The sequence below is a fragment of the Triticum aestivum genome, chromosome 7D, assembly GCF_018294505.1.
Source record: "Triticum aestivum cultivar Chinese Spring chromosome 7D, IWGSC CS RefSeq v2.1, whole genome shotgun sequence".
NCBI lineage: Eukaryota > Viridiplantae > Streptophyta > Magnoliopsida > Poales > Poaceae > Triticum > Triticum aestivum.
Window position 1 is genome coordinate 20262195 of NC_057814.1, and position 72089 is coordinate 20334283.

The 72089-nt window shown below is 45.6% G+C and overlaps 3 protein-coding genes and 1 pseudogene across 3 annotated transcripts; 3 read left to right on the top strand and 1 right to left on the bottom strand.

Annotated features, from left to right (window-relative positions):
- Positions 1-16948: 16948 nt before the first annotated feature.
- LOC123166160 (late embryogenesis abundant protein 6) lies at positions 16949-17644 on the top strand. Its single transcript, XM_044583932.1, has one exon. It carries the CDS (start codon positions 17010-17012, stop codon positions 17271-17273), a length of 264 nt encoding a protein of 87 aa, XP_044439867.1. The 5' UTR covers positions 16949-17009; the 3' UTR covers positions 17274-17644.
- Positions 17645-24498: 6854 nt separating this feature from the next.
- LOC123170073 (scopoletin glucosyltransferase-like) lies at positions 24499-26305 on the top strand. The gene has a single exon (XM_044587916.1). It carries the CDS (start codon positions 24591-24593, stop codon positions 26043-26045), a length of 1455 nt encoding a protein of 484 aa, XP_044443851.1. The 5' UTR covers positions 24499-24590; the 3' UTR covers positions 26046-26305.
- Positions 26306-29635: 3330 nt separating this feature from the next.
- Positions 29636-35606, bottom strand: LOC123170071 (4-hydroxyphenylacetaldehyde oxime monooxygenase). Its single transcript, XM_044587915.1, has 3 exons — positions 35098-35606; positions 31051-31503; positions 29636-30490 (listed from the first exon to the last, which is right to left on the bottom strand). Exons 1-3 carry the CDS (start codon positions 35578-35580, stop codon positions 29870-29872), a joined length of 1557 nt encoding a protein of 518 aa, XP_044443850.1. The 5' UTR covers positions 35581-35606; the 3' UTR covers positions 29636-29869.
- Positions 35607-36800: 1194 nt separating this feature from the next.
- On the top strand, positions 36801-38530 carry LOC123170647 (tyrosine N-monooxygenase-like; annotated as a pseudogene).
- The last annotated feature ends 33559 nt before the right edge of the window (positions 38531-72089 follow it).

Here is a 72089-nt window from a genome sequence, read left to right on the forward strand (position 1 = left end):
GCTTGGTGGCAGTGACTATGGAGAACCATCACTATCTCATCTGGAAGATTAACTCCCACTCGATTCAAGCGATTGTGACACTCAGACAATCTGAGCACATGCTCAACGATTGAGCTTTTCTCCCTTAGTTTGAAGGCTTAAGAAACTTGTCAGAGGTCTCATACCTCTTGACATGGGCACTAGTCTGAAATCCCCAATTTCAATCTTCGGAACATCTCATATGTTCTGCGACGTTTCAAAACCGTCTTTGGTGCCATAATTCTAAACCGTTAGTATTACGCACTGAACTATCTCGTAGTTATCAAAACATGTATGTCAGATGTTCCGCAACATCTACAGACGACGCTGAGGTTCAGCACACCGAGCGGTGCATTAAGGACATAAGCCTTCTGTGCAGTAATGAGGACAATCCTCAGTTTACGGACCCAGTCCGCATAATTGCTACTACCAACTTTCAACTAAATTTTTCTCTAGGAACATATCTTAAACAGTAGAACTAAAGCGTATGACATAATTTGCAAAGACCTTTTGACTATGTTCATGATAATGAAGTTCATCTGATTATTGAATGAACTCCCACGTAGATAGACATCCCTCTAGTCATCTAAGTGATACATGATCCGAGTCAAACTAGGCCGTGTCCGATCATCACGTGAGACGGACTAGTCATCATCGATGAACATCTCCATGTTGATCGTATCTTCTATACGACTCATGCTCGACCTTTCGGTCTCTTGTGTTCCGAGGCCATGTCTGTACATTCTAGGCTCGTCAAGTCAACCTAAGTGTTTTGCATGTGTTCCGAGGCCATGTCTGTACATGCTAGGCTCGTCAACACCCGTTGTATTCGAACGTTAGAATCTATCACACCCGATCATCACGTGGTGCTTCGAAACAACGAACCTTCGCAACGGTGCACAGTTAGGGGGAACACTTTCTTGAAATTATTATAAGGGATCATCTTACTTACTACCGTCGTTCTAAGCAAATAAGATGCATAACATGATAAATATCACATGCAATCAAATAGTGACATGATATGGCCAATATCATTTTGCTCCTTTGATCTCCATCTTCGGGGCACCATGATCATCTTCGTCACCGGCATGACACCATGATCTCCATCATCATGATCTCCATCATTGTGTCTTCATGAAGTTGTCACGCCAACGATTACTTCTACTTCTATGGCTAACGCGCTTAGCAATAAAGTAAAGTAATTTACATGGCGTTATTCAATGACACGCAGGTCATACAAAAAATGAAGACAACTCCTATGGCTCCTGCCGGTTGTCATACTCATCGACATGCAAGTCGTGATCCCTATTACAAGAATATGATCAATCTCATACATCACATATATCATTCATCATATCTTCTGGCCATATCACATCACATAGCATACCCTGCAAAAACAAGTTAGACGTCCTCTAATTGTTGTTGCATGTTTTACGTGGCTGCTATGGGATTCTAGCAAGAACGTTTCTTACCTACGCAAAAGCCACAACGTGATATGCCAGTTTCTATTTACCCTTCATAAGGACCCTTTTCATCGAATCCGATCCGACTAAAGTGGGAGAGACAGACACCCGCTAGCCACCTTATGCAACTAGTGCATGTCAGTCGGTGGAACCTGTCTCACGTAAGAGTACGTGTAAGGTCGGTCCGGGCCGCTTTATCCCACGATGCCGCCGAATCAAGATAAGACTAGTAGCGGCAAGAAGAATTGGCAACATCGACGCCCACAACTACTTTGTGTTCTACTCGTGCATAGAAACTACGCATAGACCTAGCTCATGATGCCACTGTTGGGTAACGTAGCAAAAATTCAAAATTTTCTACGCATCACCAAGATCAATCTATGGAGTTTACTAGCAACGAGAGGGAAGGAGTGCATCTACATACCCTTGTAGATCGCGAGCGGAAGCGTTCAAGAGAACGGGGTTGATGGAGTCGTACTCGTCGTGATCCAAATCACCGATGATCCTAGCGCCGAACGGACGGCACCTCCGCGTTCAACACACGTACGGAGCAGCGACATCTCCTCCTTCTTGATCCAGCAAGGGGGGAGGAGAGGTTGATGGAGATCCAGCAGCACGACGGCGTGGTGGTGGAAGTAGCGGGATTCCAACAGGGCTTCGCCAAGCGCTGCGGGAGGAGGGAGGTGTGTCACGGGAGGGAGAGGGAGGCGCCAGGGCTTAGATATTGCTGCCCTCACTTCCCCCCACTATATATAGGGCCAAGGGAGAGGGGGGGCAGCCTTGGCCCTTCCTCCAAGGAAGGGTGCGGCCAGGGAGGAGTCCTTCCTCCCTAAGGCACCTCGGAGGTGCCTTCCCCCTTTAGGACTCTCCGTTTATCTTATCTCTTGGCGCATGGGCCTCTTGGGGCTGGTTCCCTTGGCCCATATAGGCCAAGGCGCACCCCCCACAGCCCATGTGGCCCCCCGGAGGCTGGTGGACCCCCGGACCCCTTTCGGCACTCCCAGTACAATACCGATAAAGTGCGAAACTTTTCCGGCGACCAAAATAAGACTTCCCATATATAAATCTTTACCTCCGGACCATTCCGAAACTCCTCGTGACGTCCGGGATCTCATCCGGGACTCCGAGAAACTTTCGGGTTACCGCATACTAATATCTCTACAACCCTAGCGTCACCGAACCTTAAGTGTGTAGACCCTACGGGTTCGGGAGACACGCAGACATGACCGAGACGACTCTCCGGTCAATAACCAACAGCGGGATCTGGATACCCATGTTGGCTCCCACATGCTCCTCGATGATCTCATCGGATGAACCACGATGTTGAGGATTCAATCAATCCCGTATACAATTCCCTTTGTCTATCGGTATGGTACTTGCCCAAGATTCGATTGTCGGTATCCCTATACCTTGTTCAATCTCGTTACCGGCAAGTCTCTTTAATCGTTCCGTAACTCACATCATCCTGTGATCAACTCCTTGGTCACATTGTGCACATAATGATGATGTCCTACCGAGTGGGCCCAGAGATACCTCTCCGTCTACACGGAGTGACAAATCCCAGTCTCGATTCGTGCCAACCCAACAGACACTTTCGGAGATACCCGTAGTGCACCTTTATAGCCACCCAGTTACGTTGTGACGTTTGGTACACCCAAAGCATTCCTACGGTATTTGGGAGTTGCACAATCTCATGGTCTAAGGAAATGATACTTGACATTAGAAAAGCTCTGAGCAAACGAACTACACGATCTTGTGCTAGGCTTAGGATTGGGTCTTGTCCATCACATCATTCTCCTAATGATGTGATCCCATTATCAACGACATCCAATGTCCATGGTCAGGAAACCATAACCAGCTATTGATCAACGAGCTAGTCAACTAGAGGCTTACTAGGGACATGGTGTTGTCTATGTATCCACACATGTATCTAAGTTTCCTATCAATACAATTCTAGCATGGATAATAAACGATTATCATGAACAAGGAAATATAATAATAACCAATTTATTATTGCCTCTAGGGCATATTTCCAACATCAACGTTGTGTATCTCCTGAAGAAGGCCGTGAGATCCACGAAGGGGATTGTGGTCACCATGCTGGTTCAAAGTCTCTGGTAGCTAAAGCTTTTCCTCATGGCTTCTATTGGCTGACGGCTCATGCTGACACGGAAGACTTGGTGAAAAAGTGCGATGGTTGTTAGAAATTTTCATGCCGAGCTCATGTTCCGGCCCAGGAATTGAGGATGATTCCAATCACTTGGCCGTTTGCAGCTTGGAGGCTGGATATGGTTGGGCCCTTTAAGAGATCCAAGGACAAGAAGACCCACCTTTTGGTGGCGGTTGATAAGTTCACTAAGTGGATGGAGGCGGAGCCTGTCAGTAAGTGTGATGCAGCTACGGCGGTTCAGTTCATCAAAAAGGTGATTTTCTGGTTTGGGTTTCCACACAGCATTATAACTGACAATGGTACTAATCTTTCCAAAGGTTCTATGAAAGAGTTCTGTCAACGTGAGCACATCCGGCTTGACGTATCATCAGTAGCTCACCCCCAGTCTAATGGTCAAGCGGAGAGAGGCAATCAAGAGATTTTGAGAGGCATCAAGCCCCGGCTTATGGTTCCTTTGCAACAGATGCCGGGTTGTTGGGTGGAGGAGTTACCTTCTGTGTTATGGAGCATCAATACCACGCCCAACAGATCTACGGGTTACACGCCTTTTTTCATGGTTTATGGAGCAGAGGCGGTTCTCCCTAGTGACACCCGTCATGACTCGCCTTGTGTGGCGGCGTATGTTGAAGCTGACAATGAGAAGGCACGACAGGAAGCACTTGACCTGTTAGATGAGGAGCGTGACATTGCAGCAGCCCGTTCGGCGATTTATCAGCAGGATTTGCGGCGTTATCACAGCCGCCGGGTTAGAACCAGAACTTTTCAAGAAGGCGATCTGGTGCTCCGACTCATCCAGGATCAGACTGATATGCATAAGTTATCCCCGCCCTGGGAAGGACCTTTTGTCGTCAGCAAGAATTTGCATAACGGGTCATACTACCTTATAGATGTTCGAGAGCACAAAGACTCACGTAAATCAGAGGAGGAGACCCACCGACCGTGGAATATCGCTCATCTTCGGCCTTACTATACTTGAGCCACAGGCTCTGCTTATGTACATAGTTATGACAATGTATATATTATGATCAATATAATAAACCGGAGCCTCAGCTAAAGCGGGGTATCTGTTGTTTTTATTACATCATGTGTGGTTACTTGGGAGCTTCTGTTTATAAAGCGGAGTCCGATTTACCCCTTGATTCAGCTTATAAAGCCTTATATAAAAATCACTTGGGGGCTTGGTCGTATTCGAACCATGGCTACACCTCTTGATCGGCGCAAGGCCACCAGGAAAGTCACTTGGGGGCTTGGTTGTATTCGAACCATAGCTACACCTCTTGATCGGCTCAAAGCCAAAAGAAAATTACTTAAGGGCCAAAGAGAGTGTTGCAAAAGCACAACTCAAACATAGGCACCCACTGAGCACAGCTCAAAATATTGCTTGGGGATTCATTGCTTCGCAATGAACAAAGGATCTACACTTGTAATAGGCTATCAAGCCACGGCTTGGAAGCCAGGTGTATTCACCTAAAACCCCGGGTTATCCTGCCTTTTTAAGTAAGCCACTCCGTCCAGGTAAACCTGGTATGACCCGCAAAACTTTTGACAAGTCAATCTCATAGACCCTGAACTTGTCAAAGTTAAAACGACGATTGGTTAAAGATTGAGGTCCATCTTAAAAAGGCTTTGCAAAATGGTTTAACTCAGTGGCCTGGTAGCCCATGAAAAGCCTCGATTTTGGGCCTGGCAGCCCATGAAAAGCCTCGATTACAAGTTTTTATTTGCTTTTATTTGTCAAAGTTTTCTTGTTGGATAAGGTTTTGTCATAAACTGGTGTTTATTGACCCGGCTTGGCTTTCAACTGTGTTGTCAGTACATGATCAGTTATAATCCGGCGCTTATTGACCCGGTCTGGTTTCGACTAACAAGTTGCCAGTATTACATATGGGTAATCTGGTGTTTATTACAACCCGATACGGTTTTATCATAAACTGGCAAAATATGGAAGGGGTTATCAGTACTTCACATTGGGGTATCGCCCTTACTACACAAAAAGTTGGTACACCAACGATGTGATTCAATGTCACAGGGATCATTTATTTTCATACTTGATTATCTTTTTATAGCCTTGGTTATAAACCCTGGCTATATATTTGGGCATCATGACTCGTCCGGTGGTAAACCGCCAGGATACTTTCAACTTCTTGAGTGCAGGAACAGCTTAAAAAAACCACTACGGGCTATGAGCAGAGATAATATATCTTAAGCATGGCGGTTAAACAGTGTCAGGCAAAGTGAGTATGCACGATGGCATAGCAGACCAAGTGTTTAAACTAGCCTATTACAAGGCGCTTTGATGCCCAAAAGAATAATTTTTTTCAGCAAAGTGTCGCAGTATGTAGAAGGCTAAACCGGCCTCCGGTTCATGCGTCATCACCAGGCTGGCTTGAAGGCTGTGGATCATCCTGCACCGGTTCATCCTCCTCCTCTCCACCCAGTGGCTGGAAGTCAACGGTTGTCCAATCAATCCTAGTTAGAGCTTGGAATACAGCTTCATCGCTTATAAGTGTTGACGGTTCAACGTCTGGGGCATAGGTGTGCTTACGGATTGGCGGGATAAGATTTTGAGCATCAGGAATTGGGGCAGCAACCTGTTTGTTGTGGGCATCATAGCTCGCCTGATAGTATGAGAAGTCAGTTTCTTCAGCCAATTGTCAAGCCAGTGGACGCATTTCCCTAGTTATAGCTCAGAGGTCATCATTGTCAAATTCTGATCCGTCTTCTCTTAGGCTTGGATAGTCTTTACCCACATCCACCGGATCAAGATCAGGAATCCATGCTTGTTAGCGCGGTCAGAGCACCTGCCCTTGCAGCCGATCTTCTTAACTCTACAAACCGGGAAGGCAGCATTGACAACCTCTCTAAAGTTTCCTTGATTAAACTTGGAGGCGGCTTGTTATGAGAAGCAGTGCAGATGATCCGTTGCGTGCCGGTATATAATTGCTCTATAAGAGTATAGGTAGCCTTCAACTTCTTCTGCATGTCAGAGCCCAAATGAGTGATGCGAGTTCCTGCATCATTACAAACATCAGTAAACCGGCAACTTATGGGATAATACATGTTGACAACTTAAAAGTGAGGATGTTTACCAAACACAGCAGTGGTCATGGCGTTTATCTGCCGCTTTAAACCGGTCAGCTCTTCTGTCACTGGTTTAAGGGCTGCTTTTGCATCTTCAGCTCTCTTTTGCAAGGAAGTTTTCTCTATGTCCCGGTCCGCCCGCTCCTTATTGAAATTTTCTTTCAGCTTCTCCATGGCTGCTAAGTTACTAGTCAGCTCATCTTTTGCTTTGGAGGTTTCTGCTTGCTGGGACTTGATATTTTCTTGAACATTGGTGGTTTGAGCTTCCTTTTTGCTCAGCTCAGCCTGTAAGAGACATATATATGAGTTGGCAGCACATATTGGAAGTACCAAACACATAACCAGTTATACACTTGGTACTTGGGGGCTAATGCCTATTTGCTTGTTATCAGAAAATTTTATAAGTCCCAAGGTTAATACAAGTTTTATCCTTGGCACTTGGGGGCTAATGCATGTTTGCTCTAATTAAGGTTCCAACTTGAGTGGAAAAAGTTCAAACACAGAAATTCTATGATGATCCGGCTATACTTCTCTGATTCTAGCCAACTCATGAGGGCTACCCAGCTGATTTTCAATATAAGTACAAGGATAAAAGTCCCGGTTTACCCACTTTGACTAAACCGGCCCCTGGGGGCTACACAGGCGAAACTTTGAAAATTAATATTCTAAAGTCCCGGTTCATCTTCAAAAGATAAACCGGCTCTTGGGGGCTACAAAGGCACACTTGAAGCGTTATAAAGTCCCGGTTCAGATTGATATCATAAACCGGCCCTTGGGGGCTACTGGAGTTGATATTGGACAGAAGAGAAACAGTTATGTAGAGTTAAGCAGTAGTTACCTCATATCGTTCCTTCATCAAGTTAACTAAACCGGCTTCATACTCGCGGCTTGTATACAGACGGTTTAAAAAGCCAGAATGAATGTCTTGAGCGTTGTGGTGGGCGTAGCTTGATAAATCGGCACTCCACTTGCCTTTGTCCATAGCACAAAGCTCATCCTTGGCAGTATGCTTTGATAAAGCAACAGGATACCAGGGGCGGTGTGGCCAAAGCCAGTAATTATAACATCATCTGCCTTGTCATCCGCAGCCTTGACTGGGCTTGACGGTTTATCAGCGGTGCGGACCGGGCTTGACGGTTTATCAGTGGCTCGTACCGGGCTTGTCGCTTTATCAGCATGGCCCGTTGGATCAACCTCCATTTGTTCAACAAAGCCATAATCTTGTGGTGGCGGATCATCAAGCATGATGTCAGCATTGGTTTCTTCTGGCTCTGGAGTTTTTTCCGGTTCAATAACCACATTTTCGTCCGCCGGTTTATTTAACCGAGCCTTCTTACTGGGTCTAGGCTTGGCGCTGAGAAGAACAAACGTAAAGGTCAATGCATTGGATGAACATAGTATATGTTAAGGGTAAAGTTAGAGCATAACTCACCTCGAAACCGTCTTGAGGGTTGGAAGTTGTGTGGTCGTTGACTCGCCAGAGGACGAATGAGGTGTTCCCTGATATTTCGAATCAGATGGATTAAGAGGCTGTCGGAAACAACCCGCCTTGGGGCAAGAAATATCAGGAATATAAGAGACCTCTGATTGACGTTTCCGGACTGGAGTGTTTGGTAAACCGGCAGAGGTAACTACCTGGCTGTTGTGCCGGGTTGTGCGGCGGGCTTTGTGTTGCTGCATCTTCAAAAGAAAGTTTGGGTCCAAGTGAGCTAAGGGGTGAGAAAATTTTATTTTCCGGTTTGCTTGACGGATTTTCTGTGTTGGCAGAGGGTCTGAACTGGAAGAAAGGATAATTACCTCTGCATCATCAGCTTGGCTGCCTTCAGCGTCGTCCTGATAATAGTCATTGTCAATGAGGTGTATGAAAAAAGAACCAAGAGAGTCGAGTTCTACCTTTGAACCCGGATTAGCCAGGTCAGCATCAGCATTCGGTTCAGAAGGCTCAGTGGTCCTCTTCTTGGCAGGTTTTTTGGTAACCTTGGTCTTCGGGCGAGGTGTCTTTGCCGGTTTATCCTGTGGTTTTTTCTTCCAGAATGGGTCATCACCCTGTCAAAGATGGACAAAATTTTGAGACAGTATTTAACAAGGAGAAAGTTAAAGCAAAAAGTTATGTGATTCTTACAGTTGGCGGTTTATTGGAAACGCAGAAAGGACTCCAGTTTGGCTACAGATAGCTTCCGATTCATTCAATATTTTCTTAACAGCCTCAGTAACTTTAGCTTCTCTTAGCTGAATGTCGATATGTCATTGAGGGTCTTTTAAATACCCTGTGTACTCACACATTAAACCGGGGCGCCGGCTTAAAGGCAGAACGCTCCAGGTTATCCAGCAGCGAGCAAAATCAACACCTATTAAACCGTTCGCCATTTGACAGTTGTGGTGCGTAGTTGGATCTTTCCTTTGCAGTTAATCTTTGAGGAAAGGGATGTGTGTTGCTAAGACGATGAGTACGGTAACCCAGCAGAGGATTTTCATCAGTTGGAGATGTGCCTTTGCAATAAAACCAAGTATGATTCCAGTCCTTGGGGTGACTATGAAGCTTGGCGTGAGGGAAGCTGACATCTTTCCTCTTTTGAATAGCCATGCCGCCAAGTTCAGTGTTGGGTCCGTCTGTAAACTCTGTACGACGGTTTAAATAGAAGAAATCCCTAAACAGTTCAACTGTGGTCTCCTCTTGAAGATAAGCCTCGCAAAATACTTGGAAATGACAAACATTGGACATAGAGTTTGGCCCAATATCCTGAGGGTGGAGTTGGAAGCTAGCAAGTACATCTCGGAAGAATTTTGATCTAGGAGGACTAAACCCTCGGCTCAGGTGGTCAACAAACACGATTACTTCTCCATCCTTGGGTTCAGGAGGATTTTCTGGACTGGGGACCCTCCACTGGATAACTTCTTTCTTCGCTAAAGCGTCGGTGGCAACACAGCCTTCTAGTTGCTCTTCCGTAACCCCGGAAGGGACCCAGTTACGAGCATAAAATTGTTTTGCCATTTCAATGCAAAGCTGGAAAAGATTAATGTCGGTTTAAGATACATGACGGATAAGCACAAAGCGACGCAAAATCAGAAGCAGAAATAGAGGCCTATAAATATTGTTAAACCGGAGTCTGACATTTGTTAAACCGGAGTTTGATATTGGAGGAGTTACAAAGATAAATGAATTGGCGGTTTAAGAGGGGACTAATGGTACCTACCGGATTATCATTTTCTAAAAAGCTAAACCGCCGATATTGGTATGAAAGGTACAGATCTAAAATAGCTAATTAAGGGGAAAACATGTTTCACAGATTGGTATGATAAATCTAGATCTGCGGCATATCAGAAAACCGAAATATATTCAGATCTGAAGTACAGGTGCTTCAGCAGTTCATCAGATTCAGATGAGTTTTTCTACATGAAGGGGATGCTCTAATCAGGAAAAAGGAGACTATGACTACGACCGCACAAGAAATATCATATCCAAACTAGCCATTTATGATACTAAGAAAAACAGGGAAGAACGGCGTTGAAGCTTCAATGAACTCCGATGAACACCGAAACACTAAGGGTGGATCTGGAGTAAGGAAGGGGAAACTTACTGATGCTGATGGAATAGCGGAGGAGCGCCGCGTTCCCTGATACGATCAGGTTGATGCAGCGGCCAGAGTTGAAGACGAGGGCGAAGCTTGACGACGGCGGCTACGTGTGACGGTCAGGTCGGCGCAAGGAAGAATAAGAAAGACAAAGAGGCAAGGGGGAAATGAAAAGGGCCTCGAGATAAATGACAGGCGCGAGAATCGAGGAGCCCAAAAGTTGGATATGTGACAGAGTTGTTGCCTCGATCATCGGAAGCTCATTAATGAAGGTGATATATACCATTTTTAATAACAGGTGACGTCATGGCGGTTTATCATGATACTGGAAGATGACGTCATGGCGGTTTACAAGATTTACGCGAAGGTGCTGAAGGAAGAATTTTTCTCAAGTGTTGAAGATTGACATGAACCAGTTCAAATCAATCTGGGGCCTAATGTTGGGGATATTACTACTGGGTATAAACCGGCCAGTAGAGGCCGGGTTATCCCCATAATGAGTTATTTATATTTGAAGCCCATGAAGACAAGGAATGTGGCGCTTTACGAAGGCCCAGGGCCCAGAGGCGGGTTATAGCCTGTAGATATAAGCCGCCATATCGTATGTAACTTGTGTTGTAAGATAAGAAAGGTAGAAACTGAGCCGGACACGTTTATGAGCCGGCCTCGGGATTCTGTAAACCGTCGGGCGTCAACCTATGTATATAAAGGGACGACCCGGCGGCGGTTTAGGGGCAACAAACAACAACTCGAGAGCCAGGCATACTGAATTTGCTCCCTGGTCATCGAAACCCTAGCAATTCCACAACAACTGGACTAGGCCTTTACCTTCACCGCAAGGGGCCGAACCAGTATAAACTTTCCGCGTCCCTTGTCCCCTTTAACCCCTTTAAGCTAACCCGTCGCGATGGCTCCACGACTAAGTCCTTTCTCTAGGACATCGGCCGTGACAAAACCATGACAGGCACTCTTTGAGGTTCTTTATGTTGGATTGAGTATTATGAATCTGAAATTATCTGCTGTTATTTTAGTACGAACTCTTCGATAGATTGATCGGAAAGAATAGCTTCAAGGTGGTTTCGTACCCTGCAAATAATTTCTTCTTATGTTCTCCTCTAGATAGGAACTTTGGGGTGATTCTTCATCGCACTTTGAGGGATGGTTATATGATCCAATTATATTAGCATTGTTGAGGTATTGCACTAGCCAAAGTACGGACCCTAGGCCTCATTTTCAAGCATTGCAATACCGTTTGTGCTCACGTTTGTTACTTGCTACCTTGCTGTTCTTTATTGTTACTATTACAAAAATCAATATCTACCATCATTACTACACTTGTATCACCATCTCTTCGCCGAACTAGTGCACCTATACAAATTCCCATTGTATTTGGTGTGTTGGGGACACAAGAGACTTTTTATTATTTGGTTGCAGGGTTGTTTGAGAGAGACCATCTTCATCCTACGCCCCCCACGGATTGATAAACCTTAGGTCATCCACTTTAGGGAAAATTGCTACTGTCCTACAAAACTCTGCGCTTGGAGGCCCAACACAAGTCTACAAGAACAAGTTGCATAGTAGACATCAATTTCTCAATCCATCCCCTTTGTTCCCCCTCCCCCAAGCTCAAGAACGGGCATCCTCCATCGCCGTCTCTCCCTCCACCGAAGCCGCCATGGTTGTCGTCACCGGGAGGGGGGGCATCCTCGCATTATCTCTCCCATCACCCGAGTCGCCGTCTAATTATCGCCGCTCCCTTAGTTTGAGGCCATCAGTGTCGTTGGGCCCGTCATCGAAGTCGTCGTCACCCTCGCGTCCGCCGTCAAAGTTCGTGTCACTCTCGTGCTCGGTACATGTCCCCTGTGAAGGAAATATGCCCTAGAGGCAATAATAAAGTTATTATTTCTTTCCTTATTTCATATAAATGTTTATTATTCATGCTAGAATTGTATTAACCGGAAACTTAGTACATGTGTGAATACATAGACAAAACAACGTGTCCCTAGTATGCCTCTACTTGACTAGCTCGTTTATCAAAGATGGTTATGTTTCCTAACCATAGACATGTGTTGTCATTTGATGAATGAGATCACATCATTAGGAGAATGATGTGATGGACAAGACCCATTCGTTAGCTTAGCATTATGATCGTTACAGTTTCATTGCTACTGCTTTCTTCATGACTTATACATATTCCTCAAACTATGAAATTATGCAACTCCTGAATACCAGAGGAACACCTTGTGTGCTATCAAACGTCACAACATAACTGGGTGATTATAAAGATGCTCTATAGGAGTCTCCGATGGTGTTTGTTGAGTTGGCATAGATCGAGATTAGGATTTGTCACTCCGTGTATCGGAGAGGTATCTCTGGTCCCTCTCGGTAATGATCATCACTATAAGCCTTGCAAGGAATGTGACTAATGTGTTAGTTGCGGGATGGTACATTACGCAACGAGTAAAGAGACTTGACGGTAACGAGATTGAACTAGGTATGATGATACCGACGATCGAATCTCGGGCAAGTAACATACCGATGACAAAGGGAACAACGTATGTTGTTATGCGGTTTGACCGACAAAGATCTTCGTAGAATATGTAGGAGCCAATATGAACATCCAGGTTCCGCTATTGGTTATTGACCGGATATGTGTCTTGGTCATGTCTACATAGTTCTCGAACCCGTAGGGTCCGCATGCTTAATGTTCGATGACGATTTGTATTACGAGTTATGTGATTTGATGTACCTAAGTTTTTTTGGAGTCCCGGATGAGATCACGAACATGACGAGGAGTCTCGAAATGGTCGAGAGGTAAAGATTCTTATATTGGAAGGTTGCATTCAGACATCGGAATGGTTCTGAGTGATTCGGGCATTTTTCCGGAGTACCGGGAGGTTACCGGAACCCCCCGGGGAAAGACATGGGCCTTATGGGCCATAGGAGGGAGGCTAACCAGCCCTCAAGGGGCTGGTGCGCCCCCCACAAGGGAGGAGGCCGAATTGGACTTGGGAAGGGGGCGCCACCCCCTTTCCTTCTCCTACTCCCTCTCCTTCCCCTTTTCCCCCTCCGGTAGAAGGAAAAAAGGGTGGGGCCGAATCCTACTAGGACCGGAGTCCTAGTAGGACTCCCCTCTCCGTGGCGCCCCTTGTTGGCCGGCCTCCTCCTCCCCTCCTTTATATATGGGGGCAGGAGGCACCCCAAAGGCACAACAGACAATCTCTTAGCCGTGTGCGGTGCCCCCTCCACAGTTACACACCTCGGTCATATCGTCGTAGTGCTTAGGCGAAGCCCTGCGCCGGTAACTTCATCATCACCATCGCCACGCCTTCATGCTGACGGAACTCTACCTCGGCCTCAACTAGATCAAGAGTTCGAGGGACGTCATCGAGCTGAACGTGTGCTGAACACGGAGGTTCCGTACGTTCGGTGCTAGGATCGGTGGGATCGTGAAGACGTACGACTACATCAACTGCGCTGATATAACGCTTCCGCTTTCGGTCTACGAGGGTACATGGACACACTCTCCCGTCTCGTTGCTATGCATCTCCTAGATAGATCTTGCATGATCTATGGAATTTTTTTCAAATACCGCGTTCCCCAACACCATGTCCCTCTCTTCCCTCCCCTCCCCTTATCTGTTGTAGGTTAGAACGATGTCACATATTTACTTTAGGTCACAGAAATATTGTTTGTTCCTTGCACAAACACTAAAATTCTCTAATCTTACTAATCTGACAAGCTTCATATAAATAAATAAATACATTCGAAACAAAATTCTTTGAACCAAATAGTACATCTTAAGTTAAAAGAATGAAACATTGTCAAAACGAAAGTAGGACTAAGATGGTATGTGGAATCCATGTGTCACAAAAAGAAATAATGATTTGAGGTGGAGCAACAGGGTATCCATGTGTCTTGTTGCTATGTCATAGTGGGATACATGTGTTTTGTTGTTGTCCTTCAGATATTGCATGCATTCAAAATGAGTGTCAACATTTTGTCGAAATGTCGATTCATTTTCGTTTCGTCAAATTTATGGCACTCTATGTGACAACGTTTAGCGAAGTTCATGTCGGTTTTCTACCATCTTACAGTTCCTTATTCTTGTTTGTCAGTTTGAACACAACAAATGGAGTGCCCTTACTATTTCGAAACTAGGGGTTTGTGCGCCAATTATATTTGATTGGAGGCTGATTGCGTCTACTTCCCATTTTTTGAAGGCTTCAAATGGATGATGGTATATTTTTTATAAAAAATATTCCACATAATAAATCTGTAAGAATGTATTAAGGATTTTGCTAAGCAAGTGTAAATTCTGGTCTTGCTTCATTTTTCTTCTGTGCATCCCCAATTTTGCAAGACCTGACCTCCTAAGGAAGCGTAAGGTCTCCATGGATCAGGAGACTATCACCTTTGCCTACCTCGAGACCAAAGAGGGTTTCTCTTTCAAGACTATGATGCATAACCAAAAATATCAAACTTATTTTGGTTGTTCTAATTGGATGACATTTTCCAAAGCTTACAAATCTGTGGAAGGGATGGCTATCCACTTTGTTTTTGCAAATATTATGATTTGATCCTGGCATCTTGGTTGATTTGTAGAACATTCCAATCCTTCTGAGTGTAAGTCTCTCAAACATACTTGATAATTAAACCTTTGCATTAGTCAAAAAAGTTGCTAGTTATAACTAGTTAATCTTCCTGTTACATATTTTAGGACAACTTACTTGCTAGCGCAAAGAATAACCCGGAAGATAGTAGACAACACTTATTATATTGGTGGCACCACGCTTACTTGGGAGGAGAAGAGGTACCTCGTCTGCTTTGTTGATGGTATTGAGTGGCTTACAGGCACTGACAATGTCGGACAAAATGATGCACCATACGTGCCACTAGTGGGATCCTTGAACAAGACCAACATTCATAACTAATATCTGGTAAGAACTGTATTCACCTTCATCTTTTCCCTATACTCTTCGTAAATTAGATATAGTGCTTACTATGTTACTATTGTGGTCTTGCAATAGAAACTCCCAAGATGTGTTGTGCCTGAGGTCATGGATTGGAATGGTGAGATGACACTTATCTGCCATGACAAGACCAAGTTCAGGGACAGCTACTCGAGTGCAGCCCTATCAGATGAATGTGTCCTAGTTAATGGGTGGACGCAAATACTATAGGAGTGCAACCTGGAAACTAAAGCTAGGTGGACCTCTATGCTCCACCATGGGCATGAATGGGTTTTCCTATTCTTCACATCCATTATGAAAGGAGAGGACTAGCTAGTAGTTGTCAATGTCCTTTCGAGTCATAGTGCCTCTTGATTAGCGATCGTGTTTTAGGCTAAACCTAGCATGTACTGTCTAGGAATGATGAACATGTTCAGTCGTAAATTATGTGATGTTTATTCATGATACTAGTGGATAAGGTAGCAAAATGCATGCATGTAACAATGGATCTCAATGCATACTGCAATTTCTTATGGGTATCAATGTATTGTGTGCAAAATTTTGCCATGCCAGTAAAACAATGTCACGTAGTGTTATTCATTAATTTACCTGGGCAAACCTTTTAGTGGTGGGTGTTTAAAACAGCCTGCCGCTGATACAAACATTACCAATGGTGGGCATCACGTCCGACATTGATGACGTGTTAGCAGAGGTGGAAGATCAATGGCATGCACCCCTCGCCGCCACCCAACTTATTGGTGACCTTTTTGCGTCATCTCTGCTAGCTTATTTTGCAGTATTGTTTGAGTTTTTCTAGACCCGGGCTAAAAATTGTGATTGTGCACATGCATGTATGCTCGACCAAAACTATGTATTTTAGTAAAGTACAGTATTTTTTAACGACATTGAGCAAAGTACGTGGAATACCAAGTACGTTCTCCCTCAATTAGCGCCGTACGTCAAGGTACTTGATGTGGTGAATTTATTCTGAAGTGACTCCAGTCTTCCGTGAACGATGTGTGAGTACTCCCTCCTTTCCGGTTTATAGGGCTTATCTCAGAATTTTAGTTTTTCCATTTTATAAGCCTCAATTTGGTTGTTCCCCATCACATGTTCAGATTTCAAGGTGCATTAAGTCATCGCATGCAAGTATTAAGAGAAGATTGACCAATGCATGTATTTTATGCATGCATGTATTGCAATTAATACATTGATAAACATAATTATTTGAGAAAAACAAGAGCATTAATTGAGTATTTTTGCAAACTATAAAAAGTATTCCATCACTCACCATCTATCTTGGTTGTTGAGATTTTTAAATTGAGCTCTATAAACCGGAAAGAAGGGAGTATATGTGAAGCGCATTCCCCCGTCTGTATATAAAAGAAAAAACACGCATATTTAAACCAAGATGTTTCTAAAAGAATGTGACAAAATAATACTACGCGGAGTGTGAGAAATCCTACTTTTTTCCTTTTGCAGGTGACCGACATGAGATGCACCGTGCGGCCATGTGCCGATGTCGATCTCTATACATGCAGCGATGGTGATGGCCCAACCGCACATGGCCATCTGTCCGGCCGACATCACGTCCCTATCGGCCAACCTCCATTCACCCACGCGTCACGCAATGATTGCTCCAACTCAGCACCGCTCCGCCTACATAAACCCCACTCGAGCTCAACACCCGGGGATAAGAAGAGGAAGACCAAGAAGAAGCGGCAGCTAACCAAATCAAGATACTTCACCAAAGATGGAGCACGCCAAGGAGAAGATGAAGGACGGCGCGAGCGCGGCCAAGGCGAAGGCGTCCATCACGCAGGCCAAGGTGGCTGAGAAGGCCGAGGCGGCGACGGCGAGGTCGCACGACGAGCGGGAGCTGGCGCACGAGCGCGGCGCCGCCAAGGTCGCCGCCGCCGAGGCGCAGCTGCACCAGGACAAGGCCGCGCACCGCGAGGATGCCATGTCGCACCACATCCACAAGCACGGCGGCCACAAGCACGGCCACAGCCACTGATACGATGCGCGGGCTGACGGGCGGCGCCGTCGGTGACCATTGATACACACGCGGCGCTTGCCTGCACGTGCGAACGTCGTGTGTGATCTGGCTTGCCTGCCATGCATCCATGAGGATGTGATTTTCCCTGTTCTTTTCACTGCCGTACGTGCTGCGTGCGCGTGGCGTTCGTGTTTGTGTTGTGTCGATTTCGCACGTAAGTACGTCTGGCTTAATTATCTCGGAGATTATAAGACACAAGAGCTAGCTGCTTGCACGGATGCATGTGTGTGTTCCTTTCCTCTATTTATGTGTGTATCCAATTCCAAACCCCCTCAATTCAGAGGGACATAATTCTGAAAATCTGAAATAAAGGACTTTTGTTCTTGATATGTAAGAGCATCTACTGTCCGATCCGAGGCCCCATATCCGCCCCAAACGTCCAGCGGCGTTTCTGGTCACTGCCTGGATAAAAAACGACACCCAACTGGACTAGACAAACTCAGTCCAAACGTTTAGCCTAACGGGCAACCTCATACCCAACCCATATCTGGAATGGACATGTGACGGATCTGACGCGCCCGGTCGCCGCCTCCCCGTCGGATAAGCCCATCCATGACGTCCTCACCTTTGTCCCCAAAAATACTCCACCCGTACGGCAAACCCTCACTCTCTTGACCTCTCCGCTGCACTACCCATCTTCTCGCTCTCTCCTCTCCCCTCCACAATGGTCGGCAGCGAGTCCGACGCGATCAACTGGGCAGTGCTCGCCAGGGAGGACTCGAGCTCATCCGTGTTGTACGACGAGGAGCTCGCGCTTGGCATTGCGCTCCGCCACTTGTGGATGGATAGGGGCGGGAGCTCCTACTCGACGGCGTTGCCGGTGGCCCAGAGGAGCAGCTGTAGCTTTGCGCTGGGCCGCAGCTGCATGACGCAGTCCGCGCCCGATTAGGCGGCAGAGTGACCACAGGCACCAGGTACCGCCAGCCCCTTCTCCTTGACAGTGCCGCTGGATGCTCATTCCCACGACAACAGTTGCCGCGGTCCAAGGCGCGCACCAATCCCCGCGCAAGGCGAAGGGCGGCATAGGCCGCCTCGAGCCGGTCTGGTTGTGGATCCTACAAATCCGCGCTGGAGCCGCTTCTGTGGGCAGCGACGACGACGCCATCCGCCACTTGCACACCTTAGCAGAGACGGACGCCCGTCATCAGTGGCGGAAAAATGAAGCGGACTCGAGTAGTCGAAGTGGTTGGCGAGGCAGAAGGTGGCGGACGCGAAGAAAGCCACCCCGGCTCGCGAGGGAGCAGGCCCGCGGCACCCGCTGCATGGCCCTGATCATCTCGTCTTCCGCCTCAGACATCGGCACCAGCGATGACTACCACGATGCCTACGACGAGGACAATGTCTGCTCTGAAGACCCCATGTGGAAGCGGCCAGCAAGGAAGTGGAATTCCAGCGGCCCTCTCGGTTTACTTAATTTTAATGTAGCTTTTATTTTGGTTAAGTGATGAACTCTGGCTCCTCTTTTGGATCGGATTGTGCAAAACTTGTTTTATACATTGCATGTTGAACTACGTAGTTTCGTCATGTTCCATGCTTTTGTATGGATTTTGGGGGCGAACATTTGATGAGCACGGTTGCAGACGGGGAGAAATGAGGGTGCTTGGTCACTGTCGGCGGATGTATACGGCCCGAAATTAGGTAATCGTGGTTGTATATGTTCTAAGGCCATGTGTGCTAAAAGTTAAACGGGTGATTATCTGCATGTACGCATATCGATTGAGAAATTAACTGGCATTAATTCCCTATGTGCCTACAGCTGCAGCACACTCCATGCCAAGCTATCCAGCTTAACTGATGGAGCAAACCAGACAAATTCATGAAAAGAATGATGTCATAAGGAATTGGTCGTGATGTGAAATGATGATCTTGTTGATGTGCCACACAAATCCACTAACTGCAGATGAGAATCATGTGCACGTTCAATCTCAATTGCCATGGATGAACCCTGCAGAGGAGACAAATTGAAGCCAACTTTAGTCAGTCTCGATACATGCTCATGTAGAGCGAGGATCCGGCTTGCCTGCTCCCTCTCCATGCTCCCATCCGTGCTCCCATTTCATCCTACGGCTGTTCTTTTTCCTTTTTCTTTTCTAATCTAATCACCCCCTCCCCCTGATTTTCAGGGGGTGGGGCCAGACCTTATTTTCTTCCAATCAAATCAAGCCACGTATGCGGGAGCACGGATGGGAGCATGGAAAGGGAGCAGGCAAGTCTCGTCCGTAGAGCGAGTACACGAGTAAAGATTGTTGCCATATGTGGTAAGCAATCCAAACAATTCAAAAAAAAAAATGAGTACACGAGCAAAGATTGTTGCCACCGTCAGAAACAACACAAGACATAAGCAGAGTAAAAAAAAGCAAACTAATTTTTGAACAGTATCAACTGGAATGAAGTAATCTGTAGTTTTACACCAAATTGGAAAGCCGGTAAAATTTAGATGAGAAAACTAGCTTCAGGTAATCTAGAAACTCGTTTAGGCTACTGAATACACATGCAGAAAAGAAGGGTGGGATCAAAGGAGAAGATTGCAGAAAACAAAAGGGGAAACCAAGGTAAGGAAGCCTACATAAAAATGTATCAAAAAAAATCTGCCAACTCCACCATACAGCTTTTCTAGGCATTGATGTGTGATGGTGTGTGCACACAAATTCAGCCATAATATATCATATCTATCCAATAAATGACATACAGATGTGCAATTAGACTTTCTAAATAAGCACATATCAACCTCCCCGGAGATTTTCCAAAACATGCAGACTTAACTTTATGATTTAATTGATGAAACATACCAGAGTTTGGATCAACATTGCATTTCACGGAAGGATGGGCGTTGAAGATGTTGTGTGCTATTGTGCATCCATCTTTCCTTGACCAGACTTCATTGGATAGTTACAGAGTCACTCTTTTGAGCAATGGTGAACATCTGAGTACGAGTTTCAAGAAAGCAAACTCATGATCCAATCCTACAAAGCCAATGATCTCCACTTCTTCAAGAGCAGTCAAGGAGATGGGTTCTCCAGTATGTGGGCTCACATGGACAATCTGGTGGGCATTCTTCTTCTTCCACCTAAAACTAAACATAAATGTCAACCAGTACACTATGTATTGTTAAGATATGTAACAGAATCGAAAATTACCATTGATCTTTGTAGGACGACCTTAAGCCTCTGCATAGCACAAAGAATTCGATCCACCCCAAGGAGATGAAACACCAATGCTCCAACAAAATGCTCATAAGTTCTAAAATATAGCTCCAAACAGAGAAGGCAATAACCATATGCTTCTCTATCTCGTTTGTAAACTCATGTGCTTCGCCGTAGAAAATAGAGGAGCACTGAAATAACAATTTAGCAGGATATTTATCATTGTAAAATTAAGTTTAATCATGGAAGATAGAGGCAGCGCACAGTGCGGGCATGAATTTGCAATGAAGGGAGTTGTCCTTATGTGGTACCACCAGAACTTCTCCAGCATATGGTTAAGTGTGGGGGGTAGGGGGGCAAGAATTTCAACATGGTGTATACCTGCTGCCTCGATGTCCACCATAACAAGCTCCTGCAGCGACCCCAAGCGAATCGTCAGGTCGTCTCGGTGCAAAATGTCCAACATCACCACGAGCCTCGGGCTTAAACCTGGGAATGGGGACAGACAACCCCCCCCCCCCCCCCAGTCCAAACCACAACCAAGTTATGACTCATTTCATACTAATACCAACTCGATCAATTTGATCAGCACCTAAACAATATACAGTTGGTGTAGTACATCCATGGAGCTTTCCTTTTTCCCCTCTCCCCAAAGTTTTGTTTTAGTATGCAACTCTCTACCAAGTAGACTCACATGGGTTGTCGCGCGACTAAGCTTTTTCCCCCAAAATCGTATAGTTTAATTTAGGCCTACTAGATCACACGAACCTAACCTCAAAGAGTGGTCAGCGCATCCTGTACGTGGTCGCGTCCCCCGCTCTGTTGTTGTTACCACATGAAGATGAATCTCAACAAATCAACAAGCCAAAAAGAAAAAAAAAATACCGGGAACGCAAATACTGATTTTATTAGGGGCTAGGAGTTTGGGGTTCATCTTATGTAAATCTAGGAATGTGTGAGTTATTTTAGGGGATTTGGTCCTAGTTTTCCTTTTGGTTTCTGTCTGACTGGGAACAAGAAAAAGAAACGGCATGGAGAGATGCTACATTGAATCAAAAGTGGATTTTTTTAAGTGACACAAAAGTTGGATGGCAAATTTTAACATGGCCCGGTTACCTCATCTTTTCACATGCGAGGTAGGAATGTAAAAGTTAATCAGTCCACTAATTAATGAGATCAACAGTTCAGATCTATTATATACTCTTGTTTCTCGTGTGAAAAGAGGAGTTAAGAGGGACCATGTTAAAACTGCTCAAAGTGGATTGGGTGGTGGTGGTGCGGGTAGAGGCCAAAAATTATTGAACTGTCACCCATGCGTTCAATCCACATGGGTCAAAACCTGGGAAAAGGGGCAGACCCGCACCAAATCCAAACTAAAATGCTACACCTATGAAATTGATACGTAATCTTAAATTTGAGGGTGAGGGCCATGCTAGCTAATGAAACAAAGCTACATCAGCATATAGGTAACTTTTTGTAGCAAACTCCCGTAAGTGTAGCAAAGCTCCAATCCAAACCACGACTAGACATGACTCATCTCACATGGCTCTTGGAGTTATGTCCATGGAGCTTTCTTTTGTTCTCTCTCCCCAAATCATTGTTTTAGTCTCTCACTCTATGCCAAGTGGGCTCGCATTGGATGCCGCACAATAAATCTTTGTTGAGCTTAATCATGTAGTTTAAGCCTACTGCATCATGTGATCCCTGCCTAAAAATCGTTCTAGCTTTATTTATTGGCAGAGCCCTGTATATTACAGCTCTGGTGGGCATCCATGCTTTTGAATGGAGAATAAACTGGATTGAAACCACAAAAGTGAAATGGATTGGTGTGGTTCGGAGGGAAAATACATGTGGGTTGGTGCGGCTTGGAGTCCAGAAGCTCATAAAATGGCTGGAGTTGCTACATATGGGTGTGATATGAGTCATATATACGTCGTTGTGGTTTGGATCCCGTGCGGGTTTGTTCCCATTCTCAGGATTTAGACGTGGATGCATGAATGGGGATATGTCCTAAGGTAGGAGTCCCAAGACTTTTATCTCTCATTATCTATTTTCCTGTGAAAAAAAGTGAAACTGAAAGTTGAAAGCTCAGAAGTTTTCTCTAGCTTCAGTGAGGTGTTCAACAGCTTCCAGGAGTTGGAGTCAGACTTGCTGAGCACTACCACGCGACGCTCGGTCACCGCGAATGGCGAGTCAGTTGTTGTTCGATTAATGTCTTTGTTAATTCAAGGTTGGGCTCAACTTAAGCCTATTCTATAAAACAAACTACTAAAAATGTGTATGTTCTATTCCCACCATGTTCCAAGAACAACAATGGTACCGCCCAAGTTGGAGAAGTCCATCATGAGTTTGTAGAGGAGCAAAGCTGGGTGATGATCACTTCCATTTGAATAGAACATGCTTAATTAGGTACACCTAGAGGGGCTACTTGTGCTGACATATGAACCCAAACTGGAAAAAAATAAAGAAAAATATGAAAATAGGGAACTTAATTTGTCTTAGAGACAATGATGACAAAACTAAAATGTGCCTTTTGTTGTCTGTTGAGATGGGTACACCCTGTAGTGTACTCCCTCTATTCCAAATTACTCGTCGTAGAAATGGATGTATCTAGAACTAAAATACATTAGGTACATCCATACCTGCGACAAGTAATTCGGAACGGAGGGAGTACATGTCAACAAGTCATGTTTGATTAAGTTGAGTAAGATGATTATGCCAGTGATGTATTACCGGTCTGAAAGCTAATGTCAGCTGTCGGCAACGTGGGTATATAAATCCAACAACATATCTAGCAAGACTAAGAGTTAGTCAAATAAAAAATTCACAAGACTAAGACACAACAACCGGTAGGTGTCAACTATCTTGATTCTTAAAACCATGTTGCAGTTTAATACAGTATAAGCTAGCTTGCATAATTTGATATGAGAAGACCTTTGAAGGTTGATTGAGCGCCCTAGCTTTTACTAGTTCACACATGAGTTGCTTTGATATTCTGATACAAACCGACTTAGTCTTCTATTGAGATGGATACACCCTTGATTGTACATCTAAATAATACGAGCCGCCCATTGCCGATAATCCAGCAGAGTACCCATCGATACTAATGTATTTTCTTTGTTTAAGGGGTACAATCGAAAGACATACAAAACAAATACCAGGGATGGACCAGCTAAACAGATGATTCAATACGACTGTGTACGCTTCCTAGAAGTAGTAGTACGATGTACAGTGAAAAAGCCTAACTTTTTTCTGCTCATGCACTAAAACTGAGTTGTGTTCACGATTGTGTTGGGCGACATTGCCATGACGACAGGGTGATCTTTCTTTCTTTTTTGGACAGTAAAAGCTGGCGAACTTGGGTTGGCATTTGGGACCGTTTCCCCTGGCAGTTTTAGTTGTAGGGGGCGACATTTCTTCAGAAGAGCATGACGGGTTTTGATATATAGTAAGACAATTCTTTCCAGAAAAATGTCACCGCTTGATCACGATCCAATGGCAGTGGGGAAGTTCATTGGGACCTTACTCCTTGAGAACGTTAGTCAATTAACATTACCATTTGACACCCTTATTTCCTACTGTATTAACTGTCTAACAAACCATTGCATATTGATGAGTGAATTTAACAAGTGAGACCACCTCAGTTCAAACACTTGCATGTGAAAGGCATCAAAAAAATCTTGAGCGGCATTCGACTTTTTCTTCCTTTGATTTTTTTTCTTTTGAAAAAAAGAAAGACCCCCGGACTCTACAATTGGACGATGCATGCAGAAGCCAAACATCTAAAATCGGAGGAACCAACCAAGCCACATTGTCAAGTCTGATGCACACACCAGTCCGGCACACTCTCAAGGCCGCCGCCGCCGCTGCCGTCTTCAACCGATCCATCTTCAGAGCAGTTACTAACGCATGGATTTTGTCAGGCCGACAGTGGACGTCATCACGACGTCAGATAGCGCTATCCCCCTGCACGAGTCTGTCGATGACAGGGACGCGGGGTTCTTCCTCCAATGACGAGCTCGAGCGCAGACCTTCACGACATTATAATAAGTAACTCACAAACTTGCGCTTCTGTACTCTATCCTACTCTCCTCCGAAACTTCTGGGACGCAGCAAGCTAGCCAAACCAGCCATGGCTGCCCAAGACGAGCAGCCGCTGCACATCCTCTTCTTCCCGTTCCTAGCCCCGGGCCACCTCATTCCCACCACCGACATGGCCGTGCTCTTCGCCGCCCGCGGCGTCAGGTGCACCGTCCTCACCACGCCGGTCAACGCCGCGCTCATCCGCTCAGCCGTCGACCGCGCCAATGACGGCAGCTCCCCGGCGATCGACATCTCCGTGGTGCCTTTCCCTGACGTCGGGCTCCCGCCGGGCGTCGAGAACTTCGCGGCCCTCACGTCCCAGGACGACCGCGACAGGTTCTTCCGAGCGCTGCCGCTGTTCCGAGAGCCCTTCGGCCGGCTCCTGGTCGACAGCCGCCCCGACGCCGTGGTCTCCGACAGCTTCTTCCACTGGTCCGCGGACGCCGCCGCGGAGCACGGCGTCCCGCGAATCGCGTTCCTCGGCAGCAGCGTGTTCGCGCGCTCCTGCAGCGACAGCATGCTGCGCCACAACCCGCTGGCGGCCGCCCCCGGCGACCCCGACGCCCTCGTCTCCCTGCCGGGGCTGCCGCACCGCGTCGAGATGAGGCGGAGCCAGATGATGGACCCGGCGAGGGCGTCGCACTGGGCCTTCTTCGAGAGCGTGAACGCCGCGGACCAGAGGAGCTTCGGCGAGGTGTTCAACAGCTTCCAGGAGCTGGAGCCGGACTACGCCGAGCACTACCGCGCGACGCTCGGCCGCCGCGCGTGGCTCGTCGGGCCCGTGGCGCTCGCCGGCAAGGACGACATGGCCGGGCGAGGCGCCAGCGCGCCCTCGCCGGACACGGACGGCTGCCTCCGGTGGCTGGACGCGAAGCCGGCCGGCTCGGTGGTGTACGTGTCCTTCGGCACGCTGGCCAGCTTCTCGCCGGCGGAGCTGCGCCAGCTCGCCCGCGGCCTCGACCTCTCGGGCATGAATTTCCTGTGGGCGATGGGCGCCGCAGACTCTTCGCCGGAGAAGTGGATGCCGGAAGGCTTCGCCGAGCTGGTGGCATCACGCGGCGGCCGCGGCTTCATCGTGCGAGGCTGGGCGCCGCAGCTGCTCATCCTGAACCACCCCGCCCTCGGCGGGTTCGTGACGCACTGCGGCTGGAACTCGGTGCTGGAGGCCGTGAGCGCCGGCGTGCCGATGGTCACGTGGCCGCGGCACGCGGACCAGTTCAACAACGAGATGCTCATCGTGAAGCTGCTCGAGGTGGGTGTCAGCGTCGGCGCCAAGGACTACGGGTCGTCCCTCGATGCCCACGAGGTGGTCGGCGGCGAGGTGATCGCCGGATCCATCGGGAGGTTGATGGAGAGCGACGCCATACAGAAGAAGGCCAGGGACCTGGCTGTGAAGGCGAGGAGCGCCGTGGAGACGGGTGGGTCTTCGTACGACGCCGTTGGCCGGCTGATGGACGAGTTGACGGCTCGCCGGAGTTCAGTCCAGGTTAAACAAGCTAGCTGACCGATATTGATCACATGGCTCGTTTCGCGTGCACGAGAGTTTGCTTTTGGCTGATCAATCACAATGCCCCTTACAGCCTCATTGTTCTTCTCTGTTTGTTCACATTTTAATGTTTTATACTCACTTTGTTGATGTTTTTGTTTGACTTGCATTAACTTTAAAAAAAGAAGGATGTGTGCATCGCAATTATGGGTACACCGAATGTTCAACCTTCTTATTGAAAAAAGAAGAATAAAAACTTAGTGCGCAATTGTATGTAACAATGTTGAGCTGAATTTAAAAATACCCATACTAACCTAAATTAACACTTGATAAAAAATATGTACCACTCTAAGGAGATCTCGATTGTTTTTTTGCCCTTGTCGGAACTCGACGCCTCGGCTCGTTGCCATCTTCTATACGATGGTGTGACCTCAACGAGTCTGCAATCATAGCCGACTTTGTTGATCTCGCGGAACAACTCCGTTTGTGCCCTTTTCTTTTTCGCGCGTACAACGCGGAGCAATGGTGTCCTTGCCTGCGGCATCCACAAACGCCTTGATTATGAGGTGCTCCTCGACTGCGAGATGGAGGGTACATGGATGGCGGTGAACATGGTCTCATTGGTGCGCTGTGTCATGAGCTGGCCTTCATGGCACAATGCCCCGCGAGCTTCTCCTCCTCCCCCACCTCCAACTCATACTTAACTAGCACCCACCAAACTCCACTGTTCTCTGCCAGCGATGGGCAGGTGGTCGATTTGAGGAGTGAGCACAGCGCTCAGAGGTCAATTTTGGCAGCAACCATGGCTAGGGTTTGAAGAGCTAATGGGGGTGGAGGACGACTTTATGCCCCTCCCCCATCATCCTGCTATTTTTTTTCAACATCCTTTTTCCCATTCTTTTATGTTTTCATCGATTTACTTTTCTTAGGACTTGCATATATCTTTAGAAGTGTACGTACATATATTAGCATGAACAATTTTTTAAATATATTAACTTAAAAAAATATGAATTTGATTAATACATGGATATGACTTTTATGCATTATTTAAACTGAATTTTGGTAATACTTTTTTTACAAATGTATTAAAAACGCATTTTAGAAAATTAAAAATATAATGAACTAAATGGGCCTCAACATTTTCTACCCTCATAGGGGCAGTTATGGTGTTTTAGCTACTATTCTAGCATGGAATAGGAGGCTAAATCCTATTCTAGGCTCATAGCATTTTTTTAGAAACAAGCTCATAGCATGGGATAGTCAAAAAATCGTGCGCCCCTCCTCATCTCTTGGCACGGCCTATGTCCGGGTGTTTGTTAGTATTTTGCTCTTTTTTTCTTCATGTGTGCATACTTTTTTTTATATTTTGTTTCTTTTGCTTATGCTTTCTAACAATTTTTTGTTCTTTTCTGAACCCCCCCCCCCCCCCCACCACACACACACCCATTTTTGTTTATATGTTTTCTTCTTTTTGTAAACATCAACATTTTTATAACACAAGATGAAAGTTCTACAAATACATGACAGCCATTTTTTAGATACATGATTAATATGTTTTAAATATGGAACGAGCGTGTATGTTTTTATTTTCAATCATATAGTTTTCTCTTTTCGAAACTGAATTTAACATTTTTTTTAAATCTGTAAGAAACTCATTCCAACGAAAAAGAAGCTCAAACCGTAGATGGGCCCGGCCCAGATGCGTGATAAACTGAGAAAAGAAAAGGCCGACATCAGGGTATTAAAGGGCTCATGTAGATGGGCTGCCCCGGACCACTGAGCAGATAAGAGCCCTTAAAAACTCTCCGCTCCAGCCGAGACACAAGCTGTGCGGTGCGGAGTACCCAGGCCGCCATGGCCGCCGGACAGCCGCAGCTGCTCGCCGGCGACCGGGACTCTTCATCCTCCTCCTCCCACCCGCCGCCACTGCCTCCACCCAAGATCCTCCTGGCGAAGCCAGCGCTTCCGCCCCCCTCGTCCTCCGGTGCCGCCGACGAGGGCGCTGGATGAATTGGTGCTACGTCAATTAACTGCACTTAATAGTGCACAGAATTGGTGTGGTTAGTGGAAGAGTATGAATTAGCTTCATATGTCTCATTGCTCAGTGTACTTGTTACTGCCTTAGTTCCCTGAATTGGGTTGTAGCGTGTAGGTCCTCTTGAGATGTGCTGCGCAGAGCAAGCTGAGATCTTTTACTACAATTTTCCATGCTTTGGGCATTCTAGGTTTGGGTCTATAGAGGTGGAGAGGCATAAGACTGTGGGCGAAAGCTTTGATTGGACGGGCGTTGGTACCAATGATGATGGCGCTACAAGTCGTTCTTATCATCCTTCCGGTGAAAATCGCACCGACTTCGGTCATGGCGGATGATGACGGCGTCTCCGACGCCCCCTGTTGAGGCATCGTCGTTGCAAACTGCGTCAACATGATCGGGATGTTCCGGGGGAAACCCTAGATCTGGGTCTACCGGATCGGACGATGACGGCGCCTTCGGTGTCGTGCTCCCTCCTGAGGGCATTGTTTTGGAGCAGGAGCTGGCTGGAGGGGACGAGGAGGAGCGGTGTTTCATCTACCGCAAGGCCGACGACGGATCCCGGCGGCATGGCGCTGCGGAGCTTCGGCAACGGGCGCGTGTGGATGGATACGTGCATGATGGTGGCGTTGTCTGGCGCCATGGTGGCGTCGATGGCAGCTAGACTGGGCAAGGTACATGCAGCAGTACAACACTGAAGATGGATTGGTGGCAGGTGGCTGCGGCGGCCTCATACCCGGCAGGTGTCCAGGTTGAGGAGTGCGCCGGACTGGTGGGTGGCTCATACCCGGCAGGCATCCTGATTGGGACCTCAGGTCTTAGATGTTAGGTTTGGCTGCGAGGTATGTTTGGTATTAGGTCCAGACTATCAGCATCCCTTAATCAACTAGATAGGAGTAGAGATAGGTGTCCTAGATGGTGGCTTTAGTCCTACTGGTGTATGACTTTGTAAGGACTTATGTGAATAATTAATAAAGTGGATGCATGCATCGTCTAGATGCAGAGGCCGGGGGTCCTCCATTTCTAAAAAAAATGTTGAAGAGTACTTCCTCAATATTGGGCCGTGTCCCATCGGAGTGGGATGAACGTTGTCGACAGGTGTTATTTCCCTTCTTGGAAACGGTTCTGGAGATTTTGCTCAAAAATCACTCCTGTATATCAAATGTGCAGGAACACCTTGCTTTCTGTCGAGGTTTCCGCCAAAAAAATAAAATCAAAATAAGTTTTGGCGTTTGATTAGCTGCACCAGTGCTTCATTTTCATTGGTGACTGCCACATATACCATGACAAACAAATAGACACATGTAACTGCCTAATTGGTGGACAATTGCTGAGGCCAAAGGCCACCTAGGCCAGTTTTCTCACATGAAAATGCATTGGCTGACCAAGTAGCTAGAGAGGGCAGTGATACTGAAGCGTCCACCAGTTCAGCAGATCAAAACCCACAAGTCCACAACGGAATTAACACTGAGCAGACGCTAGAACGAAAGCACGGCACTTTTGTCGAATAATACTGTAACAGGGAGGCTCTTCCCGGGCTCCCGGCTCCATTGTTAGAACGAAACCACATCATCCATAAATAAGCTCATGCGAGCAGTTCAATCAATCAAGAAAAGTAACAAGGCAAACGTGGAGTGCCCTTATTGTAGAGCGTTTAGATCACTAAAGAAGTATAGTGATCTAAACGCTCTTATATTTTCTTATAAAGGGAGTACAAAACAGGCAAACTAAAAGGAAACACAAAGCATACATACTGTACAGCGAATGCAATGCAGATACGTTGATCGCTCTGCCAGTTAAACCATTTCAATCAAGGACACATATTGTACCTTGTCGGTACCAGCATGAGTGGCGTCTTCTTGCGGAAAGTCAGCGCCCCTGCCTCCTCCATGTTGACATCCTCACAGCTCACCCCATCAGGGAGCTCCCAGTTGAAGCAGTAGAGCATATTGGCCAAGATGAACTCGACGTTGGCCACGCCCATGGCCAATCCCGGGCAGATCCGTCGTCCCGACCCAAACGGCAAAAGCTCGAAATGCGCCCCATTGAAGTCAACATCCTTGTCCTGAAACCTTTCCGGGCGAAATTCCTCCGGATCATCATTCCAAGCGCTGGGGTCCCTACCGATAGCCCATGCGTTCACGATGATCTTTGTCTTGGCTGGGATGTCGTATCCTGCGACCTGAATCCGCCCTGTGGTCTCCCTCGGGACGAGCAACGTCGCCGGGGGATGCAGCCGCAGCGTCTCCTTCACCACCATCTTCAGGTATTTGAGCTTGGGCATGTCGTCGTGCTGCAGGAGCTCTGTCTTGCCTCCGATGGCCCTGATTTCGTCTTGTACCTTACCGAGTATCCTTGGCTGTCGAATTAGCTCCGCCATTGCCCAGTTTATTGTCACTGAGCTAGTGTGATTGCCACCGACGAAAGTGTTCTGAAACATTAGCAATTGGCATGCGATGAACTAATTACTCCATCCATTCTTTTATACAAGGCCACAAACTCATATTACAGGTACAAAGATAAAATTTAATTATTGCTTTGCAAGTCAACTTTTTTTGTTAACCAGGATCATTAATACGCAGCATGCATGCGAGAAAGGAATGAGAAGAAGAACCATGCTATACGTACGACAATTCACGTACGAATTATATCCGATGGAGCAGATCAACCTGTATATCAGTTGGACTCTAAGTCCATCAACGGCTGGATGTTGCATCGTACCAAATCGGACAAGTCATGTTCGTACGTGTAGTAGTTTCGTGAGAAGAAAGTAGCGAAGTGTCATTATGACTACATACATGCAAGTATTAAACAAGTTGCTAATAGGTGAAAACATCACTAATTTTTGCCTCAATTACTGGATGGCCCTATATAGATGCAAAATGTCTTTCTCATAGTGACCGTATAAGGAAATGGAGGGAGTATTTATTTGCCAAACATATTGGTACATTCAATTCGAGTATATGTGCAATGATGAGGTTAAATAATTACCATGAGGATGGCCTTGGCATGTTCCCTTGTGAAGCTGTTGGTGGCTCCTGCAGGATTTTTCCAAAGGTCAACGAGCTCTTGCACGAGTACAGATGCGCACTCGTCACCGGGCTGCCTTCTGCGACTGGGATCGTCGTCGATGCACTGGTCGATGACTTGTTCAAAGAAGGCATCAATCTTCTTGAAGATCCTCTCTCGGCGGGACTTAATGCCCGTAACTTTGTCGACGAGGCGACCAACGCTGTTGGGGAAGAAGTCCTCGGCAGAGAAGCCGCTCAGCATGTCCATGGTCTCGTTCAGCACGGGGACAAACTGCCCCTTGAACTGCTTCGCCGCGTAGTTTTCGCCAAAGGCGAAAGAGCCGATGATCCCGTCCAGCGTGGCAAATATGTGGTCGGCAACCGCCACCGGCTTTCGACCGGTATTGGTGAGGTTCTTCACAAGATTTCCCATCTAGTCATGGACAAGTATAATCCAGCAACTCAGTGTCATCTATCAAGTTAGCCTTATGGAAAAGAACATACGAAACATTTTTCACTGGTTCAGTTCTATATGTAGAAAATCTCATAGTCTGTGTTGCACAAGATAATGCTCCCTCAGTCCTAAAATAAATGTCTCAATCTTAGTACAACTTTGTACTAAAATTAGTATAAAGTTGAGACAATTATTTAAGAATGGAGGGAGTATATTACGAATACAAACTTATGAATATGACTCCGCAGGATGTTGGAGACCTCTTTTTCATTGAGTTGCGCAAATATATACAGACAAAACTCTTGATGTGTTGTGACTCTACGGACACAGCAACACAGCCACTCTCTGCGTGTGGGGATACCAGCTACGGTTAGACAAAAACTTTCCCCTATTATTCTATTCAATTTTTAATTGGTTTTCCTTTATTCCCTTTTTCGTTCTGTAGGATTGCAGGATTTTTGATAGAGTCAAATATATGCCAGTGGTAAATGAAGTTGCGGGTGAACGCCACTTTGGTGTCCGAGGTGTACTGTGAACCGTGCCAAAACTTGTATGACTGCATGTGTCTAATTACATACTCTCTCCATTCCAAAATCTACGGTTCAGAAGTAAAACTATCGTATGTTGACGAAGATTTTTGAAAAAAAATATCAACAACTAAATTACAAAATAGAACTATTGGATCTAAGCTGAAATATATTTTCATATTCCATGTGTTTAGTATTGTATATACTGATTGCTTTTTCTATTAATTGGGGAAAACTTACAAACTTTGACTTCTGAAAAGTTTTATACACCTTGTTTTATGGAACAAGGGGAGTAGGATAAGTTTATTAGGCCTCTTCCAATGCAAAGGTGATAAGGTGCTAAAGCCTAAAGGCATTAAATGGGCTTTCTGTTATTAAGCTTCCTTAATTGAATTAGTTGCAGACTCGGAATAACATTTTCACGTAGGTGCATGTGCTCAGCATCATTTCTTTCCGGACTCACCAAACTACTCTATTTATTTACAATTAACTTGCCACATCAGATTTTATGTCTACTTTTCAGCCTTGACTTTTCATAAGCGCCTTTTTCAATGCAGCGCATATCAGTGAGCAAATTACTGACTACTAAGATTGACGCATGATATGCAATCAATGATATCAACGAGCAGGACTTTTAGATTAATAGGGAGGAATAGGCTTCATGTTGGACGTAGCAGTGGCTTCATGACAATTTATTATTAATCTAAAAGTTGCTTACCCATCCAATCATGTGCGTATGCAATTTAATAGTTGGAGGCCCGTCCTTATCACCGAGATAAAATAACAAGAAAGTCATGTTTTAGCCTAACGCAAAGTTTGTATATAATTCTTAAAACTTGAAAAATAATAAATCATAATTGCGTTCATTATAGGCTGTTCTCACACTAATTAAGTTTTCCTCATATTTCTGTGTACATAACAAAAACTTCCTCAAATTGTAGTACTACTAATTTAGTTCAGGTCATATGCCAATATTTTTTGGAAATTTGGTTGCTGATTAAAAAAAATTGTGTTGGTCCTATAGGGCCTTAGCACGATGACTTCCAGACAGTCTACCACAACAAGTCTTCCCCGACTCTGACAATGGAGGGGAGATGATAGCGACGCACCTTCAGCTCGCTTCAGTGCTTGTAGTCGTCACTAGGTGGTTTACAGATCTGAATGCAATTTTTATTATTTCTAGTGTTCGTTGCACTACCATGATCTGAATGCAAAAGCTGTGCAGTATTAGTTTGGAGGGGGCAGGGCAGGCCACATGGTCTTTTCATGTTTCATCACCAATTTGTGTCGTGGGCCTTCGATATGTACAAGCTTCTTTCATGCGGATTCGTTAACTCTGTTATTTATTCGCTTGTTGCATCATATTCTTCAAAAAAAATCATATCTCAAACTGCATAAAACAATACTCCCTTCTCCAAAAAAATATAATTCACATTTCAACTTTCACAGCCTCTGATGTGCAACCTTGACCAGGACGTTCACTTCAATATGGGTAAAACAAATTGTTAAATCATGTACTACCACCTTTACACCGTTCTGGGAATGGGTGAGTATATGTGGAATCGCAAGTTATGAATGTGCACAACCTGGTCTAAATCAGTTTTTATAGGCTGAGTTCTATATGAGCCAAATCTCATAGCTTGTATTAGTATGTTGCAAACACAGACTTAGGAATGTGCATCCAAGGGTTGTTGGACAAAACTCTTTATATGTGCCAACTCTCATTCATTTAGTTGCGCAAAAATATATAGGCAAAACTCTTTATATGTTGTGACTCTGTGGACACAGCACTCACAGCCACTCGCCGTGTGTGGTGATGCCAGCTGCTAGGGGTGCACGAAAAATTTCCCTCTTTTATTTTCTTCATTTTTCAATTGGTTGCCTTTATTCCCTTTTCATTGTGTACGGTTGCAGGATTCTTGTTAGAGTCAAATACATATACCAGTGGTACATGAAGTTGCGTGGGAGGCCATTTTCGTGCCTGAAGTTAAAAAGTACAGTGAACCGTGCCAAAACTTGTATGACCGTGCAAATAAATTGCTAATTACATACTCTATCTGTTGCAAAATCTTCGGCTCAGAAGTAAAACTTTTGTATGTTCGAGGAAGTTTATAGGAAAAAAATCAACAATTTTATTACAAAAATAGAACTATTAGATCCATACAGAAAAACATTTTCATATTTCATTTGTTTAGAGTATATACTGATGCTTTTTCTATAAATTTTGGTAAATTTTACAATGTTTGACTTTTGAAAAGTTTTATACATCTTGCTTTATGGAACCGTGGAGTAGGATTTGTTTTGTTAGGGCTCTTCCCACACAAAGGTGATAAGGTGCTAAGTGTATTAAATGATTTAGCTATTTGTTGTTAAGCTTCATTTAATTAGTTGTAGACACAGAATTATGTTTTCACCTAGGTACACGCGCTTAACGTCGTTTCTTTCTAGAGTCATCAAACAACTCTATATGTTTATAATTAATTTGCCACATCAGATTTTATGCCTATTTGGCAGACTTGGCAGCCTTGACTTTTCATAAGTGCGGTGTTCAATACAGTGTACATCGTTCACCAAATTAGTGACTTCTAAGATTGATGAATGATATGCAATCAGTGATATCGATGAACAGGACTTTTATATTAATAGGGAAGAATATGCTTCATGTTGGACGTAGCAGTCGCTTCATGACATTTTTATTATTAATCTAAAAGTTACCTACCCATCCAAGCAAGTGTGTATCTAATTTCATAGGAGTAGTTGGAGGCCCATCCTTATCACCGAGATAAAATAACAAGAAAGTCATGTTTTAGCCAAACGGAAAGTTTGTATATATTCCAAGAAAATCTTGCAAAGAAATAAATCATAATTGCGTTCATTAGGCTGTTCTGACACTAATTAAGGTTTCGCTCGCCTTTCTGTATATATAACGAAAACTCTACTCAAATTTGTAGTACTACTAATTCAGTTCAGGTCTAAATATGACATATACTGAAATTTTCTGGAAATTTGGTTGCTGATTCAGAAATATAACTAAGCACCTACGCACCTGGGTATCGCGAGCGTAGCAAGCGGCCTGCACGCGGCGGCGGCTGAGCAGCTCGATGATGAAAAGCTTGCGCATGTCGCGGACGTAGTCGCTGTAGGGGGAGAAGACGACGTCCTTGTAGCCGTATGACAGCAGACGCGGCCCGGCCGAGGAAGGCCGGCTGCAGCAGTCCGCATCGTGCATCTTTAGAGCCTCCCGCGCGGCCTCCGGCGAGGACAGCACCACCGTCGGAACCGTGCCCAGGCGCAGCATCATGACTGGCCCGTGCTGCCTTGCGAGCGTCGACAGGCTCCGGTGGGGCAACGGGCCGATCTGATGGAGGTTGCCGATGACGGGCAGCTTCCATGGCCCTGGTGGCAGCCTAATGCCACCGGTTCTTTTCCATCTCCGGTGTAGGAAGAGGAGGGAGATAAGTGGGAGAACGAATAGAAGAAGCTGCCATTGTTGGGGTAGGTGCTCTAGAAGCTGAGAAGCGTGCCCCATTGTATTGTGTTGTGTGTGTGCTGCTGCTTTGGCTGAGGCCTTAGGGAGTTTAAGTAGGGCTAGTAGGTACTACGACGGGACTTGAATACTTGATAAACATGTAGGCTGTTTTTCATAAGAGGAAATACTCGAAGGAACAACCATCTATATAGAGCTTTTTACATCCATGCCCTCAGTTTGGTGCCTGTACTCGATTTTACGAAAATGGGACTAGTCAATGTTGCTCCTCTTTCATTAAACCACTGCTCAGTCTTAACCCTCAATTTATGGCCACGGCCATTGCCACCACGCCGGTTAATTTCTGGCCACAGCCGTGGCCGCCACCCTGCAGCCCAATCCCGCCACGACCCCCATTGTGCTCGTGACAACGTCACCCGACCCTGCCGATCGGCCGTCCCCCAACACCGCCGCCTCCCAACATGGTCGCCTCCACACCGCCGTAACTGCAGTTGGCTGTTGCCCCGGCTCCCTGCCTCCGTCCTGACACCTTCCCTCAGCCTCTGCCCTCCTTCCCGTCGCCGTCAACCTCCGTTGACCGGAAGTAAGCGCGGTTGTTCCGCAAAATGTCGCAAAGAAAAATTAATTTTTATCCGTTTGTATACTTAATAAGATGTGGTTGTGGTATCTACTTAATAAGATATATGAAATGACTAATTTTATATTAAATTGTAATTTTCCATGAGTATGAGCCAAAATTGACATGTACTTTCCTGGGTTATCCAGTTTTGGGTATGCTGCAAAAGCAGATTCTTTTTTTGCTACCCAAATCTTGTCTATCCGCTTACTATAATGGATTTGTGTAGCCAAAATTTGGTTCTGCTATTGGACATGCTCTAACATCACCTCCTCGTTTATTTTGCACATAAATGACGTTGAGCTGCGCCAATAATATGAATGACGTGAGTTAATGTGGTGTAAGAGTATCCAATCACCCTAAGAGCCTCTTACGATGCATGTGGACATCGGATTTGTTTAGGATTCAGCCCCTTGGATCCTAGGTAGGTCCCCGTCGTGTTTATATCCTCGGAAGCAAGCTAGATGCATCAAAGAGAGTCTTAGAACACAAATCTCTTCACTATTAGCACCCAACCAGTTCCATAACTTCCCATCTACCCTCTTCATAACAACTGCAGCTTAGGCAATATATGAGTTTTCAAACAATAGTGCCTAGATGCATAGCCAAGACACAAACACCTATAGCGCACTTTTTGTCGGGTGATCTAATTATTGCTACGTTTGTAATTATCATGGCCTCCTTACTGGTATTTTTTGTCTTAAAAAAAAGATTGGTACTATCACTGGCACAGCCAGGCCAACTTTCGCCAGGGCCTAGCACATTGCCCTAGGTCGGTAACATGCATCAGATGACTTGGAACAAGCCGGCAGTATTCCAGTGGATCCATCGTCTGTGCAAGGAGATGGACACAGACATCCTGTCTCGATCTCGGGGTGACTCATGTCATTGCTGTGACATGCCTCGACATAGCCTGCGAGGTACTACGAAAAAATGACAAAGTATTGGCCTCCTGTCCCACCACCTTCGCCTCGGGATCATTCAGCCTCGGGTACAAGGGCACCATTATCACACCACACGGAAAGCAGTGGAGTAAGATGAGGCGGGTCCTCACACCATCCATGGAGCGAGAACTCCACCACCTGCGGAAGGAAGAGTCTGACCATCTTGTAAGCTACATCAACAACACTTCCACGTCTTATCCAAGCAACTTAGTTGATGTGTGCCATGTCGCCCAACACTTCTGTGGTAACATGATAAGAAGGCTTGTGTTGGGTTAGAGATACTTCTACAGTAATCCCGCTACCTCATCGACTAGCGGGCCCGGACTTGACGAGATGATACATGTTTCTGCTCTTTTCACGCTCCTCAACCACCTCTTCAGCTTTTGTGTGTTAGACTACTTCCCAGTCCTCCAAGGGCTGGATTTGGAGGGCCATGAGATAGTTTCCAAGAATGTCATGAAAACAGTCAACCAGTTGCATGATCTCATTATAGAGGAGGCGATCCGTGAAAGGTCGACTCTTCACAGTGGTGGTGAAAAGAAAGAGGATAGGGACTTTTTGGATGTCCTTGTTTCTCTTGAAGCTGCAGACGGACAACCACTGCTCTCCGTAGATGATATTAGGACACATATAGTGGTTAGTATACCTGTCACCCTCGATCAATTCTGAGTTTCAATTATCCAGCAAACCATCAGGCTTGCATACATACATATGTCAAGTCCAAGAGGAAGTTGCGGCTTCACTAATTGTGTTTTGATCTCTCATGCTATATGTAGAGCTGAACCTAATTTCCTTTGCATTGTTACAGGAAATGATGTATGCAACAGTTGATAACCCATCAAATGTTGTTGAGTGGGCGCTCGCTGAGATGGCGAACATGCGAAAGGTCATGCAAAAAGCAAAGATGAACTCGACGTCGTTCTTCGCAAAGATAGACTTGTCCAGGAGTGACATTTCTCAGCTAAATTATCTGAAAGCTTGCATCCGGGAGGCTTTTTATATACACCTACCTTGCTTTTAACCCACCTCATGTTGCCATGGCTGACGCCAACGTTGCTAGCTACACTATCCCTAAGGGTAGCCATGTCATCTGAAGCCGGATGGGTCTTGGTCGGAACCCCAGGATTTGGGATGAACCCCTCGAGTTTCGGCCGAATAGGCATTTGAATGCCACGGACGTAGTTCTCCATGAGCCAGGATTGCGTTAATTTCATTTAACGGTGGGAGGAGGGGTTGTCCTGGGATTTCACTTGGTACATCTGTCATGATGATGTTGTTCGCAAGGATGTTACACGGATTCACCGGGACGAAGCCTGGCGCTGAAAGTACACGCCTTGAAGAATCCAATACCGGCGCCCTTACCCTAGTGGAACCGCCGGTTTTGCAAGCTAAACCAAGGTTGGTCGCACATATATGTGAGAAAATTAAATAGAGTTAATAGTAACACATGTTCTTGCAAATATCGGAAATATGTATCCAAAATAATATGCTAGGTGCCATGGCCTCGGAGGGATGATTTCAATCGGTGTGTGTGAGGTGCGCACAGAGAAGGCGACGCCAATGCTCTATGTAATGCATGTATTTGGGTCGTGTGTGCATCTTCAGCCGGAGAAGCTGCAACACTTCTTCTCTTCCATTATTATCTATGAAAGTTGTAACGTATGCACTTACTTATCACTTTATGCACTATGCAAACAATCGACTTATAATTATATAAATTTTATGTATGTGGTGTTTACATGTGTGATTGTACTATTGTGCTTCCCTTGTACTCCCTCCCGTCCGGTGAAAAATGTACATTTAGAAAATTTAGGACAAATTATGGAGCAGAGTAAAAATGCATTGGGAAGATGCAATACACCATCTCTCTCCTCTTTAATTACCCAACCCCCAATAAGCTAAATGTATGTAGCAATTAAGAAGACTATGTATAAAATGTTACTGGTCATGATTACCGTGTGATGAGAGAAAATCATTTTTTCTACTTTAAAATGCATTGGAAAGATAAAATTACATTCTTTTGTGGATAAATTTTAAACCCAAACATACACTCTTCACCAGACGTAGGGAGTAGAAAAGAACAACAGCATCAGGTGTGTAAGTTATCCACAAATTGCGTATAAAGCTCGATGCTTCTTTTTGGTGCATTGACGATATACTCTCTTTTTGGTGCATTGACCGAATATCAATTTATTCGGCGGTACTCCCTCTGTAAACAGTCTTATATTTGTACACAGAGGGAGTACCATATCACAGCATCATAATAAATCTTGCTTACGAGTGTGGACCGAAATTTAGGGGAGCGTTTCCAGACGTGATCACCAGCATATATACGGTTGCAGTGGGCAATTACTAGGACATTCACGGAGTCAACTGCCAAGTGTGACCAAGCGGTAGTACGACGGCCGACATGCATTTTGAATCGGCAGTAAAAATCCCTGCATATCACTCATATGCGCATCACCACTACGAGCACACCGCATGTCGGCACGCTTGCCCTGTATTTGGCAGTTGGTGGAATGCGTCGCCATGCGTCAGCTATCAAATGATCCAAGGTCAAATAAACAACCTAAATTCTAAACAATAGGAGTACTAGATCTGTCACCAGAAAAGCGAAGGAGTACTAGATCTCTATTCTCTTGGCAAGTCACCGGGTCGCTTACTATACTAGTAACAGCAACCAGCTACTCTTCACCCGGAAAAAAAAAACCTACCAGCTACTCCAAGTCTCCAACCGACTTTGATGTCTTGTGCATTTCTACAGATAGATCTACTCAAATTTTGATCCATTATTATGGATGTACAATAATTTTAGTAACTAAATTATTATACTCCATGTTGATGCCGTCCGCACAATAAGTTGGAACTGAGAACATGGATTAATTATTGATTCACCCGGCAATCTATCTGTATTGTACCGAATAAATTGTAAAGTAAACATAAGGTGGCCAACCAAATTTAGTGTTAACTTGCTGGATTGTTCTCTGCATCCAGATTCTGCGGATGACCAACGTGACGACTTCTGTGTGATGAGCTGTCAATGATATATCCTATATTTATTCCCAAGATGATCAATCATCCTGGTATGAATAACGTGCAGACTTAGTGGACTCAGTTTACAGATTGCAGCCCACGGACAGACGTGGAATCATTTGGTTGGAAAAAAGGAGTGCCCACACCCTGAAATTTAAGGGGGGAGGTTAATGAGGGGCCGCCTAAGTTGTAATCCGTATCTGTAGCTTTCCGTCCGTAGGCGTCGCAATTTTGATAGTCTCTACTTATTATTGCTATTAAGCGAGGAAATATTATCTTTCCTAAATACACTTCGCCTAGCGTACACACGACAACAGACAATACTTAAAGCCTCATGATTAGACCTACTCATTTAGATCCGGTCATCAAAATATATTTTTTCTCGAATACGCACAAGCATGCGTATCATATATTCATAGAAGAAGAGCCAAGACGGCTGATACAACGCCTTTCGGCAATGTGCCACCCCAAGAGGTTAACACCCACAATCACCGTGACAACATTGGCAACTAACACCCTTGCCCAAACTCAAGCCAAACAATGGCGAAAAGTACGGACACAGAGCACACATGCCGCGTCCCCCGGTATCAAACACCTCATAGCATGACAAATCACCTAACCAAACTAGATCAACGCACTCTCCACCAATGGTGCCTAGAAGATCGGCCAGTGGACAGCGGGAGCTAGTCTGACTCGAAGAAGACATCACCGATGAGCCGTCGATGATGGAGTACATAGCGCCCCGGATGCTCATGTCCACAGCAACATCCCGCACATTACAGCCCTGCACCCCAAGCCACACCGCCGAGCCGAGCGAGGCAACCCACCAGCCGCGTCCCCGGACGACACCCCAAGCACCTAGGCAGCGCTTCCAAGAAGGGGACGGCGCCGATACGCCGCCGCTGCCTGGCCCGGTGAACCAAGCCTAGAGTTTCCTCCGGTGTCAGTAGAGCGGATGGGCATGGCCATGACAACGCCTCCAGGGAGGAGACAGCGCCCACGAGCGTCGCCGTTGCCCGCAGTCGTAGCCGCGCCGGATTTCTCCTTGGCCACGCCCATCATCTCCGGAGCTCAGCAAACTGGAAGTGGGGGGCAAAGCTGCCACCTTGGGCCATCACCGTGGAGAGGGGAACCGAATGCCGCCGCGCCACCATCCGCAGACCACCACGCCGCCTAGTAGGCGCATCCACCGCAGCCCCTGGTCGAGGAAGACCAGCGCCTGCCTCCACCCGCCACATCCCCGCTGCCCTCACAACTAGGGACATCAGCGCCTCCGCCGGGACGCCGCCGGACATCCGCCGCAACTCCCGACCAGCCACCACGACGCGCCTCCGCTCCGAGGAGAAGAGAGCGAATCCGCCTCAGCCTGGGGCCGCCGCCCCAGCGTACCAGCACCAGACCACCCGCCGACGGCAGCCCCGGCGGTGCCCGCGCAGCTAGGCGGCCAGATCTGGCCGAGCCAGACCGAGCCAGCTCGGCGGCCGCGCGCAGCCTCCACGCCTCGGCCAGGCACCAACGGGAGAAGCAGGCCGCGCCGGTCGCCCCCGCGCCGCCCGCCAGCGCGCCGCCACCGCTTGATGCAGACGCTCGCGCCTGCCGACACCGCGCGTGGGGAGGAGATGCCCCGCCGCCGCCGATGCCGACCGGGCTTTGCCCGGCGGCGGCGAGGAGAGGGCAGGGGGAGGGAGAGCTCGCTTGGCGGCGCTGGGGTTTGCCCTCCCAGTCATAAAAAAACAACTCACCCTCATCAAAAGTATGGGTAACAATTAGCGGTGGCTAACGTAAACTCTGTCAACCGCACCCACGGCTGCATTTGTTCAGCGACAACAAAAATAAGCACAATATATACAGAAAACAATCCAAATGATAAGTCACACGCTGGCCCTGACATTTTTTACAAGTAAAGTTGTCATTTGAAAAGAAAAACTTAAAAAATAAATTGAAACTTGTTATCCAAAAAAAAGTTGTCATCCACGTGTCACTAAACTTGCCAACAAGAATGTTCAGAGTTGCCATGTATTTGTGCCACACGTAGGGCACTTGCCAGGGTCAAAAACAACTTGTCCGCTCCGCGTGCACGAGCGAGGGGCTGGGCAGTGGCGACTTTGTCACACGATGGTTCGCCTGGGATGTGCCAATGCACCGGCCACGGACAAGGACAGGTCGCCCGGGATGTGACGGTCAAAGGCAGCGCCGGAGACCAGCCAATGGTTGCAGGTTTAGCCGACCGGGGCGGTGGCGCATCTTCGGGAGAGGAGGTGGGGGAAGGAGAAGGGGAGGCCTGGCGACGGCTGAGGAGGTGCTTGCCGGCGAGCAGGCTCCGGCAGCTGCCTGGCGTGCAGAGTTGGATCAGGGCGCTATGGTTTCCCCACTTCCGCCCCACAGTAGTAATGGGGTGATGGGGGATAGCAGTCCGGCGGCGATGGCGGCGGCTGTGGCTCTGATTACAGTTGTGCGACGACGATGGCTGGGGGTCGATCGATTCTTCTCCTCGCTAGCCTCTCTCCCTTCACAGGTTGAAGATCTGGCGCCCTCTTCTCCTTGATGCTCACAAAAAACAGACAAGCAACTAGCTGGATTGATTTTTCTGTGAGGATCACATGCACATATGGAAACTGTAAGCTGCTGGCTTGCTTGGCCGATGGCACGACTCGACGGAACACACATGCGAACACAATCGATTTGATGGTCAAGCGTGTGTTGTCCATGGAAACCGACTCCCCAACCCAGGCCCTCTACAAGGCCGGCGAAGACAGCTTCAGCCTGTCTGCCAAGGATGGAATCATGTGAAGGTCTGCTTCATCAGACTAGCCACAGTGGAGAGTAACATACATATATCCCTAGACTATATTACTATCTTCATAGTGGGTAGGAACACAAGTGTTGTGTCATGTAAAGTTTCATTTATTAGGTTATAAACTCATATTGTATTGAGACGCGTGATGTTACAGTAACTAGCTAAGTTACTCAAACTACCTCTCCTCATTAACTCATTGCCACATAAGCAAATTTGCTGAGTTAGACTCGATGTTATTGCTGAAATTACTCCCACTGTGGCTAGTCTCAGAACCAACCACGAGGACCACACTCACGTACACGCATATATACCAAGATCGATGTTGACCGATGCTTCTTGTTGCAATTTCATGTCCGTCAGTGATGTACTGATGCTCATGGTGAGCTATGGCATAAGAACTGGGAATTTTTCACTGGTCAGTTCTTACCACACTAAAAAAATAATGCGCTATAGTGTCGCTAATAACACGCTATAGCTTGTAGAGAATTGCCTCACTATATAGATCAGGTGTATAATGTTTCACTAATAGCATGCTATAGCGCGGTATAGCATGCTATAGCATGTTAATAGCGTTTTTAAAGGGTCGCGCTATTTTTTTCTTGATTCTTACCGGATAGTAATCTTTTTTCCCTACCCCTTCTTATAGTTGTAGGAAATTCAAGTGTGGTACACGTGTGAGTATGCTCTGGTTCCCTCTGTTGTACACATGTTGTCATTTATTATCTCTCATTAAGAATCAAGAGCCACTACATTGCTGAATATTGAGACTGTCACCACTTTCGTGTCAGACTCGTGGAAAACCAGCACTTTACAAAACGTGACATTTCACATCAAACCGAAGAATTTACTGGGCAAAACACACTGAACCAATTTTTTAGCGCGTTTTGACGTGGACGGTCACGAGGAAGCGGGCAGCTGTGACGGCGTGGCGCTAACAGCCATTAACGGTGACAACACCAAGCTCTCATACGCGCGCGAGGTGAGCACCTGGTACGCCAGCGTTACAATCCTCAACAATCATGTGCACGCGGTGAGGGCGGCCTACAACCATGAGGAGAGGGACTGATTGACAGACCTTGATACGTCCATTTCGCATCATGTTTCTTACTGTTATTTTTAGAGTTCTTATTCATTATAACACTTTGACGAGTAATTCTAATGTCTTTTCTCTCATAACTTGCAAGGTTTACATAAAGAGAGAGATACCTATTCTGCACATCTTCAAATGGGCTAAAAAATTACAGAAAATTATATTGGATTATATAAAAAATACAGGAGAAAAGTCCTTCAGGAGGAGGCCACCCAGGTGCCCACTAAGCACCAGGGCGCGCCACCCCCCTCCTGGCACGCCCTGGTGGGTAGTGAGCCACCTGGCCCACTTCTGGCGACCATCTTCTGGTATATATTCATATTTGACCTAGAAAAAATAGAGAGAGGACTATCAGGACGGAGCGCCGCCGTCTCGAGGCGGAACTTGGGCAGGAGCACTTTTGCTCTCCGGCAGAGCGATTCCACTGGGGATACTTCCCTCTGGGAGGGGGAAATCGAAGCCATCGTCATCACCAACAATCCTCTTATCGTGGGAGGATCAATCTCCATCAACATCTTCACCAGCACCATCTCATCTCAAACCCTAATTCATCTCTTGTATTCAATCTGTGCATTAAAACCTCAGATCTGTACCTGTGGGTTGCTAGTAGTGTTGATTACATCTTGTAGTTGATGTTAGTTGGTTTATTTGGTGGAAGATAATATGTTCAGATCCATTATGCTATTTATTACCCCTCTGATCTTGAACATGCATATGCATTGTGAGTAGTTACTTTTGTTCTTGAGTACGTGGGAGAAGTCTTGTCATAAGTAATCATGTGAATTTGATATTCGTTCGACATTTTGATAATATGTAAGCTGTGATTCCTTAGTGGTGTCGTGTGAACGTTAACTACATGACACTTCACCATCTTTGGGCCTAAGGTAATGCATTGTGGAGTAGTTATTAGATGATGGGTTGCTAGAGTGGCAGAAGCTTAAACCCTAGTTTATGTGCTATTCCGTAAGGGGCTGATTTGGATCCATATACTTAATGCTATGGTTAGATATTTATCTTAATTCTTCTTTCATAGTTCTGGATACTTGTGAAGGGGGTTAATCATAAGTGGGAGGCTTGTTCAAGTAAGAACAACACCCAAGCACCGGTCCACCCACATATCAAATTATCAAAGTAGCGAACGCGAATCAAACCAACATTATGAAAGTGACTAGATGAAATTCCCGTGTGTCCTCAAGAACGTCTTTTGCCTATTTTAAGTAATCGTTCCGGCCTGTCCTTTGCCACAAAAGTATTGGGCTATCTTGCTGCACCTGTTGTTACTATTGCTACTTCTCACTTGTTACAGATTATCTTGCTACCAAACAACTTGTTACCACAATTTCAGTGCTTGCATGAATTACCTTGTTGAAAACCGCTTGTCATTTTCTTCTGCTCCTCGTTGGGTTCGACACTCTTACTTATCGAAAGGACTACGATTGATCCCCTATACTTGTGGGTCATCAAGACTCTTTTCTGGCGCCATTGCTGGGGAGTGAAGCACCTCTGGTAAGCGGAATTTGGTAAGGAAAAGTTTATATTAAGTGCTGAAATTAACTGTCACTTGTCACTATGGAAAACAATCCTTTGAGGGGTTTGTTCGGGGTATCTTCACCTCGAATGGAGGCACAAAGAGCTTCCTCTCACCCTAGTGCACCTACTGAAAATATTGGTTATGAAATTCCTTCGGGTATGATTGATAAACTGCTAGCTAATCATTATGTAGGAGATGGAACATTACATCCTGATATGCATATAATCTATGTGGATGAAGTTTGTGGATTATTTAAACTTGTAGGTTTATCCGGAGATGAAGTTATGAATAAGGTTTTCCCTTTATCTTTGGGGGCAGGGAAAGCATTGACATGGTATAGGCTATGCGATGATATTGGATCTTGGAGCTGGAATGGATTGAAATAGGAATTTTACCAAAAGTTTTAACATATGCATCTAGTTCATCGTGATCGGAATTATGTTTATAATTTTTGGCCTCGTGAAGGAGAAAGTATCGCTCAAGATTGGGGGAGGCTTAACTCAATGTTATATTCATGCCCCAATCATGAGCTTCCGCGAGAAATTATTATACAAAAATTTGATGCTCGGCTTTCTCATTATGATCGATCCATGCTCGATACTTCTTGTACTGAATTCTTTATGAAGAAGACTATTGAATTAAGGCGGGAGCTTCTTGAAAGAATTAAAAGCAAGTCTGAAGGTTGGGAACTCAAGAAGGTAAGGAGTCAGGTACTCCCTCCATTTTTGTATACAAGGCCACAAACTCATATTATAGGTACCAAGGCAAAAGTAAATGTGTGCTTAAGCAAATATTGCATGCTAGCTTGTCTCCTTGTTTGTCGTGTTAATTAATGCATATTTTTCTGTTCCACCCACAACAAGCCAATGCTCTCACTCCTTTTAGTAGATTGATGAGGCGCATGCAAGACAATTTTCTCACACCCACATGCATGCAAGAGATAATTAATGTCCTCCTTTGCTAGTACGAGGCAAACACCATCAATTTTTTCTCGGTTAGTGTTAGTGGCCTTGTATAGCTGCAAATTGTAATTTTGATAGTGGCCTTGTATATAAAAATGGAGAGAGTATAAAACTTGAGTATGGTTGTGTTAAATCTTTTATGGATACCGATGCTTTCGTTGATTTTAGCACTAAATATGGACTTGACTCTGAGATAGTAGCCTCATTTTGTGAATCCTTTGCTACTCATGTATCTCCCCAAGGAGAAGTGGTTTAAATATCACCCACCTATTAAAGAAAAGGTTGAGAAACCAGTTAGAGTTAAAGAAGAAACTATCATTTACAATGTTGACCCAGTTGTGCCTACTGCTTATATTGAAAAACCGCCTTTACCAGTTAGGATAAAGGAACATGCTAAAGTCTCAATCGTGGTAAACAAAAGTAATATTAGAGCACCTAGACCTTTTGACCAAATTAAAGTAGAACCTAGTATTGCTATGGTTGAAGATCTCTCGGTCGATGATTTTGATGGGAATATTATTTATTTCTTTGATGAAGCTTCTAGAACTGCCAAACCCCATACTAAAGATAAAAATAGACCTGTTGTTGGCATGTCTGGCATCTCACTCAAAATAAGAGATCATTGCTACCATGCTTTCGGTATGCTCTCGCTAATGCTATGGATAATGTGACTCTCGTCCTTCGATCCAAGAGCTAGAATTCCATTTTAGTCAAGTGCAATATGTTTGCTTCCATGAGACCCGAACCTCAAAAGTTTGGGATAGCTATGTGATAGTCATGGAAACTGAAAATCATTTTCAGAGACAAAAAAAGGCTAAAAGATATGAGATATCCAAAGCAATGTTTGTTTGCAAATTATTAGTAAAGTGTTTACTATGCATTAGACAGATAAGAGAGGGATCCAGAAGAACGCCTGTCATATGATGAAAGGTGAATAAAACAACAACTTAAAGAGAAAGGAAGTGTCCGAAGGGTGTTAGTGTGACTTACACGCCTGGGAAGTCCAGGGCTAACGCCACTCATAAGTTGGGTGCTTCTTCTGAGAGTAGGAGAAATACTAAAAGATAAACTGTTAGAAGTATAAAGGCAAAAAGAAAGGAGACTGGAATATCCAACTCATGTACGAATGTCATACAAGTTTTTGATGTATAGGAGGCTGGTCAAAGATATAGTTCTTGGGAATTATGGTTAAACATGTTAATCACTTCTTGGGTATTGTGAGTTAATCACAAATATACCCGCTCGATTGCATTCTGTTGCGAATCGAGGTAAGAACTACTATGGCCTAAAAGACTAGCCAGGAATGAGGTTTTGATACGTGTTGGGAACATAGTAAAAGTTACTATACCTTCCATCGGTGTATTACCTATGTATTTTTTTCATAATTCATTTTAGAGCTTTACACACTCTAGCCCTTTGCATAAGGTATCTTGCAAGAAGGTTGTTCATAAGAGAACTTTTGATGTTCGGTGTTATGAATAAACATAAGGGCCATACTTTCATTATGAATGAGATGTATGTTATGAATAATGATATTAATATATTACCTCTGTGTCTACTTTCTTAATTTATTTTAGAGTTTCATACACTCTAGCCCATTGCACAATGTTTGTTGCAAAAGGGTTGTTCATAAAAGAACAATTGTTGTTCAGTATTATGAATAACATGAAGGGCCATGCTTCCATCCAAGATGGGATGTATGTTATGAATATTGATGGTACAAATGATACATCCATAACATTGACGCGAAATGTCGCAAGACTAAGAGAATACCACACATGTGTGGCACTGCATTTGGTCATATTGGAGAAACCCGCATGAAAAAATCCCATTATGATGGATTTTGAAGTCGTTTGATTTTGAATCATCTGACACTTGCAACTTTCCTCTGAAAAATGAAGTGACTGAAATACCCTTCATAGGCCATACAGAACGAGCAACAAACTTATTGGTAATCATACATTTTGATGTGTGTAGTTCAATAAATGTTGTTGCAAGTAGTGGATTTATCTATCTTAAGAAATGACTCAAGTAGATATATGGATATTTACTTGATGAGACGTAAGTCTGGATCTTTTGAAATCATTCGAAAGGTTTTCAAAATGAAGAAGAAATTAATATTATAACAAGAAAATTATGTTTCCGCAATTAGATTGCGGAAAGGAATATTTGAGTTACAAGTTTAGCGAATGTCTGGTGAGTGGAATGTCCTTGAAGATGTAATCAAACCATTTGTGACATGGTAAGATCAGAGATGACATAAATAAATTTTCCATTATCCCTTTTAAGGTGATGCTTTATAGACTACGACTTTTACACTGAAAAGAGCTCCATCGGGTCTGTTGAAATGACACCATGGTATGGTACGCCCAACCATGTTATCTCTTTTCTTAAACATTTGGAATATGGGGCTTGTGTAAAAGGTTACAAACCTATTCCAAATCAGACTAGTGCTACTTTGTAGGTTATCCCAAGTTATTGGGCATTCCCCCACCACTCTGCCGAGGCAAATGTTTTTGCCACAAAACGGTATGCTTTTAAAGAGAATAGTTCTTGCAAAAAGGTGAGTGGTAGGATAGTGCAACTCGACGAGAAAACAAGTATCTTCGTCATCGGGTCAATGGAAAGGAACCTTGGAAGTGATTCCAGAGTTTCCTACTACGACTGATACGGAAGCCTCTACATGAGATGTATGGACTTCGGTCGAACTTGCAGCTAAACAACGTAGGAAAAGCTCGTGCATACCTCTCAGGTGTGCAAACGAGATATTGTTATTAGACAACAGTATACCTACGATACACAAGGAAGCGTTGATGGGACCTGACTCCGGAATTGGCTAAATGCCAATATAATCCGAGATAGTTTCCATAAATGATTGAAAATTTAAATCTTGATAAACCCTCCGAAAGACTTAGTCTAACGGATTGTAATGGGACTATAAACTGATACGGATAAAAAAGTTTTATCCATTAAGCTCGACTTGTTGCAATAACAAGTTCAAGGAGTTGACTACAATGAGATTGTGTCACCATAGCAATTCTTACGGGTTAAACTAGCAATTAATACATATTTTAAACATGAGATATGAAACATAGATGACAAAAGAATTTCCATGGAATGGAAATACAACCTAGGACTTGTATGTGATACAATCCAAAGTATTTTGTCGGTCCGGAGGATGCTAGTAAGTATGCAAACTTCAGAGTTCCAGCAATGGACAGAAGAGAGCCAAATGGAGTTGGAATCTTCGTTTTTGATGGAATGGTCAGAGGGGTTTGACTTCATCAATGGGTAACGAAGATGCTTGTGGTTTCAAGAAAGTAAGTGGCAGCATTATAATATTTCTGAAAACCTTGTGTGCTTGACACATTGTTAATTGGAAATAAATTTCTTGACACGAATTAGGACTTCATTTGAAAATAGTTTTTCGATGAAGTGCTTGGGCTAAATAGCCTTGATATTAGGCATAATGATCTATGGAGATAAATTTACCTAATGGGGCTGAGAAAAAATACATATTGACAAGATGCTAAAAATGTTTAGCACTAAGAATGACAAGGAGTGATTCTTGCCGAAGTCACATGGAAAGAGTTTTTGCAAGACTCGGTGTCCCAAAACACTGATGAGCAAAATACATGATGGAGATTCCACACACTCCTGTGTTTGGATTAATCATGTATTCCATGGTATGTAAAACAACCAGATATGTTCATTACTCCCAAGTTGTTGCGAGTATAGATACCAAAGTGATCAAAAGTACTGATCATGGGACAACAGTGAAAAAAGGTCATTGAGTACTAAAGTACCACTGATGACATGTTTTCTCGCAATTGGAGATCATGAAGAGTTCGTTGTAAAAGGTTACATCGATACAGTCTTCATCATTTCTCCATGTGATTTTCGTTTCAAATTGAGTGTTTTGTGTTGCACACAATACGGTGGCACGGTAAGTTGGAATTGTTCTAAACAAGTTACTGTGGCGGATTCTATAACAGATGCGAAGTATGTTGCCGCTTTCGAGGCGACAAAGACAAAGATGTTGAATCATATAGTTCATTCATGAACTTAGTATGGTTCCAAGAAGGCTTTGGTCAATGGGACACTATTGGAGATAGTTTCTCCATAGCTTAGTCTGAGGAATCCGGTTTCAACCAATGATTCACATATATACAAAGCCAAGTCCGCACAAAATATGAATTTGTGAAAGCGTGAAAATGGGAGGATATGTAGAGATACACACGGAGCTGAAGTTGTCAGATCTGTTGGACATCAAGCTATACCACATGCGAAGCATATTTTACACCAGTGTGCCATGGGTGTAAAGTGCATTAGCATTAACTAGATTACTGACTCTAGTGCATGTGGGAGTCTGTAGGAGATATGCCCTAGAAGCAATAATAAATGTTGTTGATTATCTCCTTGTTCATAATTATGTTTATGTTCCATGTTATAACTGCTATGGTTCTCGAATCTACAATAACACGAGGCTCGGAGGAAGGCTCATATGCATGTGTGGAATGATAAATGCTAAGTATTCCTAGCCTGGCCTCTAAGACTAGCTCAAGTGTTGCATGATGGTTCTATTTTCCTGATCATGGGCATGACTATGTCGGCAACTTTGAGGGCACAATGTTAGGAGAACACTTGTGTTGAATCGATCCGATTGATGTTATGCTATGAGATACATTCCTCACAAATTAATGGTTTATAAGACAGAGAAAGTTTACGTTTGCATAATTCCTTAGACCATGAGAGTATCGAGTTTCTTCATGCTTGCTTCATGAACTTTGGGGTTTGTGAAGCATCATCCGTAAATGGGTGGCTATTATGGCGGCTTACGGGTTCATGGAAAAGTATGTCAAGTAACTTGATAGCTCAAGATTGGGATTTGCTCCTCCGACGATGGAGAGATATCTCTGGGCCCTCTCGGTGTTATGTATCCATCATCGTCTGGCCAGACACATTTGATTTGATCACAGGGATGCCGGAACACGAAAACGAGAAAAGAGAACAAAACCGGTAACGATGTTACTAGCATAGTGGACAAGTTGTTGATCCACGGGGATGCAAGTAAATCTCACCTCGGGTATTTGTAACATATCGCGAAGCAACAGGAATAAACTACTAGGGAAAACCCTATACACAGAATCTTAGCAGCAGCGTGGTTCAGGGGGAGGTGTCGGTGTCAAAACCGGCGGATCCCGGGTAGGGGGTCCCTAACTATGCGTCTAAGGTCGATGGTAACAGGAGACGGGGGACACGATGTTTACCCAGGTTCGGGCCCTCTCTATGGAGGTAATACCCTACTTCCTGCTTGATTGATCTTGATGAATATGAGTATTACAAGAGTTGATCAACCATGAGATCATAATGGCTAAAACCCTAGAAGTCTAGCCTATATGATTGTCATCGCCTCTACGGACTAAACCCTCCGGTTTATATAGACACCGGAGGGGACTAGGGTTGTACAAAGTCGGTTGCAGAGAAAGGAATCTTCATATCCGAACGCCAGGCTTGCCATCCACGCCAAGGAGAGTCCCATCCGAACACGGGAGAGAGTCTTTTGTCTTGTATCTTCACGGCCATCAGTCCGGCCCATGTCACATAGGCCGGACGCCTGAGGACCCCTTAATCCAGGACTCCCTCAGTAGCCCCCGAACCAGGCTTTAATGACGAGGTGTCCGGCGCGCAGATTGTCTTCGGCATTGCAAGGCAGGTTCCTCCTACAATCACTTCAAAGCATCCTTCGAACACAGAAAACGTGTCCGGCTCTGCAAAACAAGTACCACACACAACCACAGAGAGTATAATATTTCACGAGTCCCATCTGCTGACAACTTTTGTAGCGTGACATCACGCCGCCGCCCGGTCACTATTTCGAACCGTTTTTTAGCATCCAGCTCCATGTCTCAAGATGCGGTTTTATTGGCACTTCTTGTCGAAGCAGGGATCGTGTCCCCTTATTGCGGGATTCTCATCAATACGGGCGTGGGTAACCCAACCACACCGTATGCACGGCCCTTGGGGAATAGGCGAGTGGGGAGGCGCTTGACATTTGCTGCCTTTATAAAGAGATAAGGATCCACCCTTTCACCCACACCTTCTTTCTGTTTGCCCATCCATTCTCGAGCTCCAGCGCCCAAGGTTCCATCCTTTCTACCTCAAACAAGCACTCCAACCATGTCCGGATCTGGAGCGCAGGGCAAGTGGATGATTTCCTCCATCAAGGAGAAGGACATCACCAAGCTTCGGGAGGCCGGGTACTTAGCCCAGGAAATCGCCCCCCGGCTTCCAGCAAAGGGGCAGATCATCCCTACCCCGGAGCCCCATGAGAGGGTAGTATTCATCCCCCACTTCGTTCGCGGATTGGGATTCCCTCTCCACCCATTCGTCTGCTGACTCATGTTCTATTACGGGCTGGATTTCCATGATCTAGCCCCCAACTCCTTCCTCAACATCTCAGCGTTTATTGTCGTGTGCGAAGCTTTCCTCCGCATCGCACCCCACTTCGGATTGTGGTTAAAGATCTTCAATGTGAAGCCGAAGGTGGTGGGCAGTCAACATGCGGAGTGCGGAGGTGCCATGGTGAGCAAGATGCCCAACGTCACATGGCCCAAAGGTACCTTCGTAGAGACCATCAAAGGGTGGCAAAAGTAGTGGTTCTACGTCACAGAGCCTCGCAACGCCACCTGGGCCGCGGCTCCCGAATTCCAGTCCGTAGCCCCGATGCGGCTCACCTCCTGGCTAGAGAAGGGCCTAGACTGGTCTTTGTCGGACGGACTGCCAGCGCTCCAGGTGATGCTAGTTCGCCAGATCCTTCCATGCCAAAGCCAGTCTTGCCCTTTGTGGGAGTTCGATCCGGCCGAGCACCAGACCTTGATGCGGTTCTTCGGCACGACGCACGAAGACATCTGGAAGGTGCTCTTCAAGTCCAACGAGACATGGCCGAAGACGACCGAGGACCTTGGGCACGACCTGGCCCATCCTGCCAGTCCGGTAATTTTTCGTATTTCAAGGTATATCCTTTACTTGCATACTCGAGGAAGACGCCTAAGCCTCCCTATTTGTTTTTTAGGGCTGGATGAAGAAGGCGGAGCGGATTCAGTCTCCGGCTCCACTACCTGAAAACCCAGCAATCCCACTTCTGACGAAGATGCTGGTTCCGACGCCCTACCAAGCGCCGGAGAAGAAGGCCAAGAAGAAGGCCAAGGAGACCAGAAGTGGCCTCCGCCGTAAGGGCACTTTCGGACGTGACATCTAGAGGCGCCGAGACTCATTCCTCCGCCGCCGAGGACGACGAGGAGGAGGAGGAAAGCAACTCTCCCCTTGAGGGGGCAAGAAAAAGGGCGGCCTCAACGCATCTGGAGGCACAGGCGCCCAAGAGGGGGAGAGCCTCCCTTGCAGACTACGCTGCGTTGGATACCGACAGCAGCTCGTACTGGCATCCCGGGGATAAGCCCCTGGCGGAATCGTAAGTACTCAAAGGCACTAACTCGCTCATATATCCAACTACTTTACTTTGTGGTTTTAATGTGTCCAATCACACGATGCAGTTCGGCCCGCGGCAGTCCTCAACGATCCTCATCTTCAGGGGGTTCGCTGGATCCAAAGGCGATGGACATCGGATCCCTGCCGGCGGCTTCTTCTCCCAAGGCCACGGACGACGCCGAGGTGCTATCCCGAAGGACCTTCCCAGGCTAGGGAGAGATGCAGGAGGCCGTCAAAGTGGCGCCAGAGGGTGATACCTCGGCCGCCGGACACATGGGGGAGCAAACCCCCCTGGCAACTGGCGATGGGGGCCACATTCAATTCGGCCCCCAGCTGAATACTATTTCGGAGACCCGTACGTCTCCGGAATCAGGTGAGCAGCCTCCTTTGAAACAAGGAGGTGCGCCTATCCTGGCGATGACCTCTGTCCATCCAGAGGCACCGGATACTCTACTGGAAGCGCTGCGAGGTGCTTCCATTGTGGAGGAACATCGTATCCTTATGGTACGGTGATTGAGAAGGTGCAGTCTGCCAAGAGCGGACTGACCGAAGTCTGCACCAGCCTTTTAACACGCTTTGAGGTATGTGACATAATTATGCACAAAACAATGCCATAGTATAGACAGTAGCCCCTTAGACTCTGTCCGGTGTTCGAAAAGAAAAGCCGGACAGAGGGTCAAATAATTTCCGTAGGGGACTAACCATACAAGTCTATATGAACAAGCAGGCGTCGCTGCTAGCTACGACCTCCCATTCTGCCGAAGTCTCCGGACTGAAGCAAAGTTTGGAGCGGGCCGAGGAAGAGCTCGGCCGAGTGAAAAAGCAGCTAGAGGACAAGCAAGGTATGCAATGACCTTTTGTAAATCCAGAAAGGATGAATAATTTGTGCTGATCATAGTGCCATGATATTTGTTAGGAGCGGTGACCGAGGTGGAGACCCTTAAGAAGGCGCTGGTCGAGGCCAAAAAGAAAGTGGCAAGGGAGCAAGCTGCCCGTGAAAAACACGAGGCCAGGGTTGATGAGGTCTAGCAGGAGCTCCAGGACGCCGTGAAGAAATGTGAATCCTTGGAGCGCTATATTGCGGATCAAGAGACCGAACTCGCCAAGGCTCGCCAAAGCGCACAAGATGCCCGGTTGAAGCCCAAGGCGCCCTCCAGGAAATCCAGGAGGCCAGAAAAATCGCGGCGGGTAAGGCCTTCATTATGGAGAGCAAATATGTGAAGAAGAGATATCTCTTACTAACCCGGATTTGGAGTTTTCCAGGAGCGTTTGCGGATTTACCGCGCAGTGCTGCCGACGCTGCGGAGTTCTTCCGAACTGAAGAGGGGAGCTCGACGGACAAGCTATTCTGGTCGCAATACCTTGCGCCAGAACATCCCGTGCCCTTTAGCGATCAGCTAAAACAGCTGACCAAACTGCATAGGGTGGCGAACTAGCCATGAACGATTTAATAATCCGGCTATGGCCTGCCGAAGCTATACCCAGCAGCTACATCGGGCTCATGAAGCGGCTGGTCAACGCGTGCCCCCGGCTTGATGTCATCAAGCGGTTAGTCTGCATCGAGGGTGCACGGATGGCCTTCGCCCATGTCAAGGTGCACCGCGCGAAGATGAACGTTGTCAAGCTCGCGACCGAGGGACCGCCCGCTGGCAAGGAGCACCGCACGCCCGAGCGGTATTTTGATGATGTCCTGGAGGGACCCCGCATTGTAGCGGAGCAATGTGCTAAGGACGTTATTTTTGAATGAATACATTCATGTTATCCTGTCCGGTATGGTGATACAAGGCTGATATGTAATATAATGCTTGTTATCATTATTTATTTATTTTTTAATGTTACCTCCTGTGCGGCCATTTTTTATTAAATCTGAGAGTTGGCCAGTCGTCGGCTTCAGCCCCCACGTAGGTAGTACGGGGGTGTTCAGGATGGAATCTAAACACTCTTGATCCAAGAATTTGGTCCTTGAAGGAGGTGTTTAGCGCAACGAACCAGGCAATCGTACTAGGTGGCTTTATCACCCTCACTTAGCCATAGGAGTTTGACAATAAAAATGTAGGCGCAGCCCCTAGTTAGCATTTAAGCCGGACTAGGGTGTTGTAAAACACCTGATCGGATGAAGCCGATTCATCGCATAATGCGGAAAAAATCGCAAAAGATTTTTAACCTCTGAATAGCAGACCAGCTCTCGCCACATGATGATAGTCAGTTTTCGGCTTTCTCTACTGAGGCACTTGACCAGATGAACCGAAAACACAATCGCAGTAGTTCTCCCTTTACTACCATAGCCGATAGGACAGAACGTAAGGTAGCAAGCACAGGAGCCGGGCAACCCAACTATTGACCAAAGACATGATTCGGAGCCGATGCATATAATGTTAAAATTCGGGGTGCCGAACTATACTGTAAAAAGTGTTCGGACTTTGTTGCCGTAGTGTGGAGCATAATGAAGCCCCTAGCGAATTTAAAGCGTACCAAAGTGTACGGGTGCAATCGACAAGGATGACGAGATAAAATGAAGTAGTAAGCTAGTGCCACAAAAGCTGGGCCGCAAACTGTTTCCATTATAATTTTATTAATACGTCAAAGCGTATTTGCACAAATAGTGTGATAAGCAACCTGGCTATTTAACATGCCAAGACCAAGGGGGGGCTGCGTGCGGGTCCTGAAAACAGGTAGAATGATCGTCGAGAAGAACATCTAGAGATTCACCCACGCGTCTATGCTACTTGCCGCCTTGGTGTATCCGTCCTTCGAAAGGACCGATAAGCAGGCCGCCACGAGGGGCCTGTGGAAAAGAAACTTGAAAAGGATAAAAAAGAAAAGTGAAAGTATGTGTGTGAAGGGAAGGTCGAGCCGTATTATGGACCACAATCTGGTTATGCCTCCATCTCTGCCGATGGTATTTTTAGTGCGTAATTATGTACGCGCGGTACGTATGCCGCCACTTGGTCGGGACTGAGATGGAGGTCGAATTGCTAGTCTAACTCCTGACGAGCCGGACTGTCATGTTGCGGAGTAGTCCGGACTCTTTTGACAGTGTCCGGGAGCTTGGCCGCTGAATTAAAGTTCTGCCTTAAAAGGCCACTTTGCACTTCCGCTGCCACGGCCGCGGTGTGCTCCTCGGTACGGAGGGAGGGCTCCGTGTTTCCATTGACTGTTATGACACCGCATGGTCTGGGCATCTTGAGATTGAGATAAGCATAGTGTGGCACCGCATTAAAGAGCAAACGCGGTTCGTCCGAGCAGTGCGTGATAGCCACTGCGGAAGGGGACGATATCGAAGATCAACTCTTCGCTTTGGAAGTTGTTTGGAGATCCCAAGACGACCTCCAATGTGATTGAGCCTATGCAATGAGTCTCTACACCTGGTATAACTCCTTTAAAGGTAGTTTTGGTGGGCTTGATCCTTGATGGATCGATGCCTATTTTGCGCACTGTATCCTGATAGAGTAGGTTGAGGCTGCAGCCGCCGTCCATGAGGACTCACGTTAGGTGGAATCCGTCAATGATTGGGTCAAGGACCAGTGCGGCTGAACTGCCATGACGGATACTGGTCGGATGGTCCCTGCGATAGAAAGTGATCGGGTAGGAAGACCATGGGTTGAATTTTGGGGCGACTGGCTCTATCGTGTCCCTGAGCGCGCGCTTGCGCTCCCTCTTGGGGATATGGGCAGCGTATATCATGTTCACCGTTTTGACCTGAGGGGGAAACTTCTTCTGTCCCCCTGCGTTTGGTGGATGGGGCTCCTTGTCATCATCCTTGCTTTGCGACCCCTTCTCCTTGTTCTGGGCATTTAACTTCCCGCCCTGTTTAAAAACCCAACAGCTTATGTTGGTATGATTGGCTGGTTTATTGGGGGTGCCATGTATCTGACACGGACGATCAAGTATGCGGTCCAAGCTGAATGAGTCCGGATTGTTCCTTTTAAATGGCTTCTTCCGCTGGCCAGACTTGGAGCCACCGAATCCGGCATTGACCGCCGTGTCATCGATATTGTTATCGTTGCTTCGACGCTTGTGTCTAATGCGTCGGGGCTTGCCGTTGCTATTTCTGGCTTCAAAAGTGCCAGGTTCGCTTGCACTGTTATTGCTATGGGCTAGCCATCTATCTTCACCCGCCCAAAAGCGGGTCATGAGCACCGTGAGGGCTGCCATGGACTTCGGCTTTTCTTGGCCGAGGTGTCGGGCGAGCCATTCGTCGCGGATGCTATGTTTGAAGGCCGCTAGGGCTTCGGCGTCCGGACGGTCGATGATCTGGTTCTTTTTAGTTAAGAACCTAGTCCAGAATTTCCTGGCTGACTCTCCGGGCTGTTGGACTATGTGACTTAGTTCATCGGCGTCCGGAGGTCGGCCGTATGTACCATGGAAATTATCGCGGAAGCCATCTTCCAGGTCCTCCTAGCTGCCAATGGAATTTTCTGGCAGGCTGTTCAACTAGTGCCGAGCTGGTCCCTTGAGTTTTAGTGGGAGGTATTTGATGGCATGAATATCATCACCGCGGGCCATATGAATATGGAGAAGAAAATCTTCGATCCATACCGCGGGGTCTGTTGTCCCATCATATGATTCGATGTTCACGGGTTTAAACCCTTCTGGGAGTTCATGCTCCGTTACTTCATCAGTGAAGCAAAGGGGGTGTGCGGCGCCTCTATATCGGGCCACGTCGCGACATAGCTCGGATGGAGTTCATCTGCGGTTTTCGGCCCGGGCGTGATTATGCTTATCGCGTCCGGCTAGATAGCTGCCATCGCGTGTCGGGGCACGCCCCCGCGATCCGTAGATCGATCTGGTCTGTCCTGCTCTACTGTCCTGGTCCTGCCGCAGGTCATATGTATATCCCCGAGCTGTTTTATCTCTGCCTTTACGGCGAGGTAGTACGGGCTGGTGTTCGGCTTGAGTTGTCGCTTTGTCCCGGCCACGTGGTGGTTGATCAGCCGCATTACGCACTGATGGTACGGGCTCCAGTGCCTCGTCATCGAATTGAGGTTCCAATTTGCGCTTCGGGTAACTTTTGGTTGGGCGCTCGAGGCCGTTTTCCTCGGCTGCCAGGACATTAGTCCATCTATCATTGAGCAGATCTTGATCAGCTTGAAGCTGCTGCTGCTTCTTTTTCAGGCTCCTTGCAGTGGCTATTAGCCGGCGCTTAAAGCGCTCCTGCTCGAGAGGTTTCTCAGGCACGATAAAATCCTCATTGCCGAGGCTCACCTCATCCTCGGAGAGCGGAAGGTAGTTACTGTCCTCCGAGTCTTCGTGTATGGCCTGTTCCTCAGGGATGACTCGCCCATCTTCCCGTTCGTCCTGTTCGAAGGTTGGCTTAACGGGGTCTTCATTGTCCTCGGCATCGTCTAGAGTATTGTTTTCTCCTGTGCCGGTATTGCTGTCTTCTCCGCGGCGTGACTTAGAGCGGCGCCGCTGACGTCGGCGCTTTGGCTGTATCTCAGGAGGTTTGTCCTCGACTGGATCTTCCTTGTCATCGCAGCTATTCTCTTTGGGTGTATCCACCATGTACACGTCATACGAAGAGGTGGCCGTCCAGCGTCCGGTAAACGGCGGGTTTTGGGCCTGCTCTTCTCCGGCATCGTCGTCCATACCGTCGATGTCTTCGGAGCCGTAATCGAGCATGTCGGTGAAGTCCTCGAAAGTGGCTATAAAGTGGGTGGTGGGTGGGACGTAAAATTCCCTGCCCTCAGCCCCTAGTCCGGGCTGGGCATAGTTGGGACGTTGCTCCTCTGTAATGACAAGGGATAGCATTATGTCCAGATCCTCGCTTAAAGGCGAGGTTTGGGCCAAGAGAAGAGAGCCCGTGGAGTACGGCGAGAGGGAAACTCCTTGGCCGAACTCACACGATGTTGACTCCGAGGATTCGGAGGTAGTGTCCGGAGAAGGGTCCGGCTCCATGATGGCTGCCAATGACACTACTTCCCCCGGCTCTCCCACCATGGTCCTAATGGCCGCAAATAGTACGGCGAGCTCAGGGAGCCCGTCTTCGGACCTGGCGATACGCTCCGGATCTAAGGCCAGAGTGGAGGTTGAGGGCGCGAATCTGTAACATCCCAAAATTCTAAATTTTGGAATGTTATAATAAATAGATAGATTTGATTGATTGTTTGATTGTTGTGTGATGGATTGACTGAAAGTGAGTGATATTCGAAACTTTTTGAAAGTTAAATGAGAGGGAATAAAGGGACTTTCCCAAACTTTCATTTTTGCATTTATCTCCGTGAATTCAAATTCTTTTCAAATACAAAACCCTTGAGTGAAGATGATATGACTTCTTCCATTTAAATAAATGAAAAGGGCGTTTGAAAATATTTGAATTCCATTTGGAAAATATTTCCAACCCAGGAACTTTATGCAACTCAATTATTTTCACGAGCGAAGATAAAATTACTTCTTCAAAACATATGAAATATGAGTTGGGAGTTTCAAAGAATTAAATTCAAGGTCCTTTTGAAATTATTTTCAATTTGGAGTTATTTGAGTTTTATTCAAATTATTTTTCTCCAAAAATAAAATATACAGAAATTAGGGTAAAATGATTCCCAACAATAGAAAATTGGAGAGAAATAAATTTGAATTCATTTTGGTATTTTTAAAATGATTTTTATGAGGTTTTATTGTAGCAGTAGCACTCTTTGCTTTATTCAATTTTTTTTAGATTTTATTTGACGCTAGAAAAATGTTCAGGTCGTAGAAAACCATTTTCTAAACATTTTGATATATTATATGCATATATAATATTTTTATTTATTGTGTTTGTTTGTTTAAAAAAATCTATGTCCGCCGCCGAACTGGGCCGGCCCAACAGGCCGCGGCCCAGCCCAGCCGCGCTCGTCACCGACCCCAGGCAAGAATCCGGCTCCCGCACGGGAGCGCCGCCGTCGGAGTCCGGCCGGACACCGCGTCCGCCTTCCTTGCTTCCTCCCCAGGCCTCCCCGCCTATATAAGGCGAGGCCGGCCGCCTCTCTCTCGCATCGCGCCCTAGCCCTCCCGCATCACCCGCCACCGCTGCTGCAGATCGCCGCCACCGCCGCACTTAGCCGCGCCATGGCCTGCTCGCCTCGCCGCTGCCCCGCGTCGCCCGATCCGCGCCACCGCGCCCTCCGCCGCCGTCCGCCGTCCGCCGTCTGCCCCGCCGCCCGAGGCCGAAGCTGCCGCCGCCGCCGTTCGCCTTGACGCCGGAGCCGCTGCTGCCATCCGCCGCCGTCGACCTGAACCGCCACCTGAACTGGTATAAACCGCCCGGTCCGATTTTTTTAGGGTTTAGTTTTCCTTCGGTTTTTCTTTAAAAAACGGTTTATTATTTAGTTTAGTTTATTTTGCGATCGTTCATTAGTTAGGGTTTTGTAACGAACGGTTTTCATCGGATATGCTTCAGTAGTGAACGTTCGTTCGATAGGATTTTTCTTTTTATTTTAAGTTTTCGGCCAGGGGCCTATCTGTGAATATCTTTCTTACAGATTACTCCCTCTGTTTCAAACGATCACTGCTTTTTGCTCGTTTGTCCAAATCCAACGAAACCAACGCCCACTTCTTCGTTTTGATCCCCTCTATCCAGATAATCAACTTAAATATATTTTTGAAAGTTTTAAAATTTGAATTCAAACAGAGTTGTATTTGAACTTCGTTTGATCTTAACTTAAGTTTCATAACTCCATTTTAGTTGATTCTTTTTGCTATTCGAAGCTCTTGACCTAAATTTCTAATAAGGCCAAATTCATATAATTTTGGTACAGTTAGAAATTGTTTTATGTTGCAAGAGTAATTTGCTTGGTTTTGTTGTTTTCTGAATCGTATTCTTGTACTTTCCGATCTTTTGAGTGATTGCTTATGTGTGGTTACTATTGCTTGCTTACGATAGATTGACCGGAGTGTGACGAGTAGGACTATCAAGAGTGTTGAGTGTGAATCATCTTCATCAACAGTACAGGCAAGTTCACACTTTGATCATATCCCTTTTACTACCCAGTTTTTATGCATTAGTTTCAACCCCTCAAACATTGCATGGTTAGGAATTGATAACATGTGGGTATTGGGAAGTAGTTGATGAGGTAGGAACCTATTGCCCCGCATTCAAACCTTGGGAGTTACTATTACGTTATGCTTATATTGCCATGCTATGCTCGTAGACGTGGATTGGGTTTGAGTGTATCCATGATAGATGTGAGTTGTTAACTTAAGGTGGAAACTTTAATACGCATCTGGTTGGATTGAGGCACCTGGGGAACCCAGTGATTGCTTGTATTTTTTGGAAATCCCGGGGTACCGTGTGATTCTCCTATGGACTGCCACCCAGGCTCAAAGGGATCATGAGATTATTCATGCTAGAAACTTCCGTATGCAGCCACATGTCATTATGGGCTCTGGCATTGTTGAGTAAGTTGTGGGAAACCTTTCCATGATGGGCTAGCAGATGTAGGGGATTGTAGGTGTACAGGCCTATCTATCGGTTAAGGGGACCTCTTCGGAAAGTTTGTGTCTCGGTCATCCGTTTCTCAAACATTATGTAGTGCGATAAATCCAACGGAGGAGATCGAGTCTTTTGGGGAAAAGTGTGCAAACCTCTACAGAGTGTACAAACTAATCATGGTTAGCCGTGTCCCCGGTTATGGACATCTTGAGTATCTGGTTCTTGGATTATCATGTTGATCTCATCACTCTAAATTAATTTTGTTGGGTTATTAATTACCCTTTAATTGGGATTGAGATGGGGTTTACCATTCTCAATGTTTTCAACCAACTTTGTAGTTAAATAAAATATATTCCTTTGAAGTAGGAAAAAATTGGCTTTTCGCAAAAACCTTATAACCATTGAGCTTTTCCACCAGCCATATATGCATGTAGTGATAGCTATTATCCATCATTATCCTATGGTGTGAATTTGCCAGTACATTCAATGTACTGACCTTTGTGGCTGCAACGTCTCATGTTGCAGGACTTCTTACGACGAGTAAGTGATACATTAGGGTTACGATTTCTACACTCAACTTTGCCGTTGGTGTTGATGGGAATCCACAACCTTGTTACTTCTGCTATTTGGATTGAGGTAATAATATTTTACGTTACTTTATACATGTGATTTACCTCTGTTATCAATCCTTGAGTACTGTGTGTGTCAGCATACCGATCCAGGGATGACACTTAAGCACAGAGACTTGACCGTCTGAGGTCGGGTCGCTACAAGATGGTATCAGAGCACATGTTGACTATAGGACGTGACCCTAGAAACTGGCAAGCCCATAGGAAAAGATTTTCTCTACAACTTCATTTTCAAAAGGATCTTTTACCTCTCTTCTTTTCTGAGCTTTATCAAAAATTTCCCTTTTAGTTAGACTATACCCCTTTCCCCTTTTGACCACATGAAGATTAGACTGATGAGACCACTCCAAGAAGTACAAGATATCGGACAACTAAGACCATTTGGAATGAAGAGGATTTTACCATACATTATGATAATGGAAACTACAAGGGTTGAAGACTCCGAAGACTAGGAGAATTTGAAGGCTCTGAAGAATCCCCAGATTTGTATGATCTAGGAAGGCTACCCTTATGTACGTGGCAGACTATGGAAGCTGTCAATACCGAGATCAAGGTGTATCGGAGAAAGACTGGAACAAGGAGAACTCAAAGTTTTGTCAAGAAAACCCTAAGGCAGGAGATATCAACTATAAAATGATAGCTCATGGTAATGACAAGAGCAGAAACACGGATATCCATGATGTTATCGCCTGCTTATGCTATTGCCACGGTGCTGAGTTAAGCATGCAGTTCGTCGTAAGGATTGGATGGTAGAAGGCTGATGGAGCACCTATCAGCAAAGGATGCAGTTTTAATCTTAGCTGGTGTATCGCCAGGATCTGGAGTATTACACCAGGAGTTTTAAGATGGACCTGCAGGAAGCCGTATTTGACGAGAAAGCATTTTGTGAAGAACTTAGGACCCAGAAGCTGATAGTAGCCAAGCTGGAGGAGCAAAACCTCAAGACACCGGAGATTCGCCAAGAAGTGAAGGACAGTAGGACCATGGTTCATGTCAAGGATGTTGAAACCCGGAAGTTTGGAACGCAACTCCAAAAATATTAAAGGACGTCACGATAGACTTTGCGACAACAGAGATGATCTGGCAAAAGAACTTGAGAAGGTCAAGCACGATCAGAAGAAGCCATCGAAGACATGAACAACACTTGAAGAGTGTGGCGATTATGAAGATTTATTGATCTTTAGAAGAACAAACCCCTGTTATACCTACGCTAGATGCGACGTTCGTGAGCTGTCATTTGTTTGATGTTTTTCCCGACAGCCACAAATAAAATATGCCTTTTCATAACTTTTGTTTGTATTGTGTGCATCCCTCTCGATCTCTCTTATCTCACCCCAAATCCCTTGGATCCCAAAAGATGACAAATGGAGATGGACGAGTAGTTCCGAGATTCATGACACAACTGGAGGTAGCACACTGGATACGGAACATGGAAGATCGCATGAAGGAGCACGGTATTGAAGGAGAGTATATGGTTCCATACACCCTACGAAAGATCACACAAGGTGCTGCAAAATGGCGAGAGATACATCAAGCCATACAAGGATGGAATGGAACCAATGCTTGGGATGAATTCAAGATGATTCTACTAAGGTCCCGTCTTACCCGAGAGGCATGTGAACCTAAAGAGAAGAAGCCTTGTGCATGTAAGATTTGTGGAGAAATGGGACACACCCGTAAAGAACACACTGATGAATGCCCTAATTGTGAAGGAAGTCACCCAACTAAAGAATGCCCAAATAGGCAGATCACTTGTTTCTTGTGTGAAGGGACCACCCACTACCCTGCTCAGTGTCACATTAACCCCATGGTACAAAGAACCATCCAACAGAAGAAAGAAGCAATGAAAGGAGCCCTAATGGAAATTTTAGAAGAACCTGAGATGAAGGAAGAGGTGGAGGACACACACAAAGAAGACCCAATTAAACCCTGCACCTAGTCTTGCTATTCATGTGGAGAAGAAGGACACATCTCCCAGAATTGTATGAATTGGGATCTAGTAGAATTCCCGACGGAGGAAGTAGAGTATGACCCACAGGAAATAGGAGCCCTGATTGGAACGGAAAAGTCCAGAAAGAGAAGTAGATTGGATTCCAGGAAGGATCTGAGTCATATCACCTGTTATAGGTGCAAGGAGTCAGGGCACTACCTCAGCAGTTGCCCAAAAAGGAAGCCAAGGACCCAGGGAGGCTATATAATCACAAGAAAACCTCGAAACTTGACAGAAGTAATTTGTTTCCGTTGTGATGAAGCAGGGCATTTTGCCAGAGATTGTCCCAAGGAGAAGACTTGTGATAAATAGTTGAGTCTGTGAGAAGTATAGTAGTAGTAGTGGGAACAACTCTTTTGTATTGAGGTGTTGAGTTGAGGCATGTAATGGAAACGGAGGAGATTGTAATAATTGGAGAATCAATAAAGTTAGCATCGTTGGTACTGATTTGGATTTTATGAGTTGTTACTCTATGAAGAAAGATTTTGACCATTTTCGAGGATATGAGAAACATGGTCTATGGATGAATTTGTGCATTTTAAGGGTGGTAGTACCCTGTGAGGAGATTTGACCCTTGAGAAGGATAATGATGTTCCATGGATTGGACTTCATAAGTACGAGTTTTATCTCCATATCTTGGATACCCCAAGAATATGAAGGGATGAAGTACTATTGGATATAAATGAGACATGGTGTTGATAATATAGAACAATTGTAACTCCAGAATGATTCTGAGTAATCACGTCTTAGTTTGGAACCAATAGAAGGAAGAGAGACAATACAATTGGATGGATTTTAAGTATGCTAGGAAGCTGGAAGTTGGATGTTGGATTAAAGAGCCGTTGCCCCGATGAGGAGTTCAAGGTTTGCAAGTGATGAGATGGGCCATAACCCACAGGCCCCAGGACCTGCCAAGAAGCAAGCACACTCTTGCTGAAGGAAACACCCTGGAAGAGGTTACGATTTTATCGATAGACGATCTTATAGGAGTAACGCAAAACTTGAGAGTTGTGAAGGAACGATAGATGTTTGTTTGGCTTGCAGAATCTATGGATTTATTCGAACTTGGTTCGTCGACAAGAGAAATTCTGCAATGCTTGTGAGGATGACCGAGTGTTAGAATGCGAGATTCACTAAACCATATACAGGATATGATTTGGGTGCGGGATGGATTGATTACCATACCGACTTACTCTTATTGTTCGCTTTGCTATATGGGATGATAATCTGAGTGACTTGCCTATAGTAGGGTGACGATGATATTAAAACCTTGTTTAAACCTTAGAATGGTATAGCAAATTTTCCCTTGTACAAGGCAGTTGTTGCCAACCGTAGGTTATACGGTGAGGATCAACCTAGATCCATTTCCTGCATGAGAAACCATACACGGATGACCGCCATGAGATATCAATAGTTGATAGTATTGGCGCCAGACCTGTCAGCTGAGAAGACCCAGTCTCGGAACAACCTTACCAAGAAAAAGGACAAAAGAATTGCGGTAAAGGTTATGCCACTATCAGAAGAGCTCAGAGATGGAATTTCCCGAGATCTGGGAAGACCGACACTGTCAACAATAAGGATGGAGTATATGAGTTTTGATGGAACAGTAACCATGCTTCTAAGGGTGGTAGCACCCCAGACCCCCTGTGATGATCGATGGATTTTGAGAAGACCCCAAACCTAACCTATTTCTTGCTAGCCTCTCCGAATCTCGAGGACGATATTCATTTTAAGGGTGGTAGGTTTGTAACATCCCAAAATTCTAAATTTTGTAATGTTATAATAAATAGATAGATTTGATTGATTGTTTGATTGTTGTGTGATTGATTGACTGAAAGTGAGTGATATTCGAAACTTTCTGAAAGTTAAATGAGAGGGAATAAAAGGACTTTCCCAAACTTTCATTTTTGCATTTATCTCCATGAATTCAAATTCTTTTCAAATACAAAACCCTTGAGTGAAGATGATATGACTTCTTCCATTTAAATAAATGAAAAGGGTGTTTGAAAATATTTGAATTCCATTCAGAAAATATTTCCAACCCAGGAACTTTATGCAACTCAATGATTTTCACGAGCGAAGATAAAATGACTTCTTCAAAACATATGAAATATGAGTTGGGAGTTTCAAAGAATTAAATTCAAAATCCTTTTGAAATTATTTTCAATTTGGAGTTATTTGAGTTTTATTCAAATTATTTTTCACCAAAAATAAAATATAGAGAAATTAGGGTAAAATGATTCCCTACAATAGAAAATTGGAGAGAAATAAATTTGAATTCATTTTGGTATTTTAAAAATGATTTTTATGAGGTTTTGTTGTAGCAGTAGCACTCTTTGCTTTATTCAAATTTTTGTAGATTTTGTTTGACGCTAGAAAAATGTCCATGTCGTAGAAAATCTTTTTCTGAAATTTTGATATATTATATGCCTATATAATATTTTTATTTATTTTGTTTTTTATTTTGTTTGTTTTTCTAAAAAAAATCTATCTCCGCCGCCGAACTGGGCCGGCCCAACAGGCCGCGGCCCAGCCCAGCCGCGCTCGTCACCGACCCCAGGCAGGAATCCGGCTCCTGCACGGGAGCACCGCCGCCGGAGTCCGGCCGGACACCGCGTCCGCTTCCCTTGCTTCCTCCCCACGCCTCCTCGCCTATATAAGGCGAGGCCGGCCGCCTCTCACTCGCATCGCGACGCCGCCCTCCCGCATCACCCCGCCGCCGCTGCTGCAGATCGCCGCCGCCGCCACCGCACTTAGCCGTGCCACCGCCTGCTCGCCTCGCCACTGCCCCGCGTCGCCCGATCCGCGCCACCGCGCCCTCCGCCGGAGCTCCACCGCCGTCCGCCGTCTGCCCCGCCGCCCGAGGTCGAAGCCGCCGCTGTTCGCCTCGACGCCGGAGCCGCTGCTGCCATCCGCCGCCGTCGACCCGAACCGCCACCTGAACCGGTATAAACCGCCTGGTCCGGTTTTTTTATGGTTTAGGTTTACTTCGTTTTTTCTTAAAAAAAGGTTTATTATTTAGTTTAGTTTATTTTGCGAGCGTTCATTAGTTAGGGTTTTGTAATGAACGGTTTTCATCGCATATGCTTCAGTAGTGAACGTTCGTTCGATAGGATTTTTCTTTTATTTTTAGTTTTCGGCCAGGGGCCTATCTGTGAATATCTTTCTTACAGATTAGTCCCTCTGTTTCAAACGATCACTGTTTTTTTGCTCGTTTGTCCAAATCCAACGAAACCAACGCCCACTTCTTCGTTTTGATCCCCTCTATCCAGATAATCAACTTAAACATATTTTTGAAAGTTTTAAAATTTGAATTCAAACAGAGTTGTATTTGAACTTCGTTTGATCTTAACTTAAGTTTCATAACTCCGTTTTAGTTGATTCTTTTTGCTATTCGAAGCTCTTGACCTAAACTTTCTGATTAGGCCAAATTCATATAATTTTGGTACTGTTAGAAATAGTTTTATGTTGCAAGAGTTATTTTCTTGGTTTTGATGTTTTCTGAATCGTATTCTTCGTATTTTCCGATATTTTGAGTGATTGCTTATGTGTGGTTACTATTGCTTGCTTACGATAGATTGACCGGAGTGTGACGAGTAGGACTATCAAGAGTGTTGAGTGCGAATCATCTTCATCAACAGTACAGGCAAGTTCACATTTTGATCATATCCCTTTTACTACCCAGTTTTTATGCATTAGTTTCAACCCCTCAAACATTGCATGGTTAGGAATTGATAACATGTGGGTATTGGGAAGTAGTTGATGAGGTAGGAACCTATTGCCCTGCATTCAAACCTTGGGACTTACTATTACGTTATGCTTATATTGCCATGCTATGCTCGTAGACGTGGATTGGGTTTGAGTGTATCCACGACAGATGTGAGTTGTTAATTAATGGTTCAACTTAAGGTGGCAACTTTAATACACATCTGGTGGATTGAGGCACCTGGGGAACCCAGTGATTGCCTGTATTTTTTGGAAATCCCGGGGTACCGTGTGATTCTCCTATGGACTGCCACCCAGGCTCAAAGGGATCATGAGATTATTCATGCTAGAAACTTCTGTGTGCAGCCACATGCCATTATGGGCTCTGGCATAGTTTAGTAAGTTTTGGGAAACCTTTCCATGATGGGCTAGCAGATGTAGGGGATTGTAGGTGTACAGGTGTATCTATCGGTTAAGGGGACCTCTTCGTAAAGACTATGTCTCGGTCATCCGTTTCTCAAACATTATGTAGTGCGAGAAATCCAACGAAGGAGATCGAGTCTTGTGGGGAAAAGTGCGCAAACCTCTGTAGAGTGTACAAACTAATCATGGTTAGCCTTGTCCCCGGTTATGGACATCTTGAGTATCTGGTTCTTGGATTATCATGTTGATCTCATCACTCTAAATTAATTTTGTTGTGTTATCAATTACCTTTTAATTGGGATTGAGATGGGGTTTACCATTCTCAATGTTTTCAACCAACTTTGTAGTTAAATAAAATATATTCCTTTGCAGTAGGAAAAAAATTGGCTTTTCGCAAAAACCTTATAACCATAGAGCTTTTCCACCAGCCATATATGCATGTAGTGATAGCTATTATCCATCATTATCCTATGGTGTGAATTTGCCAGTACATTCAATGTACTGACCCTTTGTGGCTGAAACGTCTCATGTTGCAGGACTTCTTACGACGAGTAAGTGATACGTTAGGGTTACGATTTCTACACTCAACTTTGCCGTTGGTGTTGATGGGAATCCACAACCTTGTTACTTCCGCTATTTGGATTGAGGTAATAATATTTTACGTTACTTTATACATGTGATTTACCTCTGTTATAAATCCTTGAGTACTGTGTGTGTCAGCATACCGATCTAGGGATGACACTTAAGCACAGAGACTTGACCGTCTGAGGTCGGGTCGCTACAGAATCCTTGGAAGATCAAGTCTCCTCAGATATCAGTGTCATAGTGCAGATTTCCAAAACTAATCTGGTGACCTGGGGCATAGCTGTCGATCTGCTCTAGATGGCCAAGCGAGTTGGCCCGCAGTGCGAAGCCGCCGAACACAAAGATCTGGCCGGGGAGGAAAACCTCCCCCCAGGCAGCATTGTTGTAGATGATTGATGGAGCCATCGAACCTTTTGGTGACGAAGCAGCGAAACTCTCAATGAAAGCACCAATGTCGGTGTCAAAACCGGCGGATCTCGGGTAGGAGGTCCCGAACTGTGCGTCTAAGGTCGATGGTAACAGGAGACGGTGGACGTGATGTTTACCCAGGTTCGGGCCCTCTCTATGGAGGTAATACCCTACTTCCTGCTTGATTGATCTTGATGAATATGAGTATTACAAGAGTTGATCTACGACGAGATCGTAATGGCTAAAACCCTAGAAGTCTAGCCTATATGATTGTCATCGCCTCTACGAACTGAACCCTTCGGTTTATATAGACACCGGAGGGGACTAGGGTTGTACAAAGTCGGTTGCAGAGAAAGGAATCTTCATATCCGAATGCCAGGCTTGCCAACCACGCCAAGGAGAGTCCAATCCGGACACGGGAGAGAGTCTTCTGTCTTGTATCTTCACGGCCCATTAGTCCGGCCCATGTCACATAGGCCGGACACCCGAGGACCCCTTAATCCAGGACTCCCTCAGGAGGCGCTACTGCTAATTAGCAGCAACGAGGCAAAAAAACAGGCGCTACTGCTACTGACTTAGCAGTAGCACGGTTTGGCCCAACCACACAGCTACTAAAGTCGACCGAGAGTTCCCGCCAACCTAGATTTAGCAATAGCGTGGTCTATATAAGCGCGTTGTTGATAAAGTAATAGCAATAGCGCGCTTTTTCCTGTACGCGCTACTGCTAATTGTCACTTTTTTTAACTGACCACATGGCGGGACCCACTTAGCAGTAGCGTGCGTGTCATAAGCGCGCTGCTGCTACGTTTATAGCAGTAGCGTGGTTTATGACCAGCGCTACTGCTAAGCCGCAGCATATGCCACCTTTTTTTCCCTCCCCCTCCCCCTCCACCATCCTCTCTTCCTCACTTTCCCCTACCTCCAACCTCCTCTCTCCCTCACTTTGCTTCTTCCTCACTACTTCTCCCCCATTACTCTCCTTCTTCTACCTACCTTTCTCTCTCTTTGTTGCTCCTAGCTAACTTACACCACCTCCATTAATGCATCTCCTTTCTCTTTTTCCTCTCCCTCCACTAGATAGTCATCTCCTTCCCCAGCTAGCTTGGTAGATCTACCCATTTAATGAAGTGAGCTATGTACCTTGAAAGATCGTGGATGTCGCCTAGAGGGGGGGGGGGTGAATAGGCGCTTTAAAATAATTACGGCTTAGGCTTGAACAAATGCGGAATAAACCTAGCGGTTAATTTGTCAAGCACAAAACCTACAACAACTAGGCACACCTATGCGTAATTGACAATGCTTACCACACCATGGGATCGCTTGATCCCTCTCGGTACATCTTCTACGCTTTGTGAGTTGATCAAGTTGATTCACTCTTGAGTTAGTCTTGATCAACCTTGAATCTTTTCAACTCTCTTCATTTGGATGATGTCTTGAAGATATACATGAATGATCACACAATCTTCTTCTCCAAGACATGCTTGCAATAAGCTCAACTCTCACATGACCAATCTTTGGGTAATTCCATAATAACACCTTGGTCACCACATAAACTCCTTGAAACCAACACATGGACTTCAAGAAATGCCTATGGACAAATCTTTCAAATATAACTCAAGGCAACCATTAGTCCATAGAGATTGTCATCAATTACCAAAACCAAACATGGGGGCACCGCATGTTCTTTCATACCTCCCTAACTAGATCTAGCCATCTCAAGAAGTAAGCTTTGTCCACTTTTGATCATTCCCTAGGTGTGTGGTGACACCGATCGACATCATCATCACCGTGCTCGATCTCGAGATAGGTGATTAAAAATTTGTGATTTTGCAAGAATGGAAATATGTGTATGTGTGCGATATGAGATAATCGCGTGATATGATGGAAATTGTGTGTGTGGCTTGAGTTGCCGCCGAATTGTGCTTGAGTTGCCTATGTTT

Bases quoted from the DNA above. Each gene is read 5' to 3' on its own strand.
- LOC123170071 (XM_044587915.1), bottom strand. From the start codon at position 35,580: ATGGGGCACGCTTCTCAGCTTCTAGAGCACCTACCCCAACAATGGCAG. The intron at 31,504-35,097 runs GTGCGTAGGTGC...GTCCATGACTAG, and splicing joins GCTACGCTCGCGATACCCAG to ATGGGAAATCTTGTGAAGAA. The intron at 30,491-31,050 runs GTAATTATTTAA...CTAATGTTTCAG, and splicing joins ATGCCAAGGCCATCCTCATG to AACACTTTCGTCGGTGGCAA.
- LOC123170073 (XM_044587916.1), top strand. From the start codon at position 24,591: ATGGCTGCCCAAGACGAGCAGCCGCTGCACATCCTCTTCTTCCCGTTC.
- LOC123166160 (XM_044583932.1), top strand. From the start codon at position 17,010: ATGGAGCACGCCAAGGAGAAGATGAAGGACGGCGCGAGCGCGGCCAAG.